This window comes from Talpa europaea (assembly GCF_964194135.1).
Source record: "Talpa europaea genome assembly, chromosome: 7".
Lineage (NCBI taxonomy): Eukaryota > Metazoa > Chordata > Mammalia > Eulipotyphla > Talpidae > Talpa > Talpa europaea.
Genome location: NC_140074.1, coordinates 63,412,652 through 63,484,740, shown reverse-complemented (window position 1 = coordinate 63,484,740; position 72,089 = coordinate 63,412,652). Strand labels below are relative to the sequence as shown.

General features: G+C 42.5%; 2 protein-coding genes across 2 annotated transcripts; one reads left to right on the top strand and one right to left on the bottom strand.

Moving 5' to 3' along the window:
- Positions 1-14,893: 14,893 nt before the first annotated feature.
- FKBP15 (FKBP prolyl isomerase family member 15) lies at positions 14,894-63,567 on the top strand (the record flags this gene model as incomplete). The annotated part of the gene is made up of 28 exons (XM_084236625.1): positions 14,894-14,946; positions 20,350-20,465; positions 27,118-27,202; positions 27,649-27,718; positions 31,657-31,731; positions 32,013-32,111; positions 32,975-33,124; positions 33,824-33,892; positions 34,964-35,110; positions 37,171-37,313; positions 37,785-37,842; positions 39,920-40,027; positions 42,342-42,444; positions 42,911-43,017; positions 44,183-44,297; positions 45,962-46,071; positions 46,369-46,476; positions 46,900-46,994; positions 47,766-47,868; positions 52,246-52,417; positions 54,035-54,171; positions 55,739-55,894; positions 56,668-56,820; positions 57,783-57,908; positions 58,401-58,508; positions 58,741-59,435; positions 60,896-60,992; positions 63,490-63,567. The coding sequence occupies 28 exons, from the start codon at positions 14,894-14,896 to the stop codon at positions 63,565-63,567; spliced, it is 3,636 nt and encodes a 1,211-aa protein (XP_084092751.1).
- Positions 63,568-67,247: 3,680 nt separating this feature from the next.
- Positions 67,248-70,235, bottom strand: SLC31A2 (solute carrier family 31 member 2; the record flags this gene model as incomplete). The annotated part of the gene is made up of 3 exons (XM_084239242.1): positions 67,248-67,416; positions 68,186-68,375; positions 70,169-70,235. 3 exons carry the CDS (start codon positions 70,233-70,235, stop codon positions 67,248-67,250), a joined length of 426 nt encoding a protein of 141 aa, XP_084095368.1.
- Positions 70,236-72,089: the final 1,854 nt, after the last annotated feature.

The window sequence follows — 72,089 nt, the reverse complement described above, 5'->3', positions numbered from 1 at the left end:
TTTCAGGAAAGAATTAAGCTTATTTAATATTATTAGACTATAAGTTTAGAGTCAGTATTCTAATGCTGGCTCTGCTCAGTTCCAGCTGAGTGTCCTGGTGACATTCTTATTAAAGGACCACTCAGGTCTTTAGGTTGGCAGCAGGTGCTATGTGCAAAGGTTGCTAAAGGGGCTGTGTCCAGATTTCAATAGCTTTTATGTCAAAAAATAGCTTTTCATTCAATTTGGTAATCAACCAATAAATAAAAAGTAAGATAAAGGTCGACTAAGCTCCCCACAGGACGAGGAAAGCACTGTAAGACACACAGCAAGTACTGAAAAATTTTCATTGGACAGCACAATCTGTACTGTCAATGGAAATCTTCAACAGTGATATAAGCAAACCCCATTTTCTACTCATACATACCTCTTCAAAACATCAACAATAGATCCAGCATTTATGTATCTCCAGTTTTTAATGCCTGTTTTAGAGACAGTGCAAATCACACAAGACAGAATCCAAGGCCTGGACTCTGGTGCATCCAACTCCAACACTTTTGGGTAAAACACCTATGTCAGAGTCTCTCAATCTTGGCATTACTGACATTTGGAGTGGAATAATTTTTTGTTGTATGAGTTGTCGTCTATATTGTAGGAGGTTTAACAGTATCTCTAGCCTTTACTCACTAAATGCCAGTAACACTATCCCAGGTGTGACAATCAAATGTCTCTAGACATTGCCAAAAGTCTGCTGGGGACAAGATCACCCTACTCTTTGAGAATCACTTTCGATCTCTCTGCATTACAGTATCTCATCTGAAACTTAGGGATTCATGAAGAGAATATCCTCAGGGTTGCTTCATGATTCAAATAAGATAATGAATGGAAAAATATTGAGGGAATTTCTTATATTTGTTACATATAATATATGTAAAAGCATTATTTGCACTCTGTGAATGAAAGTGATGGTGATGATGATGCTCTGTGGGTGCTAAATAAGGTGGCTGAAGGAAACTACTAATATCTCATTTACAGAATGCACTCTTAAGGGTTACGCTGAGGCTCTGTGCAGTCTTGTACACCTTCTAGGTGTGTATTCAATAAATACTTTATGATTGAGTGATTGTAAGTCTAGGTCCAATTGTCTTTTATGGCATGCTTTCAGGTACACTTTTTCTGCTGAGCCACAATAGTGCAATATATTTCCAAACCTAACTGCACTTTGAAGATAGGACTAGATTAAACAAGAGTGTCTATTCATTCTATAGAATGAAAATCAAGGTACAGAAAGTTAACTGACTGGGCCTCCCTGGTGGCACAGTGGGTTGAGCACAGCACTGTGAAGCCGTCCGCAGCCTCTGCAGCGCGGGTTCGATTCCCGGCCAGCCAGGGAAGATTCCCACATGGCACCGCAGACCTCTCCTGTCGCGTCTGCAGCTCCCCTCAACAGTGTATTTTGTCAGTCTGCCTGTTCTGCTCCCTGCTCTGTCTCTGGTGAATCCTCTCACCCTCCTGTGCCTCTGGCCTGTACCCCAGTTCTTGTGTATAAAAAAAAAAATAGAAAGTTAACTAGCCAAGGTCATGTGGCAGTCAGTCTAGTAGTGGCCAGAAATTAAAGTCCAGATTCTGACCTCAAGTCCAGAGCTATTTCTACCACTTGTTTCATACTATTTTTATCTAACTTGTGACCCTGTCTCCACACAAAGTTTTCTATTTTGTCTTCCAGGAACAACCCAGAAAGGCTGAGATAAGGAAACAGAGTTGTAGTTTTGAGGGAGACTTAGAAAGACATGTAGACCTATTTCAATTGGGTGGGCATCCCCTACATGTTCCGGCTTGACCAATGTCAAGTTATGCAAGTTCCCTGTCAAGTCTATGAATTCTATGCCCATCAAGTTGTCCAGGAGGAAGTAAATCTAGTAGTTACCTACCTCCCGAGTAGTTGTGTCTTATGATGTTTCACATGATGCTAACACATACAATTTGTGCTAAAACTATTACCTGCAGTATTCTTGGTTCCATCTGTACGTGGTATTAAGTTAGGTGAGAACAGACTTCCAGCACATTTCAGCACTCTGCTAAAATTTACTAAAGCTCCAAATGCCATTCTACTATTCTTTCTATAGTCAGTATTATTATAGCTATATTTTTAGCATCAGAAATAACTTTTAAGAAGAATTCATAGGGCCTCCCCTGGTGGCACAGTGGTTGAGCGCTGGGCTACGAAGCTGCCCGCAGCCTCTCTAGTGCCAGTTCGATCCCCGGCCACCGGAGAGGGTCCCACATGGCGCCACAGACCTCTCCTGCCCCGCCCGCTGCTCCCCTCAGCAGTGTGCTGCATCAGTCTGCCTGTTCTGTTCCCTGTTCTGGCTCTGGTGAATTCTCTCACCCTTCCACACTTCTGACTGTACCCAGCACTTGTATAAATAAATAAATAAATCTTTAAAAAAAATTCATAAAAATGTCACCACTTATTCTACTTTAAAATACCAGATCACCTGATTATTATGCCTCTGTGTAAACGTTCAAAAGCTGAATGTTGTCACAAAGTTCAAACAGTCTTCTGGATAATTTTCAGGCAACACATGGGTGGAAGAACACTTATCGTTCATCATTATTATAATTTGAAAGAACATAGGACTAGAATCAGGAAACTGCTTTTAGCCTAGGTTTTTCCACTGTTAGGTTAATTTAATCTTTATGGTCACAGTTTTCTTAGTGAAGAGACAAAATAACTCACTTTAGGCCCATGTCAATTAGAAAAGTTTACATTTGCATAATACTGTTTCAATGAGAAACAGATGGATACTGGTCTCCCTAAATGCACTCTGAATATTAATTGATAATCTCTAGACTTATCTAACTCAAGGTTTTGTTTTTTTTTTTTTTAAAGTGTTGTCCAAGGACTGCCTGATTTAGAATCATCTAAGATGTTTAACAAAAAATAAGAAAATCATGCCCCCTTCCCTGCCTTCCAGACCAGTGGATTTCTGTCAGAAATGGGACCTCAGAATCTAGATCTTTACCAACCTACATAGGTAATTCTTACTCGTGCTAAATTTGTGCACCACAGTTCTGAATGTTAGTAGTAGTCCAGTCTCACCAAAAATCTACACATACCAATATCTGATAACCCAAATAACCTTTGAGCCATTAATACCAAATGGCTTATCTTTGGGTTTTGAGGGGTTTTTTATACCCACCATGAATGAATCTCTGAGTTCTAACAATAGATGAAGGGGAAATTTTTATTTTGATTGGTTGTGAAACTCAGGAATTGAACTACTAGGAAGACAGAACTTGAATAGGAAGGGCACTGTTTTGCTGACTTTCGCCCATCCCAAACAGAAAAACACAAGGAGGAAGCTGTGGGCAGGAAAGATATTCCTTCCACCCCACAACCCAGTCCTTTTTTTTTTTTTTTTGGATGGGGCCAAGGGGAGCTGTACTCATTTTCTAACTGGTAATACTGTCCCTACTGGTTGTGGGCCCTTGGGCAAATTACTTAATCTCTGTTTCTCAACTCTAAAATCAGGATAATAAAAGTAGTTTACCTCATAGGATTACTATGGGAGTTCACTAAAGTGACAGCATCATGGCTGAGAGGGTGAAGTTAGTTTCCTCTAAAACAGGGGTGACAATAGCACTCACCTTGTGACAGTGTGCAGTTGAAACATTTACTCAGCAGACCACCTCAAATCAGAGGTTCCCATGAACTCCTCTCCATGGGTTTCATTAACTTGCTAGAGTGGCTCAGAGAACTTGGGGAACCCACTTATTCATTAGATTAAGGATTTGCTACAAAAGAGAGGAATCAATAGCCTGAAGAGCTACAGGGCAAGGTCCTGAACAAAGGCACTTCAGTAGGCAGGCAGCACGTGGAAGCCCTCTGCTGCCCCAACCTGGAAGCTCTGAAGCTCTCCACAGTCCTCTTGGGTTTTTATGGAGGCTTCATACATAGGCACAGCTGATTACAACACTGGCCATCGGTGATGGAAGCTCCCTTCCCCTCTCTGGATGGAGTGGTGTGTGCGTGTGCACGCATGTGCTCTAATCAGGAAGTTGGTTTCACGGACAACCATCCCCCACACCTTTCTAGGGGCTCTCTAAAAGTCACCTCATTAACAAAAGACTCCTTGCCTGCTCTCATCACTTAAATTCAGAGGATTTTGAAGTTCTGTGCCAAAGTGGGATGAAAACCAAATACATCTTATTATAAATCACAGTATCACACTTTTCTTATTTTTACTTTTGTATAGTTATTTCATCAGGATTTGGGGAAGTAGAAGAAATGTGCTCAAAACATCATCTTGAGGGGCCTCCCCTGGTGGCGCAGGCGGTTGGGCACTGCACTGTGGGGCTGTCCGCAGCCTCTGCAGCGTGGGTTTGATCCCGGCCTGCCAGCGAGAATCCCATATGGCGCGACAGACCTCTCCTGTCTCGCCCGCTGCTCCCCTCAGCAGTATATTTCATCAGTCTGCCTGTTCTGTTCCCCACTCTTTCTCTGGTGAATCCTCTCACCCTCCCGCGAATCAGGCCTGTGGGTACAGTTCTTGTATAAATAAATAAATAAATAAATCTTTAAAAAAAAACCCCACCATCTTGAACTGGCATAAACATTATTTGTTCTTGTCCATGTTTTCTTTTCTACACTCTAGTTTATTGAAACTAAGTAAGGGGTTGTAATTTACTCCATGATTTTAAGCTATACCTTGCAGCCTGTGGTATTTCTGAAACCACAGCAAAGAAAACTCTTCTCATGGTTAGTTTCTAGAAAGTTTGTGGGCCTTTTACAAGTTGGCCAAATAACAGGCAGAAAGATGGCAAGTGAAGCATCTAGTTTGAGCCACTCAGCAGTATTTTTCCCCAGGCATGCGGCCCTGAGGAAAGCTTCTATTTGGAAAGACAGGACCTCCCTGGGTGAGCTGCATGTCAGGCTTAGAAGTCTTTCATCTATAACTAGAAGAATTATGGAGATACCATCCTCCCCGGGACTGGTTATCCTGAGTTTATTAGAGCCATGCCATAGACTCTCCGAGTGCATAAACTATGGCCTATAAACAAATTTCTGTATTCTAAAATCTGAAAAGTCAACACCAATCAAACTGTCTCTTCAACTACATTCATTTATAAACAATCTTCTAATATTTACTCGCTTTGATTTTTATGATTTCATACACATAAAATAACATTTGTGGGGGAAAGAGGCCTTTGAATTGCTTATTCCTAGGTTACTCCCCTGAGTATGCCTACTTCACAGTTATTGGTTATGTACAGCGAAATAAATAAGGTTCCAATTTTTAAAAAAGACTTATTTATGCATAGAAGAACTGGGGTACAGGTCAGAGGTGTGGGGGGTGAGAGGATTCACCAGAGACAGAGTGGGAAGCAAAACAGGTGGATTGACTCAAACACACTGTTGAGGGAAGCAGTGGGCAGTCAGGAAAAGTCTGCTGTGCCATGTGGCTGGCTGGGGATCTAACATGTGCTGCAGAGGCTGCGGGCAGCTTCATAGCTTGCGTCTTAACCCCTTGCACCACCAGGGAGGCCCAAGGTTCCAATTTTTTAATTGCAGTACAAAGAATGGCAATGGGAACCTCATAGGTTACCAGAGCTATAGGAATCTTTAATTTAATTGTTGGTTTGCTATTTGAGCCAGCAATTCTACTTCTAAATATCAATCCTATAGATAAACTGGCACATATGTGAAATGTATATACAGTTATCACAGGACTGTCTGTAACAAATAATATTGAAAATACAACCTAAATGTCCATTGATAGGGCGCTGATGAAATTATCATATTTTCATAAAATGGGATATTTCCTAATCATAAATAAGTATGAGAAAGCTCTGTATGTACTGCAAGGCGTATTACAAAATGAGATAAACAAGGTGCGCTCTGAGTGTTTTGGTATGATTCATATAAAAATGTAAATGTTTTATAGACAGTATGAGAGAAAGAACTGGACTGGGTATTTATACTAACATTTGTAAAAAAATGAAAGTAGGGCTCCCTGGTGGCGTAGGGGTTAAAGTCTCAGTGATATCAAGCTATTGTCAGCCACTGCGGCCTGAGTTCGATTCCCAGGCAGTGAGCTGACCCACACATGGCACAGACCTTTCCAGTTTCACCTGGTGCTCCCCTCAGCAGTGTATTTCAGTAGATCCGCCTGTTCTGTTCCCCATTTTGTCTCTCGTGAATCCTCTCACTCCCCCACACTTCTGGCCTAGAGACCAGTTCTTGCATGCCTAAGAAAAAATTTTTTAAATAGGGAAAAAGTATATACCTATTGTTTATAAACACCTCTAGTATCACTGAGGGGGAGGCACAAGAAGTGTAACACTGATCCCTAAGAGGGAAAATGGTCACATGTGAGTAACAGCAGCTGGAACATTTTTCATAATTATCCTTGTGTACCTTCTGAATTGTGAACCATTAACTTCTTTTTTTTTTTTTTAAAGATTTTTATTTTTATTTATTTATTTTATTTATTTATACAAGCACTGGGTACAGCAGAAGCGCGGGAGGGTGAGAGAATTCACCAGAGCCAGAGCGGGGAGCACAGCAGGCAGAAGGACCAAAGTACACTGCTGAGGGGAGCAGCGGGCGGCAGGAGAGGTCTGTGCGCCATGTGGGATCCCCGCTCCGGTGGCCGGGGAGCAGCCGGGGATCGAACCGGTGCCCCAGAGGCTGCGGGCAGCTTCGCAACCCAGTGCTCAACCGCTGCGCCACCGGGGTGGCCCGAACCATTAACTTCTTATTCAAAAACAATATAAAGCCTAACTCCTCTATTTGATCAATCGGGAAACTGAGACCTATAATATTTAATTTTTATGCTAATATACTTTTTAGTGAACTGTACCCACCACATCCTCTTTTCACACAAGGCTTCTACAGCACAAGCTAAAGGCTTTCCCCAATCCTCCCATTTCTCCAAATGGTTTGCTAGGAAGCAGCTAGATAGGAGGGGCTCCTGGGCTTTACATAGCCTGTTTTCACGGCAAATAACACAGAAGCTCCTGTTTCCCTCGCCCACTCTCACCTTTCTATACAAAGAAGATCAAGTGTACAACTACATTCTTCACAAAATCCTTTAAAAAAGCTTTTATTTGCTTGGTCCGAATAGGACAACTCAAATTTGATATGTCCAGCAAACAAACTGAAAAGGTCTTTGAGTTATGCAATGATAGAAGGGCCTAAGTCCAACCGGGAGTGATCTCCCGGCAACTATACTCTACTTCTCTGATACCCTTTGTTGCTGGCTAAGCCACATCCTGGAATACAGTAATCATGAGATACACCCTTCTGTACTCCTCTCATTGGAGAAACGCTGCATTTCCAATGTGCTAAGCACGAGTGCTTCAGAATGATCTGCGAAAAGATTTCACAGTGTTTTATACACGGCATGACACAGTATTGAGAAAGCACTGGGCCAGGCATTAATGGCTCTAAGTTTTAAATCCAATTTAGCCATATTAGTGCTGTGACATTTAGCAAATCACCCAAACCAAACAAGTGCTACAGTTTTTGTTGACAAAATGGATATAAAAATATCTATCCTGCCAATATCACAGAGCTGTGATAAATAAAATATGTCAATATACTTCCTAATTCCAAGGTATAGTAAGTTTGAAGTATTACTCAAACTAGTTAGCTAGTTTCATCATTAGATGACAAAATTGATCTCTGAAAGGAAATGTCCAGGTCACACATAGGGCTCACTTTTATGTCACTGAAAGCATATATCCATTTATAGTTTGATTTAAAGGACACCATCTAGTCAAAGTCACATAATGCCTAAGGATTGTTTTAACTGCCTTCTTGTTATAATCAAAGGCAAAGGTCCTCCTTGTTTAAACTTTCCTTTAGTTATGTTAATATACAATTGGCTTGGCTGTTAAGAATACTGGAAAACAATTTTAACTAGGAAATAAGTCTAACTTCCTTTTTTACTCCTCCTCCCTCTAATTAATAACAGAAGATTTAATGAAAATGCATTAAAAAGGGGCCTCTTTGGTGGCGCAAGGGTTTAAGACGCAACCTATGAAGTATCCACAGCCAGTGCAGTACGAGTTCGATCCCAAGCCAGGGAGCTAACTACAGGGTGCAGCAGACCTCTCCAGTCTCTCCCGCTGCTCCCCTCAACAGTATATGTCAATAGATCTGTCTATTCTTTTCCCCACTCTGTCTCTGGTGAATCATCTCACCCTCCACACCTCTGGCCTGTACCCCAGTTCTTGTATGCATAAATAAATAAATCTTAAAAAAAAAAAAAAAAGAAAATGCATTAAAAAACGTAAATGAAAATGAGAGAAGTTGATGGCAGTGCTTAAAAATTGGGTTAGGAATCAGAAGACCAGAGTTCTGGATCTGGTTTTTGGGGCTCACTATCAGTGTGACCTTGAGAAATTCAGTCTCTTCATTCATTCATTTAATATTTAAGCAAGTACTTACTGAGTGATGGTACTATGGTGAACCCCTATGCTCAAGAATCTCAGTCTGGAAGCACAGGAATACATACAAATAACTAAAACCCAGTATGAAAATGCACTGATATATATTATACACAGGGCTGTCTAGGAGCTGATAAAAAGCCTAAATTAGAGAAGGTCGGGTAAGATGGAGGCGTGCTGGTGCATAGTGAGCAGGTGCATTCCTTTGCCTTTTCCTTAATAAACTGAGAGACTATGTCCAGGGTTCTCTAAACTGTTTCAAAATTATATCAACACTTGACATAGTTCTATATACCTCTATTACTCATTTATGGAAAGACATAGCCTGCCGAAAAAAGGTCCTCTAACATCTCACTGGTTGCCAGAGGTTTGCAATCTTAATGTGTTCCCTCCAAATCAATCTCTCCATTTTCTTATATTTACTTTTGCAATGCAGGTTTCCATCTCATTATGCTGCATTGCACAATGTCCTCAGTCTACAAAAGCAGGTTGTATACAAAACCTAGAGCCTTTGTGTAAAGGAAAAGAGGTTAGGGTGGACCCTTCTCAACCCTTTCCTTCTCTGCAGGACTTTGCATTCCTACGGATGGGCCCCTCCTCTGCTTGGGGATGTTACCTAAATCATGAAATGATATAACTCAAAGCAATGGAACTTCAAAAGCATTTCCTTCCCAGCTCCCACTATAAGCTTTCTTTTGGCATGAAATGCTCATTTTAAATGTACTAAGCATCAGACTTTTGATGAGTTCTTACATTTGGCCACAAGCTACAGAAAACTTTTGATTTTTTTTATGGTGTTATTATGTTAAAAGCTGCACATGGAAGTGCAGACATCAGCAACCTGCTCTCTCACCTCCTTCCCTTTTCCTCAATTGTGCCTGGTTCACCAACTCTAAATGGTGGAGTTATCTGAGTGCTGCCTGGTCACTGACTCATCTGACATCTTACATTAATTTAGGCCATCTTGTCACTGTCAACACTAGCTTTCCAACCATAATTATCTTCTCTTTTGCAGCACTTAACCTGGTGAGGAAGGTGCAAAGAGAAATCAACAGTAGAGTCAAGCTGGAACAAGGAGAGGAGGAACAGACTGAAGGATCAGAAACTTCAGAGTATAGTTTAAATTGTTACCTTTAGAGCAGTCATTTAATTTTATTCATTCAGTCTAGAACTTTCATTTTTCTTAATTAAAAATTGAGACTATAATACAAAGACAAAGTGGATTGAGGTTGACAGATTATTATCAGTGCCTCAAGGAGTGCTTACCATGCCTTACTACATTCAGTGCCCACCACGCCACATTCTAAGGACTATTAGAAAAATGAAGTGGCTTAGATGGAATACGGTTTGGAAAAAATTTACTTCTTAATTCACCTACTCCTAAGCCTTCTGAATATTTGTTTTTACATCAGTTATGTCATTTAGACTAAAAAATTCCATTCCTCCTGCCTTCCTGTGACTGTGAATGTACCTCTCTTTTTCTCCTTTTCCTAATAAACCTGACCTTTTAAAGGTATTTGACAAATATGGCCCTGGTCTCCTTTTCAGTTTTAATTCACAACTTCTCTATGCGTAATGTTGCCTTATATTCTTAGCACACTATCCATAGGACTCTTTTAACCAATTTATCTGGTCACACGCTAGCTAGGCTACTCTGCAATGAGGGGAGCAACACTTTGCTCTCCCTCTCAGTGAACACGTGTGCTTATCGAGGAAGTCAGTTGTGCTTGTTTCCAAATCAATTTTTGTGAGTTGTGCTTATTACAGCAAATATATAGCTGTGTAAAGTGCTAAAATAATGAAGCATAAATGAGAAGAGGAAAACAACAGCAGCAGCTAACATTGAGTGCTTATTCCTGCCAGTCACTGCTCTAAGTACTTCACATGAATTAACTCATGTAATCTTCACAAGAACCCTAGGAACAGGATATATTATTGTCTATTTTATAAAGGAAGAAACTGAGCAACTTGCCAAGGCTTGTACAACAATAAACGGTAAAGCAATTTGGCTCCAGAACTTAAGTATATAATATTATACTATGCAGTTTCTCTCATCTTTGTTTTTTTGAAAACCAAGTTGAAATCTTTGGTAAAACTAGATTAAGAGGAGTCACACAGATACACACAACTACTTAACTCTGCCTTGTAAGGTTAAAGTAGTCTCAGATAATATGTAAACAAATGAGTGTGGCTATGTTCCAATAATACTTTATTTACAAAAACTGACAGCAAACTAGAGTACAAGATTTGACCCCCATGCGATAGTGTGCAGATCCCTGAGACCCACACTCCAAGAAAAGCCTTATGTTAAAAGAATGGCAAAAAGGATGCCTATGTTTTAGTTAAAATAAAATGTCTGTCTTGTTTCTTTATATTTCAGATATGTGTGAAATCATACTGTATTTGTCTTTGTCTGACCCATTTCCATGCTGTTTGCAAATATCAAAATTTCAAATTAGACACAAAGAACAGACTGGTGGTAACCAGCAGGGTACCGGGCAGGGGAGCTGGCATGGTATAACATATAAAGGGAATCAATTGTATCATGATGGATGAAAACTAGATTTTTGGTGATCATGCTGATGGAGGATAAGAACAGAAAAACTGGAAAGAAGATGCAAGGTCAAGAACCTAACTCATACAAGCAGGTGAGGATAAAGGGGATTAGTGTAAGCCATTAAGCCAGGTATAGAAACCAAGATCCTTAGGCATCAAGGCCCAGATCAGGAGGGGCAACACATCCACCCACAAGATGAGTCCCTCCCTACCAAAAGAAGATGATAAAATCACCTGTGGCTATGCAGGTGCTTCCTGTCACCAACTCTCTCCCTCTGCAGGGAAGCAGCATTCCTGCCTGCCTGACCTGTGCCATGCCCGGCTTCCCTTCACTGACCTCCCTCAGCAGAGGCAGCTCTCTTCAAGCCCACCCGCCTGCAACCATGCAGGCCTCTCTTAGCAAACCTGACCCTTTCCTGGCAGTTCTTCCTGCCTGCTTGTGTCTAAGGGGGAGCTCTGGTGAAACCTTTCCCAGAGTGAATGCAAGGACCCGGCACTCCAAACCCACTAACTCCAAAAACAATCTCAATGCTATAGTGTATACAGATGTTGAATTATAAGCTGTATACCTGAAAGTTATGAAATGTTGAAAACCAAGTATACCATAATAAAAATGGTAAAATTTAAAAAAAGGAAATGAAAAAAGTGCTTAAGGTTGGTACTTAACTAATATCTGCATGAGTCCCTGCTTTAACTTACTTTTTTAGTTAACAAACTATTGGCATTAATTGCATCAGATAAGAGGTACTCTTGTAAAAAATTTGTGCCCTTTTTCCTGTCTGTGCTTTTGCCAAAGCCACCTCCTCAACCTGGAAGCCTTACTTTTCCATTTCCACTTGGATTCCCATTCATCTGGCTAATCTTCAGGGAGTCAAAACATTTTATAAATACATCTAAAAGCTGTATACTTATGCAAAACAAAGAAAAATGATTAATTTAAACTTGAAATCAAGGCTTGCCTCACATACTTTTGCATTCCCAGGGTACTTAGAAATGCTGGAGTATAATCCACTCCTTTTACAAAGTATTTGAATTTAGGAGGCCTTGGCCTAAGCTAAGGGCGAGTCAGTAGGGCGTTTCCTGACTCCCAGCTCAATATTCTAATTTAGGAAGACAGTGGCTTTGTAGGTAGACCCAATCTGCAAGTTTAAAGCCTTGAAAGAAAGACTAGGAGGTCAACACTCACCATCATTCCCTTCCTCATACCACTAGTCAGAACCAGCAGTTGTGTTCCCGTAAAGGTGATCTTGGTATGCAGATTTATGGTGTCCTAATTACCAACAGGACTGATCCAGATTTTAGGAATCCTCCTTATCTAAAATGGCTACTTAAACCTCCCCATTCAAGAATACAAGATAAGTGCTTAAACGATCCCTTAGCATTTTTAAAAAGCACCACTCACATGTTTCACTGCTAGAGTGAAAATGACTAGTATTGGGAAGAGTTAGAATGAGCTTTTTTCCCCCGAGGGGTAGCCAAGTTCACATTCTAAACAGAGCTACTGCAACAGGTTCCAGTTCTGGTGCTTAGATTCCAGTTGCATCATTTTACACTATCAGCATCAGAGCTTTAACTATCTTAATCCATAAAATAAACACAGGAAATAGACATCAGGCCTATCCTTCAGAGGAATACTTTACTTAAAAAAATCTGAGCTATGTATAAAATTTCAAGCTATCCTACTCCCCTTTACCCCTCCCCTAGAACTTTAAACAATCATTAAATCATCTTCAATTAACACAAGAGACTAAGCAACCCATGTAGTTCACAGCTAATACAGCGTTTTTACCTTCCTGGCAGATACTTACAAAAGCCAAGAGCCACTGCTGAGAGTAAATTAAGAACTTAAGGAACAAGGATGGATTCCATTACTCGATATAATAAAGAATGAAAACCCAATATGAACAAGAAGGCATAGACTCGGTGACACAGGAGACATCAAGATGAATTAAAACTGTCCTTACCCTTGAGGAGCTTACAATTTAGTCAAAGAACACAAACTAAAATAACAAGAGGTGTTATAGGGCAACCCCAATGTGAAATAGGTTGACCTGACTGTGGGTCCTTCACCCGCGTGCTTAAAAGGGACTTATAATGAGACTAAACTGCAGGCACACACAAAAAGGTTAATAAAGGGCTTTTTTACAAAAAGGGGAAATGAAGAAATGAATAACTCTGGGAGATAAATTGATGAAAGCGTCCTACCAGTTCCACTGAGATGGAATCCCAACAGCAAGCTGAAAGCAAGGACCCCCAAGGCCCACATGTCTGGTTATATACCAACTCTGGCCGATTAACTCCACTCTCAGTTCCCAGCAACCCTCCCTTCGGTGATGATGACATTATGGAATTTGTAGTCCTCGGTGTCTTGGATCTCTTTGGTCTAGGGTGGGGGTGGGGTCCATAAAACCTATTTGTGGAGTTTGTTCAGGACATCCTTTCCCCCCAACAGAAGGACAAGGGAAGTGCCAAGGGTATGGTAATCTCAGAGGGAGCCATCAATCACTTCAATTTCACACTTACAGATTAAAACATTAAGGTAAGGGACACCTGTTGTAACAAACTGATTGACAGACATCCTTAGTGAAAGAACTCCAGTGAGATCTATGGAAAGAGTAAGATATTATCTGCTTATCCATACCTTGGCTAAGCCACATCTACCTGGAAACTCTTCCAAGAATTATACCAGGTTACCACAGAAATACTTACATAAGATACAGACAGGGAGGAAACTGGAAGCAGGGCAGTAGGTAGCAACTGATGTTTACTTAGGTCTGTGGCAGGAAGCCTAAGCAAAACCCAGGACAAAGCCAAGGCTGGGGAATTTTCCTCCTTTCCATCACCAACTAGAATGCCCCAGCTCTCCTGCATCTCACCTGCATAGGTGGACTCGGGAGAGAAGACTACTCTTAAGATGTATGCCACTGTAGACATAATCACACTGTAGGAGCACATGGCCTGAAGGAGGCCATCACCCTTCACCCATCAGCTGCTCACTCAGTCCTCAATTAAAAGACCAGGAATCCGGGCCCTGTTCGCCCTTTACTCTCTCTGACTTCGGACTAACCACTCAAGTGCTTAGTTCCTTCGTTTCCCTATCTGTGAACTCTGGGACTGTGAGGAGACTGGGATTGAATCTGATGACCTCGGAGATCTAAAAGTCAACATGCAAACACCAAACAAATGGCCCGTCGAATAAAAATATACATAAACGAGAAAATGAGCGGTCGTGGCTTTGGGACCGCTTTATAGCCCGGGAAAGCCACACACCAAGGACCCTGTCCCAAGGTCACTCCAGGTGTGTCACCGTAGTGGACGGGCGGAACGCTCAAGTCCCTGGAATGCCATTCCTGGGCCCTTTCTCCTTTCGCCGCGCAGAGAAGAGCAGCTTAGAGGGTCCTCCTCCCAGAGGGGAAAGGACGATGCCCACGTCAGGGTCGCGAGAGGAGACGGGGGAAGCCTTACCTTCCCAAATGGAGTCTGGCCCCCGGCGCCCGCCTCTCAGAACCTTAACCCGTCACCCCCACCAGACTCTGCGGAGCCCCCTCTACTTCTGCCCGGCTTGACGTGTCCACCGCCGCCACCTAGGCCGCCGCTTCCCGCCCCTGCCCCGCCTCCGGCATCTCCAGCCAATCCCGAAGCAGGATTTCCGAGCCCCTGCAGGTTTCGCCGCCTCTGCTGGCCAGAGGGGCCTTACGTCATGCGACGCGCGTGCCGCGAGGTCCTCCCCTTTCCCTTCCCCCCCACCTTCTCACCAGCGGGGGCTGCTCCCGGCCCTGGCGCCGTGAGGGAGTTTGTCCTGCCGGAAAGCAGTCCGCCGGCGCGGCCTTTCACGACGCCAGGGTGAAAGGCCGTGGAAACACCGGGACTTCCTTCCCGCAGCCGGGCGGAACCCTGCGCGATGTTCGGTGCGGGCGACGAGGACGACACTGATTTTCTCTCGCCCAGTGGCGGGTGAGTGTCCCAGAAGCTTGGGCCAGAGAGCCGGGCAAATAATCGGAGGGGGCTCCATCTATTCCCGACCTCTTCGCAACTTCCGGGTCCGGATCCTTACTGCATTCCGGGGCTCTCTACCTCTCGGGGTCCAAGCAGAGCTCCAAAGTGTTGAGTCTGACCCTGGATTCTGGACCTGGCATCTCCCTTACACACACACTGGGACCCTGGTGTTCGCCTTTTGCTTTCTGGGTCACAGTTTCTCCCGTGAAGTGGGGGTGATTGCTAATAGGAATCTCGCTCATAGTTTTTATAGGAGTTTTTATCGTAGTCACTGGCATCGATATAAGACTTTTCTCATTAGACAAGGTGGTAACACTATAGAATTGGCCCTGGTGGGTCACTTTCAGCATCTTTCAAGGCCCAGATCGAAAACTGTTTAGTGATTTCCCTTCTCCTACAACCTCAGGCAGAATAACTTGCTTTCTCTTCCTTATTTCAACAGCTAAGCACATTTTCCTCTATCCATGCACACCGACTGTGAGGCTTGGTAGGACAGAGATTGCTTATCTAGCACTAGATTGCTTATCTAGCACTCACCTAGTGAGTGCTCAGGAGGAGATTGTTGAATGAATAACCACTATGAAGTTGTTGCATGGAAGTTGCACTCTAATGCCCAGCTTGAAAAACTGAGATCGCTATCCCTTGCCCCCAATCATATAGAGCACCTTGGGATTCAAGTCCTAAGTAAGTAGGACTTTGTTTTATTCAGTGATCAGCTTAGCCTTTTCCCTTGTATTGTTAGTCGACAGCTAGACTCCCTCAGTCTTGTGAGCTGCCAAGCTCTGATCCTTGAAGAATCTTTCAGTTAACATTTGTTTAAGAATGATGAATAGACCAACATAGGCCCACCAGTCAGCCAAAGTCTAAGATTTACAAAGATGACTAAGCTACTGCCTGCCCTCAGGTTGCTTCCAGTCCTGTTGGACAGTTCAATACATGAATGATCATAAAATGATACTGGTTCTCTTTCGGTCTAACATGGGATCTTTTACACTGTGATTGATTCTAGGTTACCTACCTTTAAGTCCTTTTCACTTTTATCACCCTGATGCACCCCTGCCCCCCACTTGAGAAGGCGTATGCCCACTTAGTTCTCCTTTGGGTTCTTTCAGTTGCTGAGTTATTTTAGAGTTAAGTCATGCTTTAGTTCCTTTTTTTCCTATTCCTCCCAAAATATTCACTAAAAGTTCCACACAGGCTAGCCTGCTGCTGCTGACTGCACCTTTTGAGTTCATATTTTTCCATCTAAATTTATTATGTATATGTTTTTTTTTTTATAGAGGCATGTTTTTACTTATTTATTTATTATATTTGTTTGTTTGTTTTGTTTATACATGCACTGGGTACAGTCAGAAGCGCGGGAGGGTGAGAGAATTCACCAGAGCCAGAGTGGGGAGCAGAGCAGGCAGAAGGACTGAAGTACACTGCTGAGGGGAGCAGCGGGTGGCAGGAGAGGTCTGCGCACCATGTGGGATCCTCCTCTGTGGCCGGGGAGCAGCCGGGGATCGAACCGGCGCCGCAGATGCCGCGGGCAGCTTCGCAACCCAGCGCTCAACCGCTGCGCCACCGGGGAGGCCCTAAATTTATTATGTATATGGATGTGCCTTTTAAAAGTTTCCAAGATGGACTTAAAATTCACATTCTCTACTAGGTCAAAATATCAATATTTGGAGGAAGATTGTAAAAGAATGTTATGATTCCCAATTTCCATGCAATCCACTGAACTGGAAATACAGTGGAGATACTGACAGTCATGTACTGTTTTCCAGATTCCTGATCTGAGATAAGCTCTTGGTGGCTCAACTCTGCTGCTCTGCTTTAGCACTCATCAAAGATCTACACTTTAGCTCTAGGCATGTGACTGTGCTCCTTGTCATAGAAAACCGCTAACTGAATGATAAAAGGCTTAGTAGACAAGGTTATACAGATAATTTTTGACCCCAGTAATAACCAGGAAAATCAAATTTAAGATTGAGAATATAGAAAGCTTCACTAACATTCTCTGATCCAGCTTCTCCTTTGGTTTTCTTTAAGGAGGTAGAATGTATGACAGTGAACACTGCATCTGCTTTTCAGTTCCTCTTTTACAACTGTAATATTCTGTAAATATACTTGTTTATTAATTTTTAAATATCTTGACTTAGACATATAAATATATGACTTACTAAATTCCATTTAGGGTAGTCAGACTAGGTGGGACTCCCTGGTGGTGCAAGGGGTTGAGATATAACCTATGAAGCTGACCGCAGCCACTGCAGCACGAGTTCAATCCCTGGCCAGGGAGCTACCCGCATGGCACAGCAGACCTCTCCTGGCTCGCCTGCTGCTCCTTTCAGCAGTGTGTCAGTCTGTTTTGTCCCCCACTCTGTCTCTGGTAAATCTTCTCACCCTCCGTACCTCTGGCCTGTATCCCAGCTCTTGTATGCATAAATAAATCTTTAGGATAGTCAGACTCACAGGAGGTGGGAATATTAGTGCCTAGGATGGCTGTCAAATGATTGATAATCTGTCTTCCAAGTTACTGGGATTAAAGTCCCAAAAAAGTTGTTGCAAAATTTCAGTATTTACTTCACCTAAACTAAGTATGCTTTTGGAAAAGAGGCACTCAGAGCTAAATTAGACTTTGAGTTCATTTATTAAACCCATTACATACCAGACCTTGGCAAAATATACAGTCAAGTGGTGATTATAATAATTGGTTACTATGTTATGTGATAAATAGTCATGTAACTTTATTAATTTATGTGGAGTACAATTCCATATAGCAGCTGCTTGTTAATAGATCTCATATTACAGTTTGCAGTTATATTTTACTTAATGTGTATTCTATATGTTAGAATACATATAAGCTCCTTGAAAATAGAACCTTGTTTTGCTTATGAGGTTTATACCCAGCACTTAGCACACGTCTGACAATTATTTCTTGAGTGAATTGAAGTACAGATTTTTATGAAAACTCCTAGGAAGATCTCCTAGACTTTGAGATTAGGGAAGCTTCCAGAAAAGAGGAAGAACAAGAAGAATGTTTCAAGGAGAGGAAACAGCATATCTAAAGCCTGGAGATTCAAAAGATCTTGCCTAATTTGAGACACTAAAATTTCCTCATTGTGCAGAAAAGGCCAGATAGGAAGCGGAGGAAGTTTGGAGGAGCAAGGTCTTGAAGGACCTTGTGAAACGGTCTTGTAGAGTTTAGATTTTTCTCTTGGTAATATTGATGCATCATTGAGGGTTTTAAGGAGGAAAGAAACTTGGTCAAATTTGTTTTTTAGAAAGGTCACCATGGGTATAGTGGGAAGAAAGGATAAGAAGTGGCAAGACCACAGGATGGAGGCATGTAGGGAGATTGTTGCAGTCATTCAGATATGATGGTCTCCTGAGAGGGGAAGTTGCAAAAAGGATGGGGAGAAGTAAATGGGTCTGAGAAGTATTTAGCAAGTAAATTAAAATGGATTTAGGAATTGGTCATAGACATCAGGGGGGGAAGTCAAAGTGTTGCCCAGACTTCAGTTTGAGTTGTGGATGCTTGCAGCAAGGAGTTAATACACTAGACCTGAGACTGTTCTGAGAAAGTCCTGCCTGCAAGGTTGGCACTTGACTGGCATCTGGGAACCTGATTGGTCAAATTTCACACACTGACTGATATAAAGCCTTCTGTAAGTGATAAGAGTGGCTCACCCTGTCTAAACTATTTCTACAAACAATATGGTTTATACTGAATAGCTGCTTTTCCTTTGGGAGAATTTTGGTACATGCTGGAAGATTTCAATGTGACTAGCCCCTAAGAAAGAAAAAACCTTGGGTATTGAATCTCCAGGAGGTTCCCTGACAGATCATACTTCACACATTACAACTCATTGCTGGCGGAATTAATTATGTCCTGTGAAGCTCCATTGAAGAGGACTCTTGGAAGCTTCTTTCTGGTTTCCTCTGAACTTTGGCCCATGGTCCGATTTTCCCTTTGCCAATTTTGCTGTCATCCTTCCATTGTAATACGTACAAACTATGTGCTGTAATGAGTACAACTGTATGCTGAGTCCAGTGAGTCTTGTAGTGAGTCATTGAACCTAGGGACCAGATAAAATATGTTATTCACCGAAAAGAGGAAATACAAGAGTAAGAACAGGTTCTCACCTGCGAGTAGAGGATATGCTAGTTTGGACATTGCAGTTGTGTTGTCTGTGGGATAACTGTGATGCCTAGTCCACAGGAGCAAGACAGGCTGAGAAGACAGATTTGAGCATCAGTTTTTGGATAGCACTTGATACCAAGGTAAATAATTAAGATTGCCAAGGAAGAGAGAATATGATATTTTGGGGACATGGACATTTAAAAGACAAAGGGAGGTCCCGGGAAGTTAAATAAGGAGCCAGATAGATGGGAATCCAGAAAGGGATTAGAATTTACTGATGTCTTATTTGGACTAGCCCCTCTTCCCATCTCGGTAGGTGTTCCTAAGGTATTTCAAGGAAAGAGTTTGTTTGAAGATGAACAAAGTAGTTATTTGTTTGGCATCAAGGCCAAATAAGATAAGGACTATTTAGTAACAAAAGGCTATTGTAGGTGACTTTAGCTAGAGAAGTTTCAGTGGATCAGTTGGGGCATAGGATTCATTACAAAGGAAATGCAAGAAAGCTTCTGCCCCATTAGCTGAAATGATAGATAAGACCATGTATGATGGGGTAAGTTTATAGTACAGTTTTATTTCAGTTTAGTAAACTAGTAAAGGGTAAGAAACTATAACTAACTAGAGGCAAGAATTTATGGTTTAAAGAAACTATAGACAGCACCTGGACCAGTCACTTCAATTTCTAGATGCTGAAATTGAGGTCCATAAGGGAAATACTTTGACCAGAGCCCTATGGAAGGACAAGGTTAACTGGTGCTGTTCAGATCAGAAAGTCAATTGTGATTTCTTTTTTTTTTAAAAGATTTATTTTTATTTATTTGTTTATTTATACAAACCCTGGGTACAGTCAGAAGCGCAGGAGGGTGAGAGAATTCACCAGAGCCAGAGTGGGGAGCAGAGCAGGCGGAAGGACCGAAGCGCACTGCTGAGGGGAGCAGCGGGCGGCAGGAGAGGTCTATGTGCCATGCCGGATCTCCTCTGGTGGCCAGGGAGCAGCCGGGGATGGAACCGGTGCTGCAGAGGCTGCGGGCAGCTTCGCAACCCAGCGCTCAACCGCTGTGCCACCGGGGAGGCCCAATTGTGATTTCAAAGACACATAGCTGCTACCTCCAATATTGAATGGTGGGAGATATGGTCAAGGAGGCATTTGTTCAAGGTTAAAGAGAACAGCTTTTATGATGATTCCAGGTTTGAGATATGTCAAATGAAATGTCATTTTCTTCTTCTATTAACAGTGCCAGATTGGCTTCTCTTTTTGGATTAGATCAGGCAGCCGCTGGCCATGGAAATGAATTCTTCCAGTACACAGCCCCAAAGCAGCCTAAAAAAGGCCAGGGAACAGCACCATCAGGTAAGTTAAGAGGTAAGACTAAGGTTGTTATCAAGTTATTAGAGTTGAATAGTTGTAATAGATATCATGTGGCCCATAAAACCTAAAATATTTACAACTTGGTCCTTTACAGAAAATGTTTGCAATCCCCTGCTCTAATTTTTCCTGTCACTTTTGACATTTTTGCTGTGGGTTGCTGATCCTGTTCTCCAAGTCATTGCCTGGGCAAATTTCTAGTAGACTATGCCTTTACATTTCCCTGGTATACCACAAAGAAGCATCAGCAGTGTGCTTCTTTGTGGATTTTAAATGGTTAAGTTAGTGGGTGTGGAAAAAATAAATAACCTCGTGAAATTTAACCTTTTTTTTTAAATGAGACCATGAAATCATTCTCCTTTTAAAGGGGAATTATAGAGGCATTTCAACTTAGAAATTACAGTCTTGTGTAAGCATTCACAAATAAAAAGTAAAGTACCAATATGACTTTTTCTTTCAAGATAGACTTATTTAAGAAGTCCTCATGGGGCCTCCCTGGTGGCACAAGGGGTTCAGCATAGCACTGTGAAGCTGTCTGCAGCCTCTACAGCATGAGTTCAATCCCTGGCCAGCCAGGGTGCTACCCACATGGCGCAACAGACCTCTCCTGTCTTGCCCACTGATCCCCTCAACAGCGTATTTCAGTCAGTCTGCCTGTTCTGTTCCCCACTCTGTCTCTGATGAATCTCTCACCACCCGCACCTCTGGCCTGTACCCCAGTTCATGTATGCACAAATAAATAAATCTTTTTTTTTTTTTTTAAAAGAATTCCTCATGGGGAAGATGGCTGTAACATAGTTCTTGAATCTAAATATAAAAGCAAAATAATATACATAAAAGAAAAGTTTATGGATAATATTAATAATGAAAAGATATCCTATGAACCCCTAAATACAAGCAGGTATGGACAGACCACTAACAGCCACAAGGCTTGTGTGGCGTTAGCATTTGCATGGGAGAAGACAGGGAGGCCATAGTGTATCTGATTCTGAAAATGAGAGAACTGCAAAAAAGCCACAGGTGTTCATGGAAAACATGACAAGCCAAGCTGAAGTGTTTTGTCCACTTCAGTTGTGTATAAGTACAAGAGGTTGATGAGGACTGGAGCAGTCTTACTCCTATGAGCTTTTGAAACTCACCTATTTAGGCAACCTTCCAAATCAGATCCCTGGGAGGTTGAAAAGTGCTGGGAGTGAAATTAAAATTGAAGAGCATAGGGATATTAAAAGTGAAGGAGAATAGATCCTGATAAAAGTAGGGGTAGAAATAGATTCAGGAAGTCTCAGGAGGAAGGCGCCACATTTTCTTAACTCAGAGGAGAGAACTCTGTAAAACTCAGTCACCCCCACTTTCTCTCCAAGCATGGAGATAACAATAAAATCCACGACTCTGCAAAATTTCTTTTTTGATTAAAAAAAGTTCAGGAAAGCAATTTTCACATCAAGATGAGCAATAGGAAAGTATCAAAGTCAAACTTCTTATAGCTATAAGGACAATGAGTGCAAGGAACAGAACAATATCCCTTCAATGAGAGCTCTAGCTCATTGAGAATGTTTCTTACTGAATAGAGAAAAACTATAACCAATAGCTATTTGTTATATTAATATCAAGAAAATAATATATGAAATGAGAATTAGAATTTCCCAGAAATGAGAGGCAAAATTAGCAATGTATGAAAATTATTTCAGAAATGAAGACTAAGCTAGAAAGAACTCAGGAATGGACAAAACAGACTGTGCCTTAGAAAACAGTAGGTTAACAGGAAGAATTTTTTTTTTTTTACTAAAGCTATAAAAAAAAATGAAAAGAAAGTGACAAATATTGAAGTTGGGAAAGAAGATTCATTATCAGAAAAATAGATTTTCCTGAAACTGAAAACAAAAGCAGGAGGAAATGAACAAATACTAAAAGATGTAATTCAAGAAAACTTTGCATGGGAAAAAAATTAGAAATTGCATATTAAAAGAAGTTCTCATGAGTTGGAATTCAAGAATGAGCAATACTGATTTCAAAAAGATCATAATGCTGTGTCAATCAGAGGATCACATGATTGTGGGCATCTGACTCTCTTATCCCACTGGCGTATCCTTGAACACCCTTGCCTTTCCAGGGGATAAGATAGGGAGCAGAGTTGTGCACTGGGACACATTAAGTAACCTGAGGGAGGACGCTAGGCTAACCTCAGGGAGATAACAGTTTTTCTCAGTGTCCCAGACTTGTCCTGATAACCAAACTCTGGCCTTGGTTACTTTTGTTCTGCCATCAGTGACTTCCCAGCAGAAAAGTTTTATTGTACGGGCTCACCTCAGAAATACTGCAGTTTGGTTTGAGACTTCTGCCACCAAGAGAATATTGTGAGTCACACAGTTCTTTTTTGTTTCCCAGTACGTACTAAGTTATGTTACACTACCTGTAGTCTATAAGTATGCAGTAGCTATGTTTTAAAAGAAACCAATGTCCGTACCTTATTATAAAATGCTTTATAGCTGTAAATGTTAACTATCATCTGAGCTGTTGGAAAAATGGTGCTGATAGGCACTCCATACAGGGTTGCCACAAACCTTTAATTTGTAAAGAACACAGTAACTGAAACATGATAAAGTGAAGTATAATAAAGTGAGGTATGCTCATAGTATTATATACAACTGGAAAATACAGATTAAGTTAAAAACTATGTTGTAACAACCCAACTAAAACATGGACAAAAGACATAAATAGACATTTCTCCAAAAAATGGGCCATTTAGATGGCCCACAGACACATATAAAAATGTTCACCATCACTTATTACAAGGGAAATGCAACTCAAAACTACTGTGAGATATCACCTCACCCCAATGAGAAAGGCCTGTGTCAAAAAGAATTAAAACAGCATACATTGGCGAAAAGGTTGAGAAAAAGGAACCCTCATCCACTGTTGATGGCAATGTAATTTGGTGTAGCCTATACAAATATGGAGATACCTTAAAAAATAAAAAATGTAAACACCATATCCTATGGCAAAACCATTGCTAGGTATTTACCCAAAGAATATGAAAAGATTTAAGTCCTCCTAGGTTCATAGTGTTATAGGGCAGTCCCGATACAAAACGGGTTGCCTGACTGTGGGTCCTCACCCGCGCACTTAAAAGGACTTATCAATACTCTACTGCAGGCACACACGAAAGGTTAATAAAAGGTTTATTTACAAGGGAAGGACAAATGAGGAAATGTACAACTCAGGGAGAAAAGTGGGAGACAAAGTTTTAAATGCATCCTACCCGATCCGCTGATCTGGAATCCCAAATGGCGCTCTGAGAGCTGGCCGCGAGCCAGGAGCCATGAAGCCAGGAGGCGAGCGAAAGAGCGAGCCTCCCAAAGCCCACGTGTTTGGTTTTTATACCAAATCTGGCTGCTTAACTCCACCCTCAGGTCCCAGCCACCTTCCCTTTGGTGGTGACGGGATTTGTCTTTCCCAATGTCCTGATGGCTTTGGTCTGGAGTGGGGGTGGGGTCCACAAAGCCTGCATGGAATTAGCTCAGGACATCCTTTCCCCCTAACAATTGTAGCATTATCCTCAATAGTCAAGTTATGGAACCAACCTAAGTGCCCTGCGACAGACAATTGATAAAGAAATTATGGAATATATACTCAGTGGAATACTACTCAGCTATTAAAAATGATAAGACAATGCCTTTGGAACAAAATGGATGGATCTTCCAAGTGAAATAAGTCAAAAAATGAAAGACAGGTACCACACGGTCTCACTTATATGTGGAATATAAATAACCAAAGAATACCTACTGGCAAAGCACAGCAAAAACTATTCTTAGACTGAAAAATACACTGGTTACCAGAGGAAGTGGGGGGAGGTAGGAGGGGATGGGGAAGGAAGGACATAGGAGATTGTGTGGAAATTTTGGTGAAGGGTGAGTGAAGCATCCACACATATAGAGGTATGAAAATGTACCCCCCCAAATTAAATAGACATGTAAATGACTTACAGGTTAATAATACAATAAAATAAAAACTATGTTGTAGGTCTTACAAAATGATAAAACTAAGATCACTAGGCTAGGCAAATAAACCATAGAAATGGGCACGTCTTTACAACAACAAAACAAATGGCCAATAGAAATCTATTGAAAATGTTAAATTTCTGCTTTCCTGTATTTAGTAAATGCAAATGGACAAAAAAAAAAAAAAAAAAAAAAACCAGTGAGATGACTTTCCCCTTTTCCCTACTGCCCCTATCAAATACTCATGAAGATTTCAAAAGGTAGTTGTGGTCTTGTCCTCAGGGGTGTAACAGCAGGCATACTCACCGCAGGTGGGAATGTAAACAGGAATGACATTTCTCAAGGGCATTTGGACAGGACCATTCAAGCTTTTTATGCCCCTTTATTCCATAATCCCATTTTTAGAAATTTATTCTAAGAAATTAGAGTCACACATAAAAATGTGTGTTTTTAAGAGATGCTCACTGTGGTGTTATTTATAATAAACTAAAAGCAGTCTAAGCGGTGGAACCTTAGAGTAGAAAAGTTTAGGCTGGAAGGTCTCACAAAGACAGACATCAGAGGTTGGGGTAGTGATGATTAATGAATCTTGGACTAAACCTGGCTGTGGAAGTTTCCAGGAATCTAGGTAGTGTCAGAAAAGATCAGCCACAGGTAGGGGCAGAGTATTATCTATTGATCTTAGAAGACCAACCCAATCTGACCCCAGTGCAATAATTTCCACAATAATTCCTTCAAAAAACATTATAAAGGAACACCCTTGCCCTGGCAAATGCAGTTCTTATTCCTTAAGACTGCCCTTCTGTGTCTATGCAGGTATCTCTTTCCTTTTTTCCTTTCCTCAGTAAACTAGCTGTGTGCTGATGAATGGGAACTGCTGAATTCTTTCTCAGAGGGACCCAAGAACCCCATGCCCCAAACCCTGTCACCCAAATTCCATCATAAGGAAGTGACAGACAGAAGGAAATTGGATGCATTGGTAGTTATAGACACTAAAGAACATTTTTAAGATTAGTTTGTTTTGGAGACTGTTTTGAAGAGTATAAGGAAATGCTTATAGTAAAATAGAATAAGAGATTGTCAGATTACAGGAAAGATAAAAGAACTGCAAAGTTTATATGATAGGGAAAGAACTGTTGTAGAGCAACCCCGATACAAAACGGGGTGCCTGACTGTGGGTCCTCACCCGCGCGCTTAAAAGGACTTATTAATGTTCTACTGCAGGCACACGTGAAAGGTTAATAAAAGGTTTATTTACAAGGGAAGGGGAAATGAGGAAATGTACAGCTCTGGGAGAAAAGTGGGAGACAAAGTTTTAAATGAGTCCTACCCGATCCGCCGATCAGGAATCCCAAAATGGCGCTCTCAGAGTTGGCCGCCAGCCAGGAGCGGTGAAGCCAGGAGGCGAGCAATCACGAGCCAGAGAGCGAGCAAGGCCCACGTGTTTGGTTTTTATATCCAACCTGGCTGCCCAACTCCACCCTCAGGTCCCAGCCACCCTTCCCTTGGTGGTGATGGGATTTGTCTTCCCCAATGTCCTGATGGCTTTAGTCTGGAGTGGGGGTGGAGTCCACAAAGCCTGTATGAGATTATCTCAGGACATCCTTTCCCCCTAACAGGACTAGCAGTGAATACAGCAAATTGCTAACATTTGTTTTTGGATGGTGAGCGTATGGTCATTTTTTTTTTTAAAGATTTATTTATTTATTTATACAAGCACTGGGTATAGTCAAAAGCGTGGAAGGGTGAGAGAATTCACCAGAGCCAGAACGGGGAGCAGAGCATGCAGAAGGACCAAAGTACACTGCTGAGGGGAGCAGTGGGTGGCAGGAGAGGTCTGGGCACCAATGTGGGACCCTCCTCCAGTGGCCGGGGAGCAGCCGGGGATCGAACCAGCGCTGCAGAGGCTGCGGGCAGCTTCGCAACCTAGCGCTCAACTGCTGTGCCACTGGGGAGGCCCACGTATGGTCATTTTTTTAAGTTTTCTACCATGTATATTTAGTCTGTTATCTGAAAAAAATAATACTTTAAACAAAATTCAACTGAGTATTTAATATTTCATTGGTTTTCTTCAACCATTTGCAGATCTGCAACATCATTCCTATATAGCAGATAGCAAGGAGCTCTGAGAAGCTGTACGAAGTGGAAGCCTTGTAGGCAGAAGGGGCAGGGAATGAGAAAGACACACTAGGCAAAAGAGCAGGCTGATTATTGCAAGTTTCCTTTCCTTTAGGCTAGGTCAGGGTCTATTAGGCATTTTACTCACTGCTGATAAGGCAATACGTGATTGGTTTAACATTCCATTTGTGGGAGAGCCAAAACTGTAATTAAGGTACATCTCAGTTTGGTGAGGAGGGGTGGGGGTAAGATCTTAGTATGAAAAACTCTATTTGGGGGCCTGTTTTGTTATTTTTAACAATACTAAAAAAAAAAAAAAGATACTTTTGAAATAAGATTTTGGTTGTTCAGTTTCCTCATCCCCAGGCCAGGTCATATTGATTGGTGGCTGTAATGACCAATAACACTTAAGAAATTGTTTATCACTAAGGCACAAGAAGAATTTTGAAGCTGGTTTAATGGTGAGAAATCCGTTTGAAGCACAAAGTGAATGACAGCTTTCTTTCCTTCTTCATCTTCAGGAAATCAGGCTACACCAAAAACCACACCCACCACAAAAGGCACTTCCACAGTACTGGTTGCAACAGCAGTCCATGCTTATCGATAGTAAGTAGCAGAGAAGGAATGCTTTGTGAGGTTGGGGGTGGGTTAATAAGCTCATATCCTTTTTTCTGTAAGCCTCTGTTCTTTGCAAAATAACTACTTAGTCCTTTCATAGACAAGTATCAGTAATGCTTTTTAGCATTTCAGTTTTTCACAGTTCTGCACATAAGATTTTGAGGAACCATATCTTCTCTTGCTAGGAAGTTCTTGTCTTCTCAATTCCTCCCTTTTTAAGTACTCAAAGAAAGCTACTCCCCTGAGATACCTTGACAATAGATGTTTAAAGAATAAAGAAGTTGTATAAGAGCTTTAAATTATAAACTGCTCACCTTTGTCCCCTTCTGAAGACTAAATGACCTGCTTCCCTTCTTCTATATGGCAGAAAAGAAAGCTGGTTCTGTTTTAATTTAAGGAAGTATTAATATGTGTTGTTTTTCTTGCTTCTCAAGCACAAATGGTCAATATTTAAAGCAGGGCAAGTTTGGTGCTGCAGTCCTGGGGAATCACACAGCCAGAGAGGTAAGAATTGGCCTATTGTCTCACGTATATTCAAGTGTTGCAAATCATATCGATGAGCTGGTTTTTATTTGGCTTGCTCCTCCCATGTCAGAGGATTAAAATGATTGCATTTAATGTGAATTTAAATACTAGGTATATAGCAACACTTAGAGCTGCTTTTTACTATTGTGCATTAAAACATCCAGGGACTCAAAATCCCTACGTTTGATATTTGTGGTAAGGACTTCACTTAAGAATCTGGAGAATTTTAGAGTAAATCGTTTAGCAAGCACAATTCTTAGGTAATGAATGACACTTACTGCACTACTGAAAGCATAACATCTCTGTGCCTGCCTTAATGACCAGTGTTTATCTTTGAAAGTTTGATTATAAGATAAGCAGTTAATCACACAGTGTAATGTGGTTTGGGTCAAAAAGATGTGGCTAGAAGCACCAAGACTGATTTCCTTATATGGAAATAGTGCTTCAAATTCTGTTCCAGGGCCTCCCCGGTGGCGCAGCTGTTGAGCGCTGGGTTGCGAAGCTGCCCGCGGCCTCTGCAGCGCCGGTTCGATCCCCGGCTGCTCCCCGGCCCCGGAGGAGGGTCCCACATGGCGCGCAGACCTCTCCTGCCGCCCGCTGCTCCCCTCAGCAGTGTACTTCGGTCCTTCTGCCTGCTCTGCTCCCCGCTCTGGCTCTGGTGAATTCTCTCACCCTCCCGCGCTTCTGACTGTACCCAGTGCATGTATAAACAAAACAAACAAACAAACCAGCAAACAAATAAATAAAGCATGCCTCTATAAAAAAAAAAAAAATAAAAAAATAAAAAATTAAAAAAAAAAATTAAAAAAAAAAAAATTCTGTTCCAGAAGGTTTGGAACATTATTGGAATCAATAAAAGAAATTATAGAATTTCAGAGTCCAGAGAGCATGAAGTTCATGTTCCTCAGAAACTCTTGAGTCATGGAAATAAGATTGTAACAGGGTAGTCCCCAGGAAAGGGGGAGGTTACAGGTTCCCTGCCCCACCAAAGGGAGGGTGGAGCTGAGCAGGGAAAGAAGAAACTGCAGAGGAAGGTAGGAAGCAGGAGGGAGAGCCAGAAGGAGACCTGGAGGAGGCATATGGAGCCAAGAGACACATGAAGAAACTGCACTTGCCTTTTGGTCATTGACTGGTTAACACAGATGTGGGTGAGAGACCCGTGGGGAGGTCAATGGCAGTTTTTGTCTTGATTTTGATTTTTCTCTTTTCCCTCCAGACTTGTCTGGTTGTTTCTCATCCTTTTCTGTGGGTCCCCACTGGAAGATGTTTTGGACTTGTGGCAGGCTTTGGGGCCTTGCTCTGGGCCAATCCCATTTGGATGGACTTTTGCCCACAAGGGAATGGGTAACTTTGGGTGCTTGATTTAGAAACTATATTCTTTGCTTTTCCTGTATTGTTTCCTAATTGTATTAAAGTTCCTTCCAATTACAGTATCATATGTTTTGTGTTGATGCGGCAGATGGCAGAACCTAGAGCAGGCAGGTTTGCGGGGCCTGGGGTCCCCCTGTCCCTGCCCTGTAACAGATTTGGTGCCCCATGTTGGGTGCCAAACTGTTACAGGGCAGCCCTGATATAAAACTGTGTTGCCTGACTGTGGGTCCTCACCCATGTCCTTAAAAAGGACTTATTGCTCTACTGCAGGCACACACAAAAGGTTAATAAAAGGTTTTTTACAAGGGGAGGGGAAATGAGGAAATGTACAACTCAGGGAGAAAAGAGGGAAATAAAGTCTTAAATGAGACCTACCCTTTCCGCTGCCCTGGAATCCCAATGGCACTCTGAGAGCTGGCTGCGAGCTACGAGCCGTGAAGCCAAGAGGAGGGAGAGAGACCCCCAAGACCCACGTGTCTGGTTGTATACCAAACCTGGCTGCTTAACTCCACCCTCAGGTCCCAGCAATCTTCCCTTTGGTGGTGACGGGATTTGTCTCTCCCAATGTCTTGATGGCTTTGGTCTGAAGTGGGGGTGGAGTCCACAAAGCCTGTATGGAATTAGCTCAGGACATCCTTTCCCCCAACAAGATGATCGTCCAGGCTGTAATATAGTAGACAGCACTCATTTGTATTCAAACAGAGAAACAAAAAACTGAATTATGAAAAATTGGAAACACATAAAAACAGTAAGACAGAATAATGAACCTTCAAATATCCATTAACTAGCTTCTCTTACTTAATGTGAACCCCAGCCTGTATTCTTCTCCTACTCAGATTATTTTGATTAAACTCTAGGACACCATCCTACCTGTAACTATTTCAGAGTGTATTTCTAAAAGATAATTTTTTTAATATAGCCAGTATGCTGTGATCACATCTGAAAACCCCCCACAATACTTCTTTAACCTTATTTATGACTAGTGTTCCAATTTCCCTGGTTATTTAAACTTTTTATTTATTTATTTATTTATTTATTTATTTATTAAAATGTAGTGTATTTTTTTTAAAGATTTATTTATTTTTTTTTTATTTATACAAGCACTGGGTACAATCAGAAGCGTGGGAGGGTGAGAGAATTCACCAGAGCCAGAGTGGGGAACAGAACAGGCAGACTGATGTAACACACTGCTGAGGGGAGCAGAGGGCACGGCATGTCGCACCATGTGGGACCCTCGCTGGTGGCTGGGGATTGAACTGGCGCTACAGAGGCTGTGGGCAGCTTCGCAGTCCAGCGCTCAACCGCTGTGCCACCAGGGGAGGCCCAAACTTTTTTTTTTTTTTTCCACAATTGGTATCAATCAGTACCATGCAATTGCTCACTCTGTCCCTAAAATCTTTCATTTTCCTTTCAGCAGTAAATTAATGTTATCTCTCATGTTGTTCTCCTTTCTGTTGGTCGGAGTGTGCCGGCTTTGTGACGGGGAAGGGTAACAGGGTTCTGAGCTTCCCTCTCTTTTCATCCTATTTTGTGGCTACCTTCCTCTTTGGGCAGTTTACCAGAGTCGCCCGTTTATCTTGTGTGTCCCGGTTCTCGCAGGGACCTGCAGCTTTTCCTCCCTATTAACTGTTTTTATGGGAGGACTTACTTGTAAGGTTTCTCTGCTGCCGTGTTGATCCTCCTCCTGTCTCTCATTTTGTTATGTTAGCAATTATCAGTGGTTATTGTCCAGATTTATTTTTGGTTCATTAAGATTTTACAAATCTGGTATTGGAACTTGTACAATTGTAAAAATTATATTCATTGGACAGTTGTGGAAATGGGGCCTAGATGAACTAAAATTTCATTGAGAGAAGAGCCAGTGAGCTGAGTATTTCCTACCCTTGAACTTGCTAATGCGTAGGAGTAGATTGAGCATCAGGTATGGTGCAAGCAGAGACTTCTGGGGGAGAAACCTAGAGAAGCTTCAAACAGAAGTTTGGTTTTCCCCCAGGGGACATTTACCTGCAAAATTTACCCCCTCATGGTGTAGAAATTCAGAGACTGTGCCAGAAAAGCAAAGAGAAAGTTTTGTGGTCTTCATTACTTTCCCACAATTGGTGTTCCACTTCTTTACATCTTTGCCAACATTTCATTATACACCACCACCATCCCCCACCCCCCCACCCCCGCTTTTTTAATTGTTGCCAACCTAGTAGGTGTGAAGTGGTACCTTATTGTGGTTTTAATTTCCATTACCCTAATGACTAATGGTATTGAGCACCTTTTCAAGTGCTTGTTGGCCATTTGTATATCTCTTACTTACCTCTTATTTATTTACCAACAAAAGACATTGCTAATTACAATTAAAGACTAAGGCTAAAATGAGAAGAGATTAAAAATGGATAGTGAAAAAATACCAATTAAAGTCCAAGCTTGAAGGGATGAACTGAGTTTTGACTTTTATGCCTATGTGGAGCACAACCCGCAACATCTTATTGCTGAGTTTACACTGCCTTTTAACTTTCTATTCTCTTTTTTTTCTGCTCATCTTTGCTTGAGTACAGTATCGGATTCTTCTCTATATCAGTCAACAACAGCCAGTTACTGTTGCCAAGATTCATCTGAACTTTGAACTAATGGTAAGAATTCCTATATTTGAATCTTTTCCTCTTTTGAGAAAGGTTTATTGTGGGAATTAGATCTGCTGCTTCAGCCCTGGGTGTCCATGTGGCTGTCTTAACAGAGCCTCTCAAAAAAGTCTTTGACTACCTTCCTGGAATGTGGACTAAGAGGGTATTGGTGGAGGGTGGAAGGGAATCTTTCTTTGACTCCACTCCAGGAAGGCCTTTCTCTGTGAGTTTAGGCAGATCTACCTGCTGTGCTGCCTGTAGTTAAATCACCCTAACATCTCTCTCCCCAGGTTCGGCCCAATAACTATAGCACCTTTTATGATGACCAGAGACAGAACTGGTCCATTATGTTTGAGTCAGAAAAGGCCGCTGTGGAATTCAATAAACAGGTAATACCATCTTAATCTTCTTGGAAAAGCTGAATATGCGTCTGGATTTCCATGATTTTGGGGAAATATATGGAAAACTCAAAGAGCTATATTTTGTTAGTGACAAGTATAAAAAACCCACTAAATTGGTCACTTGAACCTCTTGTATTTCAGGGAAATAATAGTAATACTGAAATTGCTTGGGAATGAGACTAACAGAAAAAAAGTATAAACTTAAAATACCACTCCATAAATTCTCTTATAGAATAAATGAAACTGTCTTTGAAAAATGATGTTCTAAAAATATTTTAAAAAGTTATGTGATCATTTTAGAAAATTTAGAAAAGCATTAAAAAATCATAATCTTTCTACCCTACCAGGGTTAACATGCTTCTTTTTTTCTATGCGGAAATGCCTTTTGACATTTTTTAGAAGCTCCTTTTTCTTTCCTAAACAATGAAGCTGTAAATCAGTATGGTAATGCTAGTTAACATTTATTGTGTACTTGCTGTTACCTGCCAGGTGCTGTGCCAAATCTATTTATATTAACTCTATCTTCATAACCACCCTAGCAGATATACAAAGATTTTGTTTCTGTTTTGTAATAGCCGTCTGTAAAGTTCACAGATTTTAAGTTATTTGGCTGAAGTCACAAGTTAATAAGTGGCAGGGCCCCATTTGAATCCAGACAGTCTGACTCCACAGCCCTACTCTTATGCACCTTGATTCCTAGCAAAGATTACTGACTTTGGAAATGCTTACTTCTAAATTTGTAATCTGTTTTGTTAGTGGATGCAACTGTTTGATAAAGAACATTAGCAATAGTGGAGTAAATACTTACTGAGCTTAAACTAAATGTATGTGGCTTTGATTTTGTCTTGCAGGTATGCATTGCCAAGTGTAACAGCACTCCTTCCCTGGACGTAGTGCTCTCACAGGACCTCATTGTAACAGAAGGCCCTGCTGTCGAAGTTGGAGATTCTTTGGAAGTAGCTTATACCAGCTGGTTCCTTCAGAATCACGTGCTGGGCCAGGTTAGAAAATGTACTCTGCACATTCTTTCATAATTTAAGTAGCATAAGAGCTATTCAAATGTAAGGTATTGCTTGAATGCCTGCTGTTGTTCAACAGAAATCTTTTAGGAGCCCTGCTTTAGTCACTAGACTGTTTTGGGTCTATACTCATGAAATGCTAATGTATAAGATCTGCTTGGTACCTTTTGTTTCTTTTATTTATCGAAAATGGAAACTAGTTTCCCAAGTATTACTTTTGGAAACTGTGTATGTCTTGCTAAACTTGTATATATTCTTGTGGAATTATACTTTTTAGACCTTCGTCACAGTTGATTCTCTGTTTTTCATAGGGTAGATACTAAATAGGTTGGGTTAATTGTGTTTTAATATGACTAAGCATTCAAAGGTAGTGTGATGATAGAAAGAACTTAGGGTATGAGTCAAAAAAAATGTGGGTTCAGGACCTCCCTGGTGGCGCAGGGGTTAAAAACAGTGCTATCAAGCCATCACCAGCCACTGCAGCATGATAGTGAGTGTGATAACTCCCTTTAGCCTCAACATGGTCCTGTCTTTTCAGGTTTTTTAAGAACTATTTTCCTAGTGTGTTTGACTTTCTTTATGCCAGAGGTACTATGCTGGTATGTAGAAAATGACAATCATAATGATTATTAATATTATTTTTGAAATTGACTGATCTTATTTACTTTGTTCCAATTGCAGGTTTTTGATTCTACTGCTAACAAAGATAAGTTGCTTCGTCTGAAATTAGGGTCAGGAAAAGTCATCAAGGTAGATGCTTAAAGGTGTTCTTATTTGTTTATTGGTTGTAATAAACTTAATTTAGATTAAACTTTGTAAAAATTTCTAACCTGGATATCTTTGGTTTGGTTAAAAGATTGGAGGAGAAAAATGCATTTGGGAGACTTTTGCCTATCAGATAATAATAAATTGAAGATGGGTACATTTCTTTTCTCTAGCCCCTACCCTTGGATTTTCTCCTTGTGACTATAATGAAATTATTAGATCCTTCCTATAGCCTATTAGAGGAAGAGGTGATACAGATTCTTCTAGTAGTCTTATCACAGTGGGTGCGTCTCACCTGATTGGTATACAGTGAACCAGCATTTCCCAAACTTTGTGGGAGGCATAACAGGAGGAAAATTGGTATTGGAGACCAAGGACCTGGGTTCAGGTTGTGAATTTTTTCTTTATCAACTGTGTATCTTGTAAAATATAGAGCATTTTATTGTATGAGCACACGTTGATGCATACTGAAGTACTCATTCATCCATGTGGCATAAAGGTTTTCACTGTGCCTTTGGTTATAACTCATTTTTCCCAGATTCATTTGGAGGCTTTTTTGTATTGCCCATAGCAATTAAGGCTAGTTGTAGTGTTGAGTCCTGACTTAACAAGTTACTGTGATCTTGGGCTAGTTATCTAACCTCCCTAACCTCAGTTTTCTCATCCCTAAAATCGGGGTGATGCTGTTAACCTTATGAGGTTATTTTGGGATTAAGCAACATAATGCAAGTAAAACATTTGCCATTTAGAAAAATGTGTTTAGAAAATGGTAGTTCATTTCATTTTAATGCCAGTCTTCTATTCCCTCCGCCCTGATTTTCTTATATTATCTAAGATAAGTATATTTCAACCACCCCTATTTATGCCTTCTTTTACAATGAATTTAAATGCAGTATTCTAGATATTATAATTAATGGAAGTGAGAGAGTTGAATTTGATCTCCCTCCATTGGTACAAACCTGAAAGTGTATGAATGAAAACTGATGATCCTGTACTTTTGTTTGTCTTATAAAGAGTGTGTGTCTGATGAGCTTTCCCCTTCTCTGATTCCTAAAGGGCTGGGAGGATGGAATGCTGGGCATGAAAAAAGGAGGGAAGCGGCTGCTTATCATCCCTCCAGCCTGTGCTGTTGGCTCTGAGGGAGTAATAGGATGGACTCCATCAACAGATTCAGTCCTGGTGTTTGAGGTGGAGATTAAGCGGGTGAGTGAAATTGTGCTGTGTTGTATTGATGAGTCCTTTTAGTTAGTTTAGTATAATGAATAAATAATGAATAAATAAATATATTACAACCAGGTTTGAAGACATATTTGTTGGCTTGTTTGTTTTTAAGTAGAAGTGTTATAGTTGGAAAGAACAACAGCTTTGGAATCTAAGGTCCAAGGTTTATGTCCTTCCTGGCTCTGTTCAGAGTTTTTAGTGGTTGTGACCAAGCAAATTCTGCAAAATGGTGTTTCCTACCAAATGTACATACCTTTTGACATAGTAATTCCATGGCTACAAATTTATTCTATCACTATATTCATGTTAAGTATACAAATAAATCAATAAGGTAGGTAGGTAGATAGACAGATAGGCATGCAGGCAGACATAGTTTCTCCCTCTGTCACATTATTTTTATTTTTTTAAAGATTTATTTATTTATTTATTTATTTATTTATATAAGCACTGGGTACAGTCAGAAGCATGGGAGAGTAACAGAATTCACCAGAGCCAGAGCAGGGAACAGAACAGGCAGATTGATGAAATACACTGCTGAGGGGAGCAGCAGGTGCGCGGCAGGAGCGGTCTGCGCGCCATGTGGGACTCTTGCCAGCGGCCAGGGATTGAACCGGCGCTGCAGAGGCTGCGGGCAGCTTTGCAGCCCAGTGCTCAACCGCTGCGCCACTGGGGAGGCCCATGCCACATTATTTTTAATATTAGAAAGCTGGAAACATCCTAAGTGTCCATCAATAAGAAACTGTTAAATTATGATTTTTTTCATAGAGTATACTTTTATGTAGCTCTTAGAGAATATCCAAAACCTAGTAAGGGAAAGACGTTAAGTTACAAAACAATGTAGATAGTAGTCTCATGTGTATATCTGTATACAAACACATATACACACATCCATATACATGAACTTGTACAAACATGTACATAAAATACGTAGAGAGACACTTATAAATACACATTTATGCCTATGCATTTATAAAAATTTCTGGAAATATTCAAAGAAATGATTCAAAGCATTTTCTTTGAAGAATGGAGATGGAGTTTAGAAGCTTTGACTTTTTTATACTCTACATTCATATACCATTTAAAAACTATCATAAATATATATAATTTCCATAAGAAAAATTATAACTGTGGTTAATTAACATTACATACCACCCCACAGATAATGTATGTATGAAATAGTATACCCACACTTCCAACATTGTCATTGCCGATTAAACTTAATACAGTGGGACCTCCCTGGTGGCACAAAGGTTAAATCTCAGCACAATGAATCTATCAGCAACCACTGCAGCATGAGTTAGATCACCAGGCAGGAAGCTACCCACATCGTGGAGCAGACCTCTCTTGTCTTGCCCGTTGCTCCCTTCAGCAGTGTATTTCGTCAGTCTGCCTGGTCTGTTACCCGCTCTGGCTCTGGTGAATTCTCTCATCCTCCTACGCTTCTGACTGCACCCAGTGCTTGTATAAATAAATAAATCTTTAAAAATAAAATAAATAAAAGATTTATTTATTTATGCATACAAGAGCTGGGATACAGGCCAGAGATGCGGAGGGCGAGAGGATTCACCAGAGACAGAGTGGGGAACAGACCAGGCAGACTGACTAAAATACACTGCTGAGGGGAGCAGCAGACGAGACAGAGGAGAGGTCTGCCTCGCCATGTGGATTGCTCCCTGGCTGGCCAGGCATCGAACTCAGAGGCTCTGAGCACTTGGCCTTGACTGTCAGGATTCTGAAAAGAGAAGAAAGTCACAAAAAAAAAAAAAAAAATCACTGTAATCAGGTTCCTTACCTTCAATAAGCTCTACCCCTTTGGATCTTGGTTTAAAGATCCAAAGCCTCTGATCTGTGCTCAGAGGCTACGGATTTTTTCATAGTGCTCTGCTTAACCCCTTGCGCCACCAGGGAGGCCCTATCTACTTTTTGATTTGCCTGCAATGAACAAGTAATAACTTGTGTAATGAAGAGTATGTAAAATGAAAGGCAGATTGAGCGGAGGGTGCCTTTTGGTAGCCCATTCCCCTGTGCTTGATCTTTCCCAGGTGAAGTTAGCTAAAGAGTGTGCCTCTGAAGGACACAGTGTCAGTTCCCAGAATTCTGCAGCCTCTTCTCCGGTCCCTAGTGCTGACGGCCTCTCTGCTGATCCTGCTGTGTCACCTTCCACATCGGTGCCTTTTAAATCAGGGTAAGATGCTGACTCATGTCAGGTTCTTTTATTACCCATAAAAAGATTACTAGAGGATTTCAAAAATACAATATAGTTAGAAACTCATTTTAAATAACTGGGAAATATGGAATGAAAGAAATGAGGAAAATATTTTTATTAGATTTTTCTGACTAGAGAATTAATGCTCATAGACTATAAAACTTCTAACTCAGTTATTAAGAATACTTGCCACACTCTGGAAGAAAGTTGAGCAGAGGGCATAAATACAAATATATATCCAAGGGAAAACACATGAATAATAAGCATTTGGGTGGAAAATTGTTAATTCTCACTAGTATTCAAGGATTATACAACTTAGGAAGAGTTAAAATACTGTTCCACAGCCATTATGGCAAACTGTTAAAAGACGATTTAAAAGTTTGTTCAGTATAACCTGGATTCATGGTTATGGATTGTTTTCATCTCAGGGTGTATATTCTTTGCTTTCAGCGAGCCAGCTCTTCGTACCAAATCTAATTCCCTCAGTGAACAGCTTACAGTAAGTACAGTGAGTATGTGAGTCTGTCTTCCTCACCCCCAGTTTTTTGAAATGGTTTCATAAGCCTCAGGTATGGTAGGTTAGAGGGGGGAAAATCTGGGAACTAATGGGTTAGGCTAGAAATCAGTCTTTATTCATTTCCCCTTCCTTGAAAGTCACCACAAATTAGCTTCCTGGGTACAGGCCTTTATTGTTATAATGTGGCCTTGAGAAAATTGTCTAACTTATCTGAAACATCACTAGAGTGAAACTGATGATTAATTTCTCCCCACCCATAGTTATTTGTTTGCATTCAACCCAAAGAAGAAATTACTAAACAAATAATTGATCTGCTGTGTGTAAAAAGTGATCTTTAAGCCCAGAAGATTAAGGTAAAGAATCAAAAAAAAATTGAAAATCATTTATAATCTCAGATCTTCAAACAACCACAAAAATGACCTAGTACTAGTTCTGTTGTACTCTCTAGATATTGTTATTCATTTCTAAGCTTCAATTAACTTCTGACAGACTAGTTTCCAACATTTTTTTTTTATTTTGTTTTTTTTTCCATTGAGGCAAAATTCATATAAAATTAACCATCTTTTGTCCTTTTACACTTAGGTTTTTATTTTTTTGTTGGCACAGTTGAGTCAGGATAGCAAGATACACATTGAGAATACTCACTCCTACCCTGTCCCTGTCCACCCTCTTCATTTCATTCCCCCTTAGGTGCAACCACATTTATTCATTTCTTATGTATATTCTTTCAGTGTTTTTTTATGCAAATGTAAGCAAACAGGAAGGTCTATTTTATTTTCCCCCTTTCATACACACAGTAGTGTGCTATGTAATAATGTAACTTGTATATTTACATGCTGCAATATATATAACAATATCTTTACATGTTAGCATGTAGAAAACTTAGCTTCCTGGGCCTCCCTGGTAGCCTAGAGGTTAAGTCTCAGGGCTATCACTGCTGTAGCCTGAGTTCAATCCACAGCCAGGTCGCTGACCGTTATGTGACACAGCAGACGTCTCCTGTCTGACTTGCGGCTTCCCTTCCCTTAGCTGTGTATTTCAGTAAACCCTTCTGTTCTACTCCCACTCTGTCTCTGGTGAATCATCTCACCCCCCTGTACCTCTGGCCTATACCCCAGTTCTTCTATGCAAAAAATAACATTTAAAAAAAGAAGCAAGCAAGCTTAGCTTCCTTACATATTTTTTATCTGTGGATCACATTTCATTGCGTCCTTTTCATAAACTCAACTGTTTTTTTTTTTTTCTTTTTTTTTTTCTTTTAAACTCAACTGTTTTTGATGTGTGTCTCCATTAGGGAAAAACAAACACCCACTCCCAGTATATGTACTTCGAGTAGATAAAGTACTCTCAATCCCTGTAAATAAGATTAATGACTTATGATTGCCTAGAAGTAATTTAAAAGTAGAGGTTGTGATTCTTGCTAAACCAAATAGATCATGGACTACCTCAGAGGTATGTGTTCTCTGTTCTGAGGGTGGACTTTTTTTTTTTTTCCCTTATATATTTGTTGAAGTGGTGAGACCACATTTCTACTCAATTTAAAAAAGAAACCTTCTGGAGTTCAGATGTTGAAGACTGCACTTTGGACCAGTTAGTGGATGCCTTGGCTTCTGCACAGAAGCTAGTGTTACAGAGTAGCAGTAACTCTGACTACTTAGTCAGAGTTAAGTGAACCTGAATTTAAAGCAAAGATCTCCTTTTTCTCTCTCCAAATCTTTTTTGAATGGTTGTTGAGAAAGGTACTATCATCTAAACTGTTTCCCTCCTTTAATCTGTTCTTTAGTTTTTCATCCGTAAAATGAGAATAATTATACCTGGTAGGGAGACTTGACTGAAATGAAGTAGCTTATAGGAAGCCACTTTGTCCCTTTCCAAACATATAGGGAATTAGTTTTACTACTATTGTTGTGACCCATGTATGCTTGTAGGAAAGAAATCTTTAATTCTCATTTTCTAGAATATATGGCAGAGGATTTAAACCAAGATCCAAAGGGGTAGAGCTGATTGAAGGTAAGGAACCTGATTACAGTGAATTTTTTTTTTTTTTGTGACTTTCTTCTCTTTTCAGAATCCTGACACAGTCAAGGCCAAGTTGATCTCTCGGATGGCCAAAATGGGTCAGCCCATGTTGCCCATTCTCCCACCACAGCTGGATTCCAATGATTCAGAAATTGAAGTATGTCCCTTTGCTGTATTAGAATAAACAGTGCATATATTGCTATCTTCTGTACCTTTGGTTGAAATTAATTTTTCTGCCTCTGACCCAGAATCACAATAAAGAGAACTTATATTCAAAATGATACAGTTGGGTGGGAATTGTTACTTAGAGCCTATATTAAACTTTACAGATTGGTGGTGTTGGTACATGTATTTCTCCTGTAACTAGGAGATAAGGAGGCAATTCCATACATCAGCCACAAGAACTGGGAAGTTTGAAGTTGATTTTAGATACTGACAATAGTATCTAAAAATTCCTTTTCAGGCAACATGGTGCTCAATTCATATTTATTTATTGACTGTTTAGATCCTTTTGGGAAATATTGATAGTCCCACTGATATTACTAAAGATTACACTGACAGAGCATATGGACTTTGTATGTGGTGTGATTTTTTTTTTTTTTTTAAAGATTTATTTATTTATTTATTTATACAAGCACGGGAGGGTGAGAGAATTCACCAGAGCCAGAGCGGGGAGCAGAGCAGGCAGAAGGACCGAAGCACACTGCTGAGGGGAGCAGCGGGCGGCAGGAGAGGTCTGCGCGCCATGTGGGACCCTCCTCCGGTGGCCGGGGAGCAGCCGGGGATCGAACCAGCGCTGCAGAGGCCGCGAGCAGCTTCGCAACCCAGCGTTCAACCGCTGCGCCACCGGGGAGGCCCGTGATTTTTTTTTTTTGAAGTACAGGAATTTTGTTATAATCAAATCTGTATGTTTCTTAAACTTTTTCATCTTTACAGCTAAAACAATTATCAGGAATTTGGTATATGATATGAGTAGCTTAATTATGAGTTAATTTTTTCCCCATAGGTTTGCTCTTTATTAAATAGAACTACCCTTTAGCAACTTAATTAGAGCACATTGATTTTTAAGATTCTTTCACTTTGATGTAAAAAAAGCAAATGTGATGTTCTTGAGAAAGATAGGCTTTATTTTTCACAATTTTGTTTTATTTCTTCTTGGAATAATCCAAAGTAGATTAATTTAAAAATTTAAAACAGGATAGGATTTCTGGGACCTGTTGTCACAGTATTTTTTATCTGGCTTCTGAAAATGAGATTTAGATAAGATAATAATTCTTATAAAAAATATAAGTCCTGCTTATTCATTATAGAATCATTTAAATTATAAATAAAAACATTTAATAAAAAGATCAGTTTCACAGAAATGCATAGTACATTTCTAAAGATATCAAGAAACAAGGGGAATTTCTAAAGTATAAATATCAGAGGTTTTTTTATTTTTTAAGATTTATTTATTTATGCGTACAAGAGCTGGGGTACAGGCCAGAGATGTGGGAGGTGAGAGGATTCACCAGAGACAGAGCGGGGAACAGAACAGGCAGACTGACTGAAATACACTGCTGAGGGGAGCAGTGGACGAGGCAGGAGAGGTCTGCTGCGCCATGTGGGTTGCTCCCTGGCTGGCCGGGGATCGAACTCATACTGCAGAGGCTACGGATTGCTTCATAGTGCGGTGTTTAACCCACCACCAGGGAGGCCCATATCAGAGATTTTAGTCCTTGAACTGTAGCATAGCAGATTATAGTCAATGTATATTGTGCCTAGAGATTTTCTTTTCCTTTCATGAATTGGGAAGATGTTTGTAGAATAACTTTGTTTAGAATTACAGTAGGGAGCACAGCTCATTGATTTTCTTAAAAAAGAAAAAAAGAATAGGGAGAAAACACCAAAACTAGATTATCCAAAAACAGCATGGTTATAAGGCACAGGGAATCCTACTCTTACCCGATTTTCATTGAAAACCTGGAGATTATTGTACCTAGGGCACTTGAAGATTATTTGTACCTGGAATATCTGTAGATTATTTGTACCTGGAGTACCTGGAGATTATTTAGCAGAGGAGGAAAGTCTAGATGATTTCTGGGGATTCTCTGCAAGAGAGTTCTCTTCTGTGGGAACAGATTAGGTTCATCTTAAAGTAGCTACGGAGCTGGAAAATGACACATTCTGAAGAACAGTGTAGCTGCTTCAGACAACAAAGCATCAACAACTTACAATCCTTAAGGAAATCAACTATTTCATAAGAAATTTCATTTGCTATGATTTGCAGGGAAGAGGGGGCTTAATATGTTACAAAATGAATTGGTCTCTGCCCATAACCCTCCCCCTAAACTCTTGCCTTTCTGCTTGCCTTTTCTTCCTCCTCTTTGCCTAAATCACTGTAAGCAGATTTAGGGTGGACATGCAACCTCAGGCTTTGATTAAGGACTGATATACCTAGTAACCAAAAGTGATGCTTGGGCCTGTTTCAGGATATGAATGCTCTTCGAGGAGCCGGGCAGCCCTTAGCTACTCCGTCTCTCCAGCCCTCTCTTCAGCCAGTCCATCCAGTATTACCACAGATGACTTCACAAGGTAAGTGGAACTCTTTGAGCCTCTGGGGCCTTGAATTGAGTCAGCACCAACGATACCATCACTGTTCCTTCAATTGTTAAGCAGCATTGTTTAGTATTGAGAACTGAACTAGTGTGTAAAACTTGTCCATTTGTCCCTGGGTGGGGCATTTTCAGATGTGGCAATATAGCTGGTCTGCTCGCTGTAGTGCATTGTCAGTTTGGAAATCTGCACTCAGCTAATGAGACCTCTCCCTGTGTGTAGTTTTGTACTTCCTGTCAGCTCATGGGATCACAGGACTTAGTCAGATGAAGCCCAGAATACCCCATTTCCTCCCACTGACCCATTGTGAGGTCTCCAGTAGAGTTGGTTTTAGGAGACTGAGGAAATTGGTCAAGTTTGGAGTGTGTTGAAGCGAAGATGCTGGTCCAGACTCTTACCAGAAGCAAGGAATGGGTAATAGGGACAACTTTTTGCTTTGTCTTAGCACCTCAGCCACCTGTTTCTGGGCTCCAAACACCCTCTGCTGCCTTAATGGCCATCGCACCTCTCGATTCCCACCCAGCTGTATCTGGAAATACCCAGTCCTTTCAGGTAACTTTTTAAAACCATATCTGTTATAAAGCTATAATTTATTGTAGTTCTAGGCTGTCTCTTCTTTCTGTACAATTCATAGAATACCAATTTCCCACATTCAAAGTTTATAATTTTTCCCCTTCCTAAAACATCCCTTCTCCATCTTTTTAACCAAGCAAAGAATTTTCTGCCTTATAGGCTGTTGTAAAGACTGAATGCAGGGGGCCTCCCCGGTGGCGCAGCGGTTGAGCCCTGGGTTGCGAAGCTGCCCGCGGCCTTTGCAGTGCCGGTTCGATCCCCGGCTGCTCCCCGCCCTGCTCCCTGCTCTGGCTCTGGTGAATTCTCTCACCCTCCCGTGCTTCTGACTGTACCCAGTGCTTGTATAAAATAAATAAAAATAAATCTTTAAAAAAAAAAAAAAGACTGAATGCTGGAACAAGCAAAGCACCTGGTGTAAGACTTGGCACACAGAAAAGGCCCGATCAGTGCTTATCTCCTCTTCTCACACTTGTCTAGTTGAGGGGTATAGTCACGTCTTCTGTATTCTTCTGTGTTCACAGAGCTGATGGGCTAAGATTCTGCACTAAAATCAGCAGAAGAGTTCTGGGTTGAGATGGAGACTCTGGAAAATACAGCTGGGCTTTGCTCTCTAGTTACAGGTTTTCCTACTATCCGAAAGTTGAGTGTTCCTATTTGGTATGATTTAGTAGGTTGGTTATTTTTGTTTTACAGCTGAGTTGAGCAAGGTTCAGAGGGTATTGAGAGCTCTTGGTCACCCATATATGCATACAAGAATCTAGGAGAGAAAGGTATCCTTTAGCAACAGGCAGCTTTAGTTTGAAAACTCAGTAAACACTTTCCTTTTACCTCAGCGGAAACTAAGCAGAGTTTGCTTAGTATTAAAATTTCTTAATACCTGCTTAATTAAGTCATTCCACCAGAGGACTGGGTAGTGACCTGAGACACCTTTCCCTTGCTTTTTGAGTAGGACTTCAGTGACCAGGTACCACTGGGTTACGCAGGTAACTCTCCTACTGCTTTTCTTAGTACTGAGCTCCAGTTGCATTCATTTCCAACTTCAATAAGTTTGAGTCTCCTTTTGAGTATCCACTTTATTCATCCAAGACAAAACAGAAAAGATGTGACTGTTTTATAAACCAGCTATAACTTGGCATTTTCTCAGCCCTATGCAGGTTTGCCAGCTTATGCTTATCCCCAGGCATCCGCAGTCACCTCGCAGCTGCAGCCCGTGCGGCCCTTGTACCCTGCGTCTCTCTCTCAGGCACCTCATTTTCAAGGTAGGAAGCAATCCCCTCAGCTTCTCATCTTCCACTCTTGCTATGCTCTCCTTCCTCCCCTCTGTTTTTCATTTATATTCCAATAGTTCTGTACCCTATTTTTCTTTTTTAAACAGCTTTGTGGAAATACCACACATATCATATGATCCACTCATCCTAAGTGTACAAATAAGGACTTTTAGTAAGTTTATAGACTTGCACAATCTTCACCACAGTCCAACTTTAGAACACTTGTTATTCCCCCCAAACCACTCATGCCACTTTCTGTGTTGTTTCTTGAATTTTCTCCTGCCAAGTTTTTTAGTCTTCTGTCAGCATGGTTAGAGTTTATAAAAGATAATAAATGAGGGCCTCCCTGGTGGCTCAAGGGGTTAAGCATTGCACTATAAGGCAGTTTGCAGCTTCTGCAGCAAGAGTTCGAAAAACCCATGCCAGCCAGGGAGCAGCCCACATGGCACAGCAGACCTTTCCTGTCTCGCCTGCTGCAGTGTATTTCAGTCAGTCTGCCTGTTCTATTCCCCACTCTGTCTCTGGTGAATCCTCTCACCCTCCATATCTCTGGCCTGTACCCCAGCTCTTGTATGCATAAATAAATCTTTTTTAAAAAAAGATAATAAATGAGTGAAATGTGGGAGGAAATTAGGAAAAAGCAAGATGACTGTTGGTGGGTGTTCAGTGTCGTAACTGAAAGCTGTTTTTAAAAATTTTGTTTAATTATGAAAATAATGTGTTATAAAAGAAGTAAAATATTATAAAAGGGTATAAAGTGAGAAGTTACTGTCCTCCATCATGGAAACCCCTGATCATAGGAAGCTGTTGTAAACAGTTCACAAATCTTGTGTGCAAGTACAAGTAGTTATCTTGTGTAAAAAACCAAAACAAAATAAATATAAGCAGCTGGGGTAGAGCCCTGCCTTATTATTCTGAAATTTGTCTTTTGCTCATTTATCCTTCCTGGTGTTAGGACAGTGGTAGGAATAGCAACTATACCCTACTATATAATTTGTGGTTCCTTGAATGAGCGTTCCTTGAATGTAGCCTTTGTCTGGAAGCCCTGTTTCTCTTCCATGGGGGAAACCATCAGATCTGCCATCTGTCTCCTCTGCGAAGCCTTTCCTGATTGTGTCCATACCGCCCTCTCACCTCCCAGCCACCTAACTGGTATTTGTGTCACCAAAGAGTAAATCTTGCTTTTCTCTGTGCTCCTCTTGTATCTTGTCCATTTTTTGCACTTTAAACACTCTTTTGTAATGATCTGTTACTATATGGGTTTCCCCACCAGACGGAGCTGGCCAAGAACAGAAAACTGTTTTATTCTTTGCTGTATTCCTGGCATCTGGTATAATGCCTGGCATGTAGTTGGATAAATGGGAAGCAATCGAGCTGCTAGTGCCAAGGCAGGCCAAAGTGGGCACAGTAGTGCCCTTGGACCAGACTGTAGCCCTTGCTATATCTTGCGAAGCACAGCTAGTTATTACCAATTTTGCAAGCCCTTTTATCTCCTTTTCCACATTGTCTCCTGACTGTGAATCACCCATAGCACTTCCTACTATCTGAAAGTGTTGATTTCCTTCTTTCCTCTTCTGAAAGAGCTATTGGCATTTCCCCATGCAGTATTCTCTGCTCCAGTTTCCTAAGTTTCTTTTTGACTTATGTCTGTTTAGGATCTGGTGACATGGCTTCATTTCTCATGACTGAAGCCCGGCAACATAATACTGAAATTCGAATGGCAGTAAGCAAAGTGGCTGATAAAATGGATCATCTCATGACTAAGGTGACGGAGTGAAGGGTCCGGAATAGGTGGAAAGTGGGGGTACTGACGGGGTACAAAATGGGACAGCCGAGGTTATAGATCTGTTTTTCCTTGGCTTCCCGTGTTCACAGTGTTTAATAGTTACTTCTCTAAAAGGATAGTTATTATCTTGGGATCCAGTTAGTGGAAAAGTTGAGCTTTCTATAGAGAATCTCAAAAACTCATCATCCCCTTCAAAAAGAGTGGTCAAATACTGGGTAAATTCTGTTTCTCCACTTAAAGATTTCTCATCAGGTCTTTTGGGCATCACTTTCATAGGTTGACGAGTTACAGAAGCACAGTACTGGCAATTCCCTGCTCATTCCTAGCATGTCAGTTACCATGGAAACAAGCATGATTATGAGCAACATCCAGCGAATTATTCAGGTGAGGGGTGTGGGAACAGAGCACTCAGTCTAGAAGTCTGCCCAGGCTCCTTCCCCAAATGCACTGCCCTTCAAACATTTACTCCAGAAGCAGAGAGTGTGTGATAAACATGACACTGAGTTAAGAAATTCTGGACAATCTGTTATTGCTTAATTTGGCTCAAGTGACTCTCACTGTGTAGTCAGGACACTTTTTTTGACCATATTTTAGAATTTTGCTTCATTTTAAAGCGTTAATATGCTGAGTCCATTGAACATAATGATTTGTAGCCATGAAGTATTATTTGATGTGTTGGTGTAAGTATTCTCTGCATGTGGTCCTTTATTAGTTTAGTCTAGTTTTTCATCTAAAACATAATTGTGTCACCTGTTGATTCCACTTTACCTGGCACGCCTCTCTTAAATTTGTGTATTTTGAATTTAGGAAAATGAAAGATTAAAGCAAGAAATCCTTGAGAAGAGCAGTCGGATAGAAGAACAAAATGACAAGATTAGTGAACTAATTGAACGAAATCAGAGGTAATGACAGGTACGGGGCACTGGCTCGGATGGACAAAATGCCCAAGTTAATGGACATGTTTGTTTAGGGCACTTTATTTGTATTGTGTTGCTTTTTTCCCGACTATCATGTGAATGATTGCTTTTCTGAGAGACATTTCAGTAAAAACTCGGTAGGCTGTGATGTAAGGCAGACCTGTGTTTGATTTCTGGCTTGCTTCACTTTTTGTGTACTTTGCATTTTTTTTTTTTATTTATTCCTTCTGGCCCTAGTTTTCTTATCTGTAAAAGTGGTATTAATACTTAAAAATCTGTGGTGCCAACTGTTCTCTCTTCTGTGTGTACGATTTTATCAACCAGAATGTCTAATTGCCATGTAAATCCCAATTTTGTAATTCTTTATATTCTTCCAAAGATTTGGAGGGCCCAGAGGAACATATCACAGTATATAGAAGTTTACTTTAAAAATTATATCTCAGCTCTGGTGTCTCTTTCCACATTTTGGGGTGGCAATGGGGGAAGGAAGCCACCTTGCAGTCTTCCTAATTTTCTCTTTTCTCATTCCTTTTCACCACCCACCCTTCAATTCCACTCCTCTTCACCTAAATTCAAAGCCTTCACCTCTGTTCCAAGATTTTCTTCCAGACACAATTAGCACAAATCTAAGGAAAGTAAAATGCTTTCAGACTTTTTGCTGAAGGTGTAGAACCATGTTGTGAGGACAGAATGTGTGGGGTTGTGCCTGCTTTACATGCTGTGCTTGATCAGTAGTTTCCCCTATTTATCTCACAGATATGTTGAGCAGAGCAACCTTATGATGGAGAAGAGGAACAACTCACTTCAAACAGCCACAGAAAACACACAGGCAAGAGTATTGCATGCTGAGCAAGAGAAGGTAAAGTCTCTGGGGAGAGAAGAGCCCAGGCCAGGATGTATAGAGCTGAGGAGGGCTCGTCAGTGTGTACTCACCAACCTACTTCTTAGCAGACTTTTTGCCATCGTGAGGAAAAGAAACTAGAAATCTTCCAGCAGATTTTGAGACATCTGCCATCCAGGTTTCCATTTTATTGTATGCTTTGCATTGAGTTGACTCCAAAACATTCACAGATCTTAGTAATTTAATTAAAGTAAAAACTACACAACTTACTAGAAACTGAAGTTACTCTGTTGACAGAATCAGCAGAAAACTCCTTCTATGCAATGTATGTATTTAGTGAAAACAATTATTTTTAGTGAAATCTGAGATTGTTTATAGTTTGCTTCTTCATCTATGTTTAGTTCCCTTCTTCATCTATGTCTGCTAAAGCATTTTGAAGTACCTCTGTGTGACTTCAGTCAGTTCAGAACTAGGAATTTTGACCTATAATCCTTGCCTGTAGTCCTCTAAGGAAGACTGAAGTGTCCTGGTTGGAATCGATTAATTCTGAAGCCCACTCCTGTTCTTATTCCGGTGACACCTTTTATCCGGAATGGATTCCTTCTTGTTTGAGCTACTGCCCCTTAGCTAGAAGGAGATCTTGACCCTTTCATTTGAGCTTTGTTCAGAGGTTAAGAAATCATTAATGGGCCTCACCGGTGGTGCAGCGGTTGAGCCCTGGGTTGCGAAGCTGCCCACAGCCTCTGCAGCACCGGTTCGATCCCCAGCTGCTCCCCAGCCGCCGGAGGAGGATCCCACATGGCGTGCAGACCTCTCCTGCCGCCCGCTGCTCCCCTCAGCAGTGTATTTCGGTCCTTCTGCCTGCTCTGCTCCCCGCTCTGGCTCTGGTGAATTCTCTCACACTCCTGCACTTCTGACTGTACCCAGTGCTTATATAAATAAATCTTAAAAAAAAAAAAAGAAATCATTAACATTTTGAGTTTTTCTTGAAAACATGAAAAGCTGACCAGAATATTTATAATATGTGGAGTTTACTCACTTTATCATATTCTGACAATATGATGATGTCTTCCTTGTGTCTTATGCTCTTGTTCTTTGTGTTGTCTTAGCCAGCATATCCAGGGGTATCTGTGAGCCCTTATCCTCTGGCAGCAGTACTCTGTGCTGCACAGCCCTGCCCACCTCTAGCCCTGCCTCTGTCCCCTGCTTCTGTCCTGCTGCTCTTTTCACCATTGCTTGCTGTGACTGCCCCTAATAGCAGCCTGTGACATTGCCCTAGAGTTATCCCACCAGTCCCCTCTAACTGTCCTTCTGTTTCTCCTTTCTTTGTTCTTTAACAGGGTCAACAGATGTATTGTTCAGCATGGCAGTAACTATTCAGGTCTAAAATGACCAAATTTTTAGGTCAAACTCACTTGGGGAGCTTGATTAAAAATGTTTTCTTAAATTCCCCCTCCAGAGATTCTACTTCAGTGTATCTAGCTGAGGGGCCCTAAAACTGAATTTTTAAAAAGCTTCCCTTGATTCTGATATGCCGCCTGGGAGAAGTTCAGCTCTCCTCAGTGGTTTCTTGTTACAATCTCTGGCGGAGGTACCTGGACACCTGTTTTTCAGTAAATTCACCATGTGACTCTCGTAGATCAGTTGCGTCTGTGTGTGTGTTCTGTTTAAACTTCATTGGTATAAATAAGCAGGAGGTCAGTTTGACCTGCAGGTCAGTGCTTGCTCACCGCTGAATTAACTTACTGATCCACTGAAATGTTTCATTTTGTTTAACTCCAGAATAGCTTATATAGTACATTGAACCCTGCAGATGCGCTCTCTTAAATGGCCAAAACAGTAGTAATAACAACAGTTAACAACTGACGTCGGTCAAATACTCATGAGGCCCTAAGCACTGGGCTTTCTTTACCACATCTGTTTGGGGAATCTGCTGAGTGTCACTGTTTTGAAGGGTCAGGTACTGAGTACCGCATACTTCATGTGGTCACCTTTTTTATTTTGAAGATATTTATTTTACTTATTTACAAGAACTGGGGTGTTGGTCAGAGGTGCAGCGGGTAAGAGGATTCACCAGAGACAGAGTGGGAAGCAGAACAGGTGGATCTACTGACATACACTGCTGAGGGGAGCACCCGGCAAGACAGAAGAGGTCTGCTGCAACATGTGGGTCAGCTCCCTGGCCAGAGATTGAACTCATGCCACAGTGGCTTGTGATAGCTTGATAGCCTGAGACTTTAACCCCTGCTCCACCAGGGAGGCCCTGTATACAATTTTTAATTGTTTTATTTCCCTTACCTTTAGGAGATCCAAAGTATTTGATTTTTTTTAAAGATTTATTTATTTATGCATACAAGAACTGGGGTACAGGCCAGAGGTGTGGGGGGTAAAAGGATTCACCAGAGACAGAGGTGGGAACAGAACAGGCAGATTGACTGAAATACACTGCTGAGGGGAGCAGTGGGCAAGTCAGGAGAGGTGTGTTGCTCCACGTGGGTAGCAACCTGGCCGGGGATTGAACTCATGCTGCAGTGGCTGCGGATAGCTTCACAGGTTACGTCTTAACCCCTTGCACCACCAGGGAGTCCCCAAAGTTTTGATTTTAAATGAAAGCTATAAAACTGATGAAGTTTTTGAATAAGTATTGGAACAAGTGATAATAGACAACTGTAAAAATGCATGTAAAGTATCATAGAGATAGTAGCACAGTGTACCTGTCTGTGAAATTAACTCCATAAAGATGTTGCTGTCCAAAAGTCAAAAATGGTCATCAGCAGGGCAACCATTCACTGCCTTTCCTGTCATCTGATTTCTCATTTCTGTTTTGAACATGGTATTTGTCACTTGTTTACCATTCCTTTTTGTTGGCCATCCTTTTAATTATCATCATCACCAACACCGGTAATGCCCAGAATATCACTCTGGGGTTTTCCAAAGATGTCAGTTAGGTTTCATCAGATGTTATTTGGGAATGTTTAACTGCTGTTTGGCTATTACAGGGCACCAAGTACAACATATTGAGCAGTCAAAGAAGTTGAAGTGTTCTCTTCTTTTACTAGCTTTGTTCTTCCAGGAACCCCCAAAGCTGTCCTCATGTGACCCATCTTTACATTACAAGACTAATAATGGTACAGTACTACTAGGGAGAAATTGTAGGCTCAGAAGTTGACTGCTGTTGAAGGCATCCAATCTATACTTTAAAAATATCCCTCTCTTATTAGAAAATACATGTTTATTGTAATAAAGTTAGAAAATGGTAGGAATACCATTTCTCATGCGTCAGCTTGGTAAAAATCCAGAACTTGGCAACCATTGGTGAAGCTGGTAGGACTATAGAATGGTTCATGGAGGGGATTTGATGATGTGCAAAATCAGTCACATTTACTAGCTGAAAAGCATCTGGAAACCTGCAGGCTCACCTGCACACAAATGACATGACGCGTGTCCAGGATTATGCATCGGTGTCATGTTGTGTATTGGGAACAGGCTGGAAACAATCCAAGTGTCCTGCACTATAAGAATAAACTATGGAACGTTCACATGGTAGGATGCCACAGTACTTTAAAACAGGAAGATCTGCATGTACGAAGAGAGAGTATATAAAACTCGCCACCTTTTCTATGTGAAAGGGAGAAGTAAGAATCTCATTGGTGTTTATATAATCACTGTAAAGATGAAAAAGTATCACATGGTCACCCCTGTAGGGCATGGGGAGAGGAGTTAGTAGGGATAGGAATAGGGCCAAGACTTCTCATTGTTTACTTCTTTATATCTTTTAAATTTTTGAACAAAAACATTATCTTTTCCCAAAAAATCATGTGCGAAACAGAAGTATATATAAACTGCAATCAAAAGAAAATGTGTGTGTGTGTGTGTGTGTGTTTATCTCACCCATAGCTCTTTTAGCTAAGTTAGCTATTGCTAGAAATATAGATATCACTCAAACTCTTTTTCCACAAGTGTTTGTTTTGCAAACATGGAATTTATGTATGATTTGAAAATGTTCTTTTAGCAATAGGGTGTGACTGTATCCCATACCACTAAATATTTTTTCACATCACCTTAATAGCTGCACACAGAAGGTTTATCATAATTTCCATAAGCCCATTTTTAGCATTTTATTTTTCTGTTCTTTTGCAACTATGGATTGTACTATCTCGTATATCCTCATAGGACAACTTTGGTCATCTTACATAAATTTCCCTAAGGATGAATTTCTGCAAGGGAATTCCTGATTAAAGACTTTGCACATTTCAAAAGTTTGGTTTAATGCAGGTTGAAAGTGGCCCTAGTTCCCTTCCACCCAGGTCTTAGTGTAGAGTACTTGAGGTTGTGTCTTCCCTTAGAGACAGAACACAGGTGTTTAAAGTGACATCATACTTTGCTGCTATCCAGGCGAAGGTGACGGAAGAGTTAGCAGCAGCCACTGCACAAGTGTCTCATCTGCAGCTGAAAATGACAGCTCACCAGAGGAAAGAAACAGAGCTGCAGGTGCAGCTGACAGAGAGCTTGAAGGAGACAGACCTTGTCAGGGGCCAGCTCGCCAAACTGCAGGCAGAGGTCTCAGGTATGTCACCTGTGAAGGGGGCTGGGAGCTTTGCCATTTAAAGTAAGGAATTAAGGTATTTCCTTTCTCTTAATCCACATGGCCTAATCCTCATAAGGTATACAAAGGACTGAGCCAAAAATTAATGTGGACTAGGATAAACCTATATGATTGTTTGACATAAAGGACAATAAAAGATCTGACTATTCATTTAGAGTTGATGGGTGGCCATAGATTGCTTTATTTGGACTGGTGTTGCTGTCAGTATCTTTGGTACTTATGGTTGGCTTCATAGGCTGGGAGGAGTTCATGTGTTCCTCTAATACATGCCACAGTGGAACTTGAAGCAGATGCTTCCTGTAGTCCTGGCCGCTTTCTTAGAGTCTGGGTTGTAGCTCTGGAGGCTGGCACTCAAGGCCCCTCCTGCTTGACTTATCTCCATACTGTTTCCCAGTTCACCCTGAATGGGTGGTGTGTTGACCAATACCACACAGGCTACTCCCGCTTCAGCACGTCCTGTAGTGCTTCTCTTGCTTTTTATCCACGCTATTCTCTGAGCTTGGCCACGCCCCTCATCACCAGTATTTGCCTCCGGTTTTTCCAAAGTCTGCCTCTTTGAGAAACTTTCCTGGTTTTGTTCTAGAACATTTGATCTTCTTAAAGTCCTTTACCTCTGGCTGCAGTATTATGGCCATATGGCAGTTAGCCACTGACCAGCACCATTTAGAATGCAACCTCTCTAGAATGCAAGCTCCTGAGGGCAAGGATGGTGTCTTGCCATCTTTGTAAAATCCTTTCCTCCAAATCTGTGCTAGGTCAGTGCCTGGCACAAAGGTGGTGCTCAAGACACTGTGACTCAAATAGAAGATTTGTGCAGACCAGCCTATTGATTCATGCGTGTTAGTGCACAGACACAAATGTGCTAGAGCAGCAGCAGAGTTGGGAATAGAAGCAAAGTTCACTTGCCTGTTCGAGCAAAAACACACTGATGTCAACTGATAAAGTGGTAGCTTGAGGACAGATCCCTTGCCTTTCAGAGGAGCATCTGGCTCATGTGAGCAGTGATCTTAGATCTGAAAGTCATATGGGTGTTCCCTTTTCTCCTTTTATGGCGCCCTGTGTGACAATTATCTCAAGAAGAACCAAACATTTTCCAAAAAATTTTCGATTCATGGCACTTGTTTAAAAAAGTTCCCCTTAGCTTTATTTGAGAGAAGGAATGTTGAAAGTAAATGGTGGCAGTGTCCCAGCTGCCAAGAAAGTTGAGAATATCTTACCCCAGCAATGAGAAAGGGCCTGGACCAGTTCTAAATAAAGATCAGTCCACTGTGTTGGGATGGTGAATGAAAGGGATTTGTGGGTGGTGACACATCTCAAAGGTGGTCTCTGACTGCTTGGAACATTTTTTCCCGTTTTGTATGTGTAGATGCTAACACATAATGACTTTCTATGGGAAAAATGCAGGTAGGTGGGGTGACAGTTTATGGCTTGATAAACCTATTGCTGGTCGGTGAGATGTGAAAAAAGTTAGAAGTGCTCTTGTAGCAGGACTGGGAGGTGGCGAGTTGCAGCTTTGCAGGAGCTTCTGGGATGCCATGCAACCCACTGCAGCTAAGTCTGTTTGCCGTTAAATCCCAGAGCTTCAGGAAACCTCTGAGCAAGCACAGTCCAAATTCAAAAGTGAAAAGCAAAGCCGAAAACAGCTGGAACTCAAGGTGACAGCCCTGGAGGAGGAGCTGACTGACCTTCGGACTGAGAAGGAGTCTCTGGAAAAGGTAAGTTCTATAACCAAAGTTACTTGCTGGACCCAAGTTGCCAGGATTAGCTTAATAAACTTTTAAAGATTAAAATAGTGTGTGTTCATTGTAAACAATACAATCAAGACAGAAATTATAAAATAAAATTTATCTTTTCTCCCTCTGTAATTCATTGTTTATATTTGTACTTCTAAACACATGTATAAATATCCTTCCAGATTGTTTTCTGTGTATAAAACACAAATACATATGCTGATGTCATTTCTTACAATATAGTGGGATCATGTTTATTGCTTTTTTTTAAATGTCATGGGCATTGTACTAGTAAGAATGAGATTTTTTTTTTTTAGCTACTGCATACTGTGCTTTTTAGCTACAGTCGGCTGTGAGGCTGCACCATGATTTAAATCCTATCAATGGATACTTACGCTTTTCCTGTTTCATTATTTCAACTTTGCGGCTGTGAACATTTTTGTACTATGTACTAATTTTGCAAATTCATTTAAGCATTTTCATAATTGCTTGAATTGGAATTCAGTATTTACTAATATTGCCAGATTGTCCTCAAAGGAGAACATACTAGCTCACACTTCCAGCATGATGTAAGCCAGCCCATTTCTGCACACTTTTTCCAGTCTGCACGTTCGTCAGTTTTTCTAATCTTTGTAGTTTGAGAGTGAAATAGCCTATCTTGTTTTACTGTGTATTTTTTGTTAGTGGTAAAATTTTTATGTATTCAATATCTACTAGTTTTTATTCTGTGATTTCTCTTTAATATCCTTTGTCTTCTTTCCTATTGTAATATTGGTTTGATTTGGAAACACTAAGGGTATAAATCCTCAGTCAGCTGAAATAGCTTTCTAGTTTGCTGTCTTTTACCTTTATTTCCATCAATAGCATATTTTGTTTTAGAATTTTACTATCGGAGATGTACTAGCCTCACTGAACCAGGTGGAATGTTTCTTTTTGCTATTCTGGAACAGTTTAAATATAAAAAGAGCAAATTATTTCTGAGGTTTCAATAACACTGTATAGTAAAGTCCTTTTGGCCAGTAGCAGCAGCTTCAACCCCAGACCCCTGAGGTGGTTCTTTCAAGAGAAAAGTTTCTTCTATGATTTTACCAGGTTTTTAAAAGCCAATTCCTTCTGATTTTCAGCTCTTTTCAGTTTTTCATCTTTACTGATACCATTAAAGTGACATCATTATAATACACAATCTATAGGAACATGGTCTGTTGCTTCCTTAAAGAGAGGATAATCTGTGGACTTTGCAATTTGAAAGTCTCTCTGTGAGACTGCCAGGTCCCCATCCAAAGAGAGTCGACACATTTCCTACCAGTAAGATGTGAAAGCGTCCTGCTTCCCTCTACCCCCCACCGTTGGGGTGTTCCCTATCGCTCAGTGGCATGGCAGACAAGGTTCTTCATGTCACAGTTTTTCTCACCCAATAGCCAAGAATATAGGGAAAACTTAAACTAAAAATAGTTTACAGAAATGAAGTAAGGACCCTGTGAGGTCAGTACCGCCACCCCTGTTTATACCCCATTAAACAGCTTAAGCTCATGATGGTTCTTCTGTTCCCAAGAACCTTTCAGAACGGAAAAAGAAGTCAGCGCAGGAGCGCTGCCAGGCTGAGGAGGAGATAGATGAGATTCGTAAGTCACATCAGGAGGAACTCGACAAGCTGCGACAGCTCTTGAAAAAGACTCGCGTGACCACAGACCAAGCAGCTGCAGAGCAGGTAATGGGAAAATGCGGCACTTTGGAATAAAGGAAAAGCATGAATGCTCAGAGAGAAAAGCTTCTAGTTTCTCCCTCATCTTTTAGGATGACATTTCTTATAGTTGATGCTCTCACTTTGGAGAAAGCAATCCAGAAATCAAAGAGCCAGAAATCAAATAAAGAACTTCTTTCTCTTTTTAAAGTTTAGTGAAATTTATAAGAAAAACATGGGGGGAAAATCTTTATAAAAAAGTTGCAAACATGGTAAGACCGAAGTCCTCAACCATGGGACACCACCTGTCGGGCACATTGTGTCCTGGAAGGGGTCTGTTTAGATGGTCAGGAAGGGAAGCCAGGGGTAGTTGCTGATACTGCTTGGTCTCTCATCCATTGGACAGCCCCTTTTTCATTGTAACTTCATGAATTCATGTTTGTGTCCATTTAATTAGAGTGAATCGATGTCCTTGATTTGCTCCACCTCTGGGGAATTTTAACAAAAATAAATTTTGGAATTTCTCAAATGGTTAGGGCCCAGACCCTGGAAAGTAGGATGGTGGTAGGACCCTGCCCTCCAAGGACCAGTCACGCCTTTGTCTGGCTACAGTGACTTTGGAAATTCTAACAACCAGGGGCCTCTTCTTACTTCCATTAAAAAATATTTACCTTAAAAATAGTCTTTCAGTGCTTCCTTATCAAGTCTGGGCTGTTAGCTTTTTTCTTTGGCCTTATGAGATAAGCTACCCTAGATGTGCCTGGATCCCCCAGAATCTGATCATTACTTTCTCCTGGCAGCTCTCGCTAGTGCAGGCAGAGCTGCAGACCCAGTGGGAAGCAAAATGTGAGCATCTGCTGGCCTCTGCCAAGGATGAGCACTTGCAACAGTACCAGGAAGTGTGTGCCCAGAGGGATGCCCATCAACAGAAACTGCTCCAGCTTCAGACAAAGGTAGGTGTTTTCCTGGGCCAGAAAGCTGAGGTGGCCCATTTAATCTGAGACCAGCAGATTATTTGAGTCTTGTGAGTCCTTTTGAGCCCTAAAGAAGTTGATAGCTTAAAAATACCACACTCGCCCAACGCCCAATGTTCCAGTTTATCAGCAATCTTTCACATGCTAATTTGGACAACAGATCAGTGACCTAGAACAAGAGAAAGCAGCAGCAGTGTTCTGGAGCACATTTTCCATTATTAATCTTTCATATATTAAGTAAATATTTGCTGAGTGCCAGTATGTTCCAGAAACTATATTAGGGAAAGGGCTTACAAAGAACTCGGCCTTCAACAACCTCACAGTCAAGAAAGGGAGACAGAGATAAGCATTAAATGCTGTGGGGTGCAGAAGAGAAGTACTTCAGATTCCAGGGAATCCTTGAGAGGAGGAGACATTTGAGCAGAGACAAGGAGGACAATCACTTTGGTAACCTGGAGAAGTGGCCTGAACTTCCTGGCTCTGAGGGTGGAATGGGACTCAGGGCATGGAGGGATCATCTGGCATAAAAAACGAGAGAAGGAGGAATGGATGAGGGTCCTGGCATAAAAGTCCTGGAGGTCAGTTTCTTTCCTCAAAGTGTCTAGTTGAAAGTCTTTGACACAGATGGTGAAGACAGCTTGCTAGGTGGCTGCTAATGTCCAGTGTGCGTGTCTGTGATTAAAATTATAACTCCTTCCCTTTCCTTTATATTCATGACCTGATTCGGGACAAGGCAGCTGACCTTGTTAGGAAAGAGGAAGTGATGTGAGTCGAAACAGAGTGAGGTGGAAATAAAAGCCTGGGGTAGGCATGGAGAAGGAGGATGCCACAGACCTCCTTGAGGTGAACTCTTAGTGCTTGGACGGTTCTCCTCTCGGCTTTCCTGATTTTCAACCGGTAGGTCCAGGCTCCCAAGGCCATAGCCACAGTCTGTTTTTCAGTGTTCAGCCCTCCAGGCCCAAGTCACAACCCTGACAGAGCAAAATGAACAGCACATCAAGCTCTTGGAGAAGAAAAAGTCCCAGGGATCTGGGGTTGAAGCTGCTACTACTGACCCCTCAGAGAAGGTGAGCTGTGATGCACAGGGCCCAGCCACAGAGCAGCGGCATTCGCAAAGAATGTGGCCAGATACCATGTTGATAGGTTTTTCCTTAAGTCTACCGGTGCACCACTTCTGTGGCTCAAGTAAAAGTTAACCCTTGGGAGCCTATCACTTTGGTGGCAAACCCAGAGGGTTTGGACATACAGGGAAGGGCCTCTGAATCTCAGGAGTGGATTGGGAGGTCCAACATTCTCCTAGCCCGTGGGGGTGCTCCGTGGTGGTCTGGGTGGGAGGGAGCATCTCCAGGCAGTTTGGGGCACACAGACGACAGCTTGCTTGCCCTTGAGAGCAATTCTGTCAAAGTACTGCTCACAACCAGCTGTGTCTTGCCATAGAGTTCCAACAGGGCTTCAGCTTTGCCTTCCAGATCCCTCTCAGAAATTTATGTGCATTCCTCAATGACTTGATTTTGGCAGCATACATCTTGATGTTTTTCTCCCCTTGTGTTTTTACGCAGGTGAAGAAGATCATGAACCAGGTGTTTCATTCCCTGCGGGGAGAGTTTGAGCTGGAGGAGTCTTATGATGGTAGGACGGTGCTGGGGACCATCATGAATACGATCAAGGTACAGCTGATGATTCCATCGGAATGGGTGTGTTGTTAATTTATTTGAGGCTGTTCATTAGTGATGAGGATGCTAGGGAAGACTTATCTGGGTTGATGTGGGCAGCCTCCTACAAGAGGAGGAAGCAAAGTCGTTTTGAACTGGATGACCAGTTGTATTAAGGACTGAAGGCCTAGGAATGCCTGCTGTCTTCCTGTCAGTGAGTATTTCCTTCTCCTTGGCTTTTAAACAGATGGTGACTCTTCAGCTGTTAAACCAACGTGATCAAGAGAAAGAAGAGGGTAGCAATGAAGAGGAAGAAGAGAAGCAGTCTCCGAGACCCCCCCAGGAGCAGCCAGCCTCTGCCAATTCTGGGCTGTCTCCCGTACCCCCAAATGGGGAGAGGCAGGAGTCACCTGTGGTGCCATCTGAGCAAGAAGTCAAAGAAACTGTGTCATTGCCTCCTCAGACCCTCCCTTCTCCCCAGGTTGATGTACACAGAAGGAAAGAGGAGCCCTCAGAAGCAGAGGTGCTCTCACAGACAAAAGATGACCCACCTGAACTGGCTTGTGTCCTTTTACACAAATTTCCAGGACCCCCAGCTTCAATTCCCCCTCAGCCTCCAGGCCCTGTAACCATTGACTCTGAGTGTGAGGAGACTCTAGCTGCCAGCCCAGTGGCACCTAAGCCCGACAGCCCATTGGGAAATGCCTGTGATGGGGAGCAAGAAAGTGCCACAAGACTCTCCTTGACTTCAGACCCCAACAGGGAGGACCCACAAGCCTTAGGACCAGAAAGTCCAGGAGGAGAGCCTCAGCCTCCAGAGCTCCAGGAAGACAAGGACGCCACTAGCTCTGCTGGTCCTTGCAAGGAGCTGTCGAGCACAGAGGTGGTGTCTACAGCTGCGGGAATAAACCTTGGACCCAGCCACTGTTCTAGGCATTCCAGGTATGCTCCCCTGGGTAGTTGTAGGGACAAGGCATCTATATGTAGAGGTTGTCTGGCTTTTCTAGAGCTGGCATCTCACTCCTCAGAAACTCATTAATTCATTCATTCATTCATTCGTGCATTTATTAAGTAACTCTAGGCTCTGTGGAAGACGAGGCAGAATTGGTTCTTCAGTTTGAGTCTCATGGGAAAGAAACATTTTTAAAAGTATGATAATTTTTTTTTTTTTAAATGTGTTAGCAGAATAAGGAGGTAGTTATTCTGCTTTATACAGAGTAGATAGGGAAGGATTCTGCAGAGGTAACTTTTTAACATTTAACTGAAGGGTGGAACAGAAACTACTATTGCTGAGAGCAAGAGCAGCATATGCAAAGGCCCTGAGGTGGAAGGGAGAACGACACAATCACGGAACTAAAAGAAGGCAGAGTAAGTAGGAGAGTAGTGTTCAACCGAAGTTAGAAAACAACGCGGGGTCAGTCGTTAGGTTTTATGTCCCTGTTAGAAGTTTGGACTTTACAGTGAGAAACTACTAAAGGGATTTAAGCAGAAGAGTATTTTTTCTTTTTAATTTTGCATGGAGGCATAATGTTGGTTTATAATATGTATGTGATTGAGTGGTATAAGATCATACCTCTTCAGACGTATGTTACCTCACCACGCCCACCATCAAGGCATCCATTGGCCTCTACTATGGTCCATTGGGCCCCCTTCATACTTTGCTCTCTACCTTCCCTCTCCCTTCTGGTAGCCTCACTTTTATAGTCAGACTGTTATATATATATATAGTATATATATATATATAGTATAGACTGTTTTTGGTTTGCTTTTGTGTGACCTTTGTTTTCTCTGTGTTCCACATATGAGTGAAACCATCCATTATTTGTCTTTCTGAGCATTTAGGTTGTTTCCATAACTTGGCTATTATGAATAGTGCCGCATTGAACGTATCTCCCTTTGAATTGGTATTTTGCATTCTTTGGGTAACTGGGAGAATTGCTGGATAATGTGGTGTATATACTTTTACTGTTTTAAGATACTTATGTACTATTTTGAATAGGGGCTGGGCCGTCTGTGTTCCCACCAACAGTGTACGAGTTCTCCTTTTTCTCTGCATCCTTCCAACATTTGTTGTTTCTAGACTTTGACATGAACCATTCTCATAGGTGTGATTTTGATTAGTATTTCCCAATAACAAGTGATGAGTATTTTTTTCATGTCTGTTGGCTATCTGTATGTCTTTGGAGCAGTGTCTATTTAGCTCTTAAGCAGGAGGGTTTAAAAGATCACTCTGGCAACAGGTTGTGGAAGAGGACAAGAACATTAGGAGCCAGTGTGGGAAGGGAGGAATTCCTTAGTGGTTACCATAGCTGTTGGATTCTTATCCCCAGAGCCTGTGGGCACTGAGGCCTAGAGCCAAAACAACATTTTCTATGACTTGATTTTCTGGATTTTTCTTTCAGTCTTTCTGGGGATGAAGAGGAGGAGCTGTTTAAAGGGGCAACTCTGAAAGTCCTAAAGCCCAAATCACTGCCTGAGGAGGAAGATGAAGATGAGGTGGTAAGGAATTCCCAGGCACTGCCAAGTCCTCACACCACCTCCTGGGGGCCCTTTGCCGCTGGCTCCCAGAGGAGAACTGGAGTCTGTTGGTGGCCCACTCCCTGGGCTCTGTGTGCGGGGCCCTGTGGGAGCGCGCTTGGGGCTAGGAGGGGGCGGCTCTGCAAGCACAGTGGGGATGGTCAGGTCCCACTTTATTCTTGAAATGAACTATGAGCCCTCTCTGTGCAGGAGCCATTGCCACTTTAAGAGAGTGGGCCGCTTAGTCCTACATTAAATTGCTTAAGCCTCAGGTTTCCACACAGCTGTAGGGTATTTATATTTTAGAATTGTAGACTTTGAAGCTCTCACCTGGTGTGCTTACTCCTGGAGTCAAGGGGTGAGTTAGTGGCAGGGCTAGGACTCAGATTCCCCTGTCCTGAGCACCGCCTGCTTCCTCAGGCTCTCCAGCCTGCTGCCTTATACGGTCATCACCACGTTCCTGGGCAGAACCGGGCCAAGTTCTGAGCACATAGCCTAGCTTTGAACAGCTCAAGCGAAGGCCGTGGCAGGTGGGTCACTGATGGAACCTGGATAAGCACCCCTTTCTTGCATCTGCTGTCCCTGTTGTGCTAAACTAAGGCTTTTCTGGGTTTGCTAGGACATTTTGACTGCTCTGATGGGAATTTCACTGGATGGAGGGCACAGACTAGCTTCAGGCTGTCTCATGCAGGGACAGTGTAGGGGCAGGACAGGACACAGAGCAGGTTTTCCAGGATCCAGCAGACCGGGTAAGGAGTCAGAGCCCTCAGTGGCTTTTTGCAGGCTTTTATTGGGGTTTACCAGGTACACAGCAGGCAGGGGTACTGGCAGACCTCCCAGCCCCCAGCAAGTCTTCACTCTGTCTGGGCTCTCCAGCGTTCTCTCTCTCTCTCGACTTCTGCTGCTGCTGGCATCCCTGTGACACCACCCTTAAAAGTCCAGTCTCTCAGCCCAGGTGTACCCACTTCAGGTGCCCGCCATCAGGCATGCATTCAGGACCACAGGGTTCCCTCATGTATCCTAATGGTGGGATGGCAGAAAAGCCTGATACCTTTTACCTACCCTACAGACAGATAAGAGATGAATGGGGGCAAATTTGTGTATCAACTAGAGTGGGTTTGCCTCTTGCCAAAACCTTAGGGAAATGGATGTGCCAGAGCTGGGATCTGGCTGGCAGGAACCAGAACCCTTCCCTCTTTTCCAATTCCATTAGCCTTTCTTTCCAAGAATTAAATTTTCATTTTAGAATTCCGAATATGAAGTCTATACTAAAAAAAGGATGTAGACAAAAACCAGATATCCCAATGACTGCCCTAAATGTAGTTTGAATTTTTTAATTAGTATTATATTATTCGTATTAATACTAATGCCATCAAGTTCTATTTCTTGGGTACTCTGAAACCTATTTCACAGACATCCTCATTTAATCATCCGCTAATCCAGTGATGTGGGTACTTTTACCCTTTTAGCCTCAGGAAAATAAAACATGCCCAAGGTTATATAGCTGGTCCAAGATAACAGAGCTGGTAAATGTAGAAGCCAGAACAAAACAAGCTGGGACCACATTTTTAAATCCCATAGTTTCAGAGTTTGGAGATCACGGCATTGGTGCCAGGAGAGGCATCATCTGTAGTTGGTGGTGGGGATGGGATTAGCCCCAGGACCTGACCACACCATGTAGCCTTTCCTTTGGCCCTGTTAAGACTGACCCTGGACCAACACTCGCTCGCAGAGCAGAGGGTACTGCAGCAGAGAGTACTCACTGTATGCTTGTCTCCAGCGTCAGTTCCTGCTACCCCAATGGGGCCTAGTCGCTGTGATCCAGAGGAAAAGGCCAGGAGCTCATATCATGGAAAGGGATGGTCTTCTCTGTGGCCCATTCGTGCTCTTATTCCCCTGCCTGGTCAGAGGGAGCGACAGGTGGAGGGCTAGTGAGACCAGGGTCAGGGGCGGCTGGGCTATCTTCCTCTCTTGGGATTCTCTTGTTAATTTGGCCTAACCCCTGCATTTGACCCACTTTCATAAGATGGGTTCAAGTCCAGAGCCACTCAGGCCACGTCGTGTTTTTTCAAATGTGACTGTATTGTTCGCCTCCTCTCACCTTCCTGAAAACTGTCTTCCCCTAGTCCTGCTTTTCTTCTGTTCCTTTCTCCCACTCTGCCTCTCCCGTGACCCTCGCCGTGCAGACAGTGTGTTAACTGCATGAGAACCTGTCAAATCAGTACATGTGCTTCACAAATAAATGACCAAAATAGCCAAACAAAGTCGGTCTATTTGTCTATGTTCAAAGACTGCCAGTCTCTGCTTACCCAGGAAGCTGGGTCTGCGCCTCGGGGTCAGGCCTTGTAGTAAAGGCCTAACCACAACCGCCTTTGTGATCTGGAGCCCAGAACAGACGTTGGCTCACTTCACCTCAGAGGAGGGAAGTCCGTCTGGTGCAGGACTAGTAAGGACTGACTACTCTTTCCTGTTTTGTCAGAGCATGAAGGGACGCCCGCCCCCAGCACCCCTTTTTGGAGATGATGATGATGACGATGACATTGACTGGCTGGGATGAAGACCCAGGAAACTGGTGCAGAGGTTTCTCTACCAACCCTTGCTTAAACATGATTTTGCACAGCAATCACTGGGTCTAGGAAGCCATGGGGTGAGGTGAAGGTGAGCACTGAGGACAGCATTTCAGAGATACTGAGTTAGCCACCTTCTGAGCCCTGGCCTGGCCTGGCAAAGAGGAGCATGAGCCTCTCCAGAATGCCGGGGTTGTCAGCAGCCAACCATGGACTTGCCACAGGCACATTTGGGAGGAAGGGCGGGTAGATTCTCCAGTCGGTCACCTACAAGTCACTTGTCCTCATCCATGCTTTTTCTTCTGTTCACTAACTCTCAGACTCATCTGGGGAGTCCTCTGCCTCCCAGTGTTCACCTGTCCAAACATCAGGACCTGTTAGCTGGGGTGAGGTCTCCATGTAGAACCAAGGGTGGGTACACCACCTAAACCCCAGTGCTGTAGCAGTCCTGGGACATGTAATTTTCTCTGCCTTAAATCTGATACAAAAGGTCAATATTTGAAACTAACAAAATTAAAATAAATGTCTGCAATGAAACTGGACTCAAGCTCATGGGGGGCAAACTGTACTTGCTTCTAAGGGCTGTTTGTGCTTCTCTCTGGGAAGCTAAGGGCAGGAACTGGAACTATTCAGGTCAGTTAATATGTACGAAAGCACTTTGGTACCTAACCCTGGAACTTTCAGGCTAAGTCTCCAGCTCATTCCAGTACCTCAAGGCTGCAGGCCTTGTGGTCATCTGAGGACCTGCTCCTGGCTGGCTTGCTCCTATACCCTAGGAAGCCACGCAGAGAGGGTGGGGGGATCCCCACCTTTCATCATCATCCCTCATGGCCCTGAGGGATTTTCACCACTTCCAGAACACTTTCCAGTTCCTCTGAAGTCGGGGCCAGGACTAAAGAAGAGAACAATAGTGAGACAGTATTTGTGGTTATTTTACTTACTCCAGGATCTTCCAAAGATCATACAACCAGTTTTTAAAAAGCAGAATAATTTTAATAGAAATGTTTCCTGATTTAAATGTGCATAAGCTAGGAACCCAGAGTCCATGTCATCTGACCAGCCGTCGTCCGGCTTGCTGGTGGCTTTGAGCCCATTTCCCATAAGAGGGCAGGGAGGCAGTAATACCATTTATTAAACTTTGTGTTTAACTAATAGACACTTCAGTTCAGCACTTTATGGACCGTTTCATCTCCAGGAACACTTTGCAGAAGACCCGATTATCCCCATCTTACAGAAGAGAAACTGAGGCTTAGAGAAGTCAAGTAACATGTCCAAGGTTACATGGCTAGTAAGCAACAGAACAAGAACCCCAGTCCTGACCATGATACCCCATTCTGGGCAGAAGCCCAGAGGCCACCCTGCCTATTCCTTCGCCTGACTGACCATCATCACTGGGCTGGGGGTTAGGAGGGTAGGGAAGGAACCAGGTTTCCCCAGCTCCGCCCCAGAATCCCTGAACAATGACTGCCCTATTATGGTAAAACACATAGAGCACAGGCCTCTTGGGCTCCACAATCTGTGTTCACAACCTGCTCCACTGGCCACTGTGTGGCTTAGCCAGTTACCCTAACTCTCAGCCACACCCCCTCACCTGAGTTGGTAAGCGCAGACATGGGGCTACTTGTTATCTGGGTGACTATTTCTGTGCCTCAGCCTCTTCACCCTTAAGGCAATGACAGCAACAGTTTCTACCTTGTGAGGATTCAATGAGCTAATATTGTAAAGTGCTTAGAACACTGCCCGGCATGTAGTGAGCACTGTGTAGGTGTTAAAAAGAAATTCTAAGTAGGGAAAATACCATCTTTGTGACTTGACTCTGAAGAATGGTGAAATACCCACTGAGACTCACCATGTAATCAGTCTCTCCAGAGTTTTTTTTTTTTTTTTTTTAAGCCCTCCATGCTCTAAAAGCCTCATGTATTTGCGTGTTTAAAGAGATCAGAGACCGCAGGAAGAGGTTGCCTAACGCCCAGGGAGCTGCCCTCTCAGGGAGGGAGCCGAGGCCGGGCAGGACCTACAAAGGGACATGTGTGACTCAGCAGCCCAGCACTAGACACTGGAAACCTTACATCCCTTATGATACGGAGCAGTTTCCCGTTCCCTGAAGAACTGGAATATGGGGAGAAGGTATTCATCAACCCTATGCTTCCTGTGGCACTTTACTATAGAATTAAAAAGTGGTTTTGACAGACTTGCTTCTGCCCTCAGAAGAGCAGGCCCTGATAACTGAGCCAACAGATGCTGCTATGCCACGTGACGATTCCTTTCTTTAGAGTGGCACCAGTTCAGTATGTTTCGTGAACAGGGTGACCACTGACCAGGCCAGCATTGTGGGGTGTCTGCCTGTGGGCACAGCCTTTCAGGGCTGGGCTTCCCTGAACACAGAACTGTTGTCTTCACAGCTGATGAACAGACTCAGCCCTTAGCCAAATAGCCAGTTTCGTTCATTCCAGTTGTTACAAGGGTGATGCGTGCTGCTGTTGGAGTTAGGACAAACAGAATGGGCACGCACACAACTGGTTAATGTCCCCTAAAAATATATACTTTTCAAATACATTCCTTGTAGTTCCCAGAGCTCAAGGACACCTGTCCTCTACAGCAGAAGGCACCTGTGCATAGCTAATCCACAGCAGCAATTTCCTCCTCCTTGGGCTCTCGTTTCCTTTCCTATAAAGCAGAGGCTCAAATATCTAGAGAGTCCTATCTGGAGAGCTACGAATGTAACACTTTGGTTTGACTGCTATTACGTCTTCAGCCACTCTTCTCCAAGGGTCTCAGCATTTGAAGTGAATGAGTAGTTTTCCCACCAGATCCTTAGTAGGAGCAGTAATCATAAAAAGCAGGCGCTGAGTGTAGAATATTCAGTGCAGTTCTCTGTTCTGAGAGGGTGTTAAGGCCGTGAAGCGCTCCCCACACACCAGAAGGCACAGGCCTCTCCTGCAGACTGTGGAGCCTGATGGGAAGCACTCAGTCTCCAGAGGGACAGTCAGGAGCTGCAAACTGCTCCTCTGTCCTGACTCTCACTTTTCCACCAACAAAGGGAAAGAGGCCCCAGCAGTTGCCGCCATCCCTCATGAGTAAAATGAAATCATTTAGTTAAAAATTTAGTAGTAATGTGCAAAACTGCCAACCAGGAGTTGAATGGGGAAAGTGAAAAATCTTAGTTTGGCAACATGACCCACAGAAGAGGTCATCTTCCTGTGTTCCAAGACAGAAAGGCGATGGAAAAGGAGCCAGCTTGGCCTCTGTCCCACAAAGACCAGAGGTCTGGAAGTCCAGTGGAAGAGGCTCCTCTAAATAAGGCACAAATGAGAGCAGAGGATTCCAGGTTCCATACTCTTCATCACCCAGAATTCATCTGTCTTGAAAATCTTTGGAAATTCTAAATTTTGAATTGCAGATAGTCATCGTAGACTCAGCAACCCTGTCCCCCCATGTTCCGTTCTCTTCATCCTCCCTCTGGTCTCAGCAGCCTTAAGGAGGCTGAGGAGAGGCAGCTGCAGTGGCCTCTGAACTCTAGGGAACAAGCGACAGCTTTGGCTAAAAGTTTCCAGGAGCTGGGAGCGCAGTGACGAACAGCCATCGGACAAGGAGACGGGCTGGAAGTACAACATCTGGAAGAGGAGGATCCAGCCTCTCCAGCCCTCGATGCCTGCACAGCCCTCACCAGCTAATCTGTACCGAGAAATGGGTAGGCTAAGTAGTAACCCACAGCTGAGCCCAGGACCACGCCGAAGAAAATCCAGGTGTTGTAAGTCATAACAGCCAACATAATGAAGTAGCTGATGACCACCTGAGCGACATGGATCAGCGACTGGCCAAAGTGACACAAAAACCACCTGGATAAAAAGGAGAACCAAGTTAATGTTGGTGATGAGCTGGAGGCTGGGAGTTGTTAGGGAGTAGAAAGCTGCAGAGTTATAGGACCAGCTTATTTAAAAGTTACATGCTTAACCAAGGAGAGATTTCAGTTATGCCAGAAACCATCAACAGAGAGAAGGGACTTGGACAAGGCGCCTAGGGTAATCCCTTTTGGCTATGAGTCAAGTTCCTAGCTCTGCCACTTAACTGACTGTGGCCTAGCACAAATGTCTCCCCCTCTCTAAATTCTATTTCCTCATCAGTAAAAACAGGGATAAGAATAGCTTCCTGGCACTGGAGTTTCAATATGAGATACTCGTGTAGGGTGGCTGATGACAGAGCAGGCGGGCTTATTTAGCACAGGTGAGGCTAGAGCTGGGGAGGGCAGCAGGGGACCCCTATCAGAAAGGCAGGGAAGAGGGGAGGGGGCTCCTCCACCAAGGTGCATCATTGCTGACAACAGTCTTAGTTACACAGGGACAGAGCCCAGCCTGGGTCTGGAAGCCCCATGAGTTTGGGGAGAACTAGGTGTTCACCAGACTTCTGATAATCTGAGCCCCCAGGTGGCTGTTCACACAGAAAGACCAGAGTTCAGATTCACCTTACTGCTTACTAAAGTGTATGTACTTGGTAAGGTCCTGGTCCTCAACTTCCTTTCTGTGAAGTGGGGCTAATGCCCTCTGAGCCCAGCCCACCCCTCAGTGTGAATGTGAGTGTTCTGTCTGTTCCACACCTTATGCCTGTTACCTGAGGCGGGTGCCACTGGCTGAGGCTGAGTCTGAGGCCACAAGATCCTGTTGCGACTCATGGATGACCTGGGGGCTGGCAGACGTGGACATGCTCACCAGAGTCTGACGCAGCAGCTTGGCTTTACCGACCTTGATCCCTTCATACAACACAGCCAGGAGCAGGATGACCAACATGGAGAGGGCAATGCCTGTCAAGGAAAGTTGAGCTGCAGAGACCTGGCCTGGCAAGCACTGCTCCTCTCCAGAAGCTTCCTGTGACCTGGCACAGGAGGCAGAGAGCACCTCCACCCATGCCCTCTGAATCCACTCCCAGGGCCCTCTGGCTTTTTCTTCCCCATCCTTGTTAGGTTCAGCTTCACAGTTGCTCCCCTGCCAACCCTTTCTTGGTGGGTGGCTTTGAAATCAGGTAGAGAAGCCACTGGCTGAGGATGAAGGAGACACACACCCCTCACCCCAGCAGGCAACACAAATCTGTCGAGACTTCTTGCTAAGAAGAGTATGTATATAGCAGAGTCCTGTTTATATGCATAAGCACAGAAGTGCCTGGAAGGAAGGCAATGCAGCAAAATAGTTCTAGTCATCTCAGCAAATTAGCACACGGGAGGTATTTACTTCCTTTTCACCTTATTTCCTAAAGTTTCTTCTGTATGTGTTGCTTTTATAACATGGAAAACCCCAGTAAGTTAATTTATAGAAACCATTAAATGCTTGTTAGTGCTGCTGTGGAAAATTAACTGCTGTTTGCTACTTTTATTCTATAAATGGAAGAATAGCAATCGGTTCAGCTATCATATTTTATTGGCCTTGTAGGGAAAACCTCAGTGACTGTCTTAACCAGTAAAGATGAAAGTGGTGCTGTGACTGCCAAAGCAAGGTCTTAAAAATCCCCTGCATTTACACCTTGTTCTCCTGGGACACTCCCTTGCTCTTGGATGCCAGGCTCCTTGTCGTGAGGCGACCCAGGCCTAGGAGACACCACAAGTAGGAGTTCAGCCAACAACTTCCACTGAGGTCCTAGCAACCACCAGCAGCAGCTAGGAGACATGAGTGTAGAGTCAAAATGACTCCAGTTCCAGCCACTGTCTGACTTGACCTGCATGAAAAAATGAGTGAGGACTGCTTAGCTGAGCCCAGTTGGCTCAGAACCTTCATAAAACAAAGGCTGTTGTTTCAGGCCACTAGGTTTACCCTACAGTAAATTACTGGCATGGCACCCACTGTAGGGATGGCCCATTGATGGACATTTGGGCCAATACCAGTCTCATTTTAAGATGCAGTTATTTAAGCTGAAATAACTCAATGCCCAACTCTGCCTCTTCAAGTCAAAGAAAAACTCTTCTCTTTGAAATTAGTTTCTCATTTGAGGTCTCAGCAGCTACTAGAACCCTCAGTGAGGGAAGGGCCAGGAGGCAACAGGTTGCTTTGACCTAGTTCTGACTCTGATGTTTCCTTGCTGTGTGGCCCCGGACTAGTCTCTTCTCTCTGGGCTTCAGTTCCTTCCTCTGTAATAGAGGAAAAAGCTTCATCTGGCCTTTGTGAGGATCAGAGGGATAATGCAGCCCTTTACAAATGGAATTTTTTAAATGCAAAGTTCCTGATCAAAGTTAAACGAGGAGTAGGCCACCTACAATGCTAACAGGGCAAAACCCAGGCTTTCCACTGCCTTGCAGCTTTTTATTTTTTTTAAAGATTTATTTATTTATGCATACAAGAACTGGGGTACAGACCAGAGGTGTGGGAGTGAGAGGATTCACCAGAGACAGAGTGGGGAACAGAACAGGCAGATCAACTGAAGTACACTGCTGAGGGGAACAGCGGGCGAATCAGGAGAGGTCTGCTGCGCCATGTGAGTTGCTCCCTGGCCGGGGATCGAACTTGTGCTGCAGTGGCTGCGGATAGCTTCATAGGTTACGTCTTAACTCCTTGCACCACCAGGGAGGCCCTGCCTTGCAGCTATTAACCTGGGCTTCCCAATTCTTACCTGCAGGACTGTGGACACTCCAGAAATCAAACAGAAGCACCACCTCATCTGAGAAGATGAAATGCATCTAAAAGAGAAGGAGTCTGCATCACAGGGAGCTTAGGGCAGTGGAAGTCACCATCCCTGATGTTCTCCACAGCTTTCTGGAAAGGCTCAGAACAATGTCCCAAGTGGATCAACAGCAGAGCTGTAACTGAGCTGGCCCTGATCTGGGAGAAGGGACACGGGAGGTGTGCCCACCTTCATTGGGCAGGCCAGGCTTAGGATGTCAAGGTGCTCTGGGGTCATGTGGAGATGTCCTCTGTGCCCTCCAAACCCAGTGAGGAAGCATTAGACTGAGGAACTCAACTGCCTTGTTTTACCCATTGGGCTCCAGCCATTCTGCTGCGGCTCCAGGGCAGGCTTCCCCATGGGGAGACCATGTGGAGCAGGCGGGAGTCGGCTCAGCCTGGTGAGACCTGGCAGCCCCAACAGTGTTTATCATGGATGGGCCCGGGGAAGCCGTGTTCAGCTCACTCCACACCTGCTCACTCATTTACCAAACATTTGCTGAGTCCAATTCTGTGCCCAGCATTAAGGACAAAGGTGAATATTGCTGCCCTTGAGCTCAAAGCCTTGAGAAAGATTGAAGGCAGAAGCAGTGCCCACACAGCATCTGCCTGCCGGGGGCGTCTCACAGGTGATCTCACTTGACAGTGGGACAGGGACAGAGGGCCCATCTCACGGGAAGGAAGACTAGGGTCAGAAAAGTGAAGTCATCTGTCCCAAGTCTCAACACTAGTTAAGTAGGCAGCGCTGGAGTTCACGTCTGCATCTCCTGGGATGCCCTGTCTGTGAGTCCAGCGTGCTGCCTTCTCCATCACCAGGAAAGCCTGCTTGGGAATGGGGGTGAGGATTTAAATTCCCACAGCAGGCTTAATGACCGTGCTTAGCAAGATTAAAGTCAGTCTGTTCACCCTCTCAGGAGGGAAACGCCTCTCTCATCCCCAGGTAGGCCCTCGGTTGGCATAGGTGGTTCTGCTCAGAGTCAGGGCTCACCCAGCTGAGACACCGGCTGAACTGGGATGAGGGGGTAGCAGCCTTGGCCTTCTAAGGCAGTGGCCAAACATCAGTTACTCAAATATCAGGATGAGAAGTGTCCTTAGACTTGTTGAGATAGAGCTGCCATGCAGCATGACATGTAACCCAGAATGATCCAATATTTGTAATATATTGTCAAAGGATTCCCACAATAAGGCAAGTTACCATCTATCACCACATGTAGTTACATTTTCTTGCTAGCCATGAAAACTTAAGATCTAATCTCTTAGCAACTTTTATATGTACATCACAGTATTAACTATAGTCACAGTACAGCATGTCACATCCCCAGGACTCATTTTCCTCAGAGTTTCCAGTCCCTGGCTTCCCACACTTTTGCCAGGAAACATGGCAAATAAAATCTTCCTTGTAAATCCACCTTGTAGGTTCAGCTCTGACTGTGAAAAACTCTGATCTAGTCCAACCTCAACTTTCTCTGACACCCCCTACCCCAACCCTGCATCTCATTTCCAGATGGGAAAAGGAGGGAAAGAGATTTATCCAAGACCTCATAGGAAAATGTAAACCTAGGCAGTCATTTAGAAAGCATGTTGAATTTAATATTGCAAATGCCTTTTTAAAATCCCCAATATGAAAGCGCTCCTTGCTCAAGGTAAAAAGCTGAAATAGTAAGAAAAAGTAAAAATTTTGAGTCCTACTCCCTAGAGATGTTCCTTATTGAGACAGCAAACAAGAGTATCTGCTGACATGGCAAAGGTTCACAAAAGACTGATGTGCATAAACAAACTGGCACAAAGAACTCCCCACGGGCAGAAGCCCCCAGCACCATGGGAGTTGCACAATTATGCCTCTCCAAGTTCACTTGATAATGCAGTTGGCA